Source organism: Mustela putorius, unplaced genomic scaffold (genome assembly GCF_011764305.1).
Source record: "Mustela putorius furo isolate JIRA1106 unplaced genomic scaffold, ASM1176430v1.1 tig00000346_pilon_pilon_pilon, whole genome shotgun sequence".
Lineage (NCBI taxonomy): Eukaryota > Metazoa > Chordata > Mammalia > Carnivora > Mustelidae > Mustela > Mustela putorius.
In genome coordinates, this window is record NW_025421357.1 from 3,403 (window position 1) to 75,098 (window position 71,696).

Sequence of the window (71,696 nt, forward strand, 5' to 3'; positions counted from 1 at the left end):
AGGGGCAAGGAGGTGGCATGAATCAACTCAGGTGTTTCTGGGCACAAAAGCTCCTACACTCATGGCAGCTGAGAAATGAAAGCATGGATTAAGGGTAAAGGGGACATGGGCAGGGCACTAACAGTCTTTATTACAGTATAAGACACCTAACATATTATTTTCCTTTTATTTTGAAACAATGTCAAATTTACAGAAAAGTTGCTAGTTCAAAGAACTTTCCCTCTCCCACAACCATCTGAGAATAAGTAGCTGACCTCATTCTTCCTCAACCCTGAATAATTTCTATAATGATTTAAAGAATTTTTTATTTATTCTTTATTTCTACTTTTACTGAAAATGTAATTGACATGAACATTGTATTAGTTTTAGGTGTATGACATAATGATATTTTGTATGTATACAATGCCAAAACAATTAACATAATAAGTTAATATCCATCACCACGAGAACTTTTGAGATCTACCTTTTAAATATATAAGACAATATTGTATAGACACCACACTGTAAATTAGATCCCCAGGACCTATTTATCTTATACCTGGAAGTTTATACCTTTGACCACCTTGACCCATTTCACCCTCATCCATCCAAAAAAAGCACTATTGACGGAATAGGGACAGAAGAAAATGTTGGAGGAGGCTGCTTATGAATGGGAAGGAAGGAAGTGAAGTAGATACTGAATGTGCAGCAAGTCCTTGAAGAAGCTCTGCCCTAAAGGGAAGTAGATGGGATAAAAGGTGGAAAAAAAGAAGTGAGGTCACTGGAGGATTATGATGAGTCAGAGTTACATCTGAGCATCAGTGAGGGAAGGTGCAGTAGGAGAGGGGTTAAGAATAAACCAAAGGACAAAAGTGGCGCCTGGGTGGCTCAGTGTGTTAAGCCTCTGCCTTCGGCTCAGAAACATGATCTCAGGGTCCTGGGATCAAGTTCTGCATCCAGCTATCTGCTCTGCAGGGAGCCTGCTTCTCCATCTCTCTCTGCCTACTTGTGATCTCTCTCTGTCAAATAAATAAATAAAATCTTAAAAAAAAAAAATAACCAAAAGACAAAAGTCTCAAAGCAGAAAGGAGGGAATGGGATTTTCAGAGAAATGAAATTTAGGGAAACAGTTCTGTGTGGCTATTTTTAATAACTAGGAAAATTCCTCCTGGGGCTCACTCTGTACCCAATTTTTTCCATCTGCATAATACAAGGAAGGAGCTCAGAGTGACTTCAATCAAAAGGGTAATGGTAAATGAGGAGCCACTGTATCTTTATTGTTGCTTTTTAGGGAGACCCGCTCAGAGTCACCAAATTGTGAACCCTGGAAGCTTCTAATTCCAAGATACAAGTCTTGGTAGTTTCTATTCGAACTGAAAATTTTCACTTCTGTGGAAGATTGAAAAAGATGACTCCAAATTATTTGGGGTCGTCTCATTAAGAGGTGGAGTCCACTGCTCCACCCTTTATTTTCGGCCTGACTCTTGCTCTGGACAATAGAATTGTGGCTGCAGTGCCTCTTCCAAGGCTACACCTGATCTGAGATGTCCCAGCAGCACTAAGTGTCAACTGCCAAGGGCATGAATATTCAGGACTATTCTGGACCTTCCAGTTCAGCCAACCCTGGTTGAATAAAGCTCGGGTGAAACCATATAAATGTTAGAAATAAGCCGTTTTAAGCTGCTGATGTTTGAGGCAGTTTGTTATGCGGCAATAGTTAACTGAAACTTTGGCTTGCTGGAGGAATTGCCCCCATCTGGCTGGGCAGAAAGTATTTTCTTGCCAGCCGCAGAGGGGTAACATTCATTAGCCCCAAAGTGGTGTGTTTTCTGACCCCCTCCCTACCAGTTACCATCTCTCCACTGGGAATAGCAGCGTTTATTCCTTTAAATGCAACCTATCTTTTAAAACGGATTTCAGTCTCCTCAGCTTCCAGCTTGTGGTACGTGATGCTTTGCCACCCATGAGCAGATGCGTGAAGACCCTGGTTCCAGGCCTCAAGTTCAGGAGGTGTTTGCTGGTCTGGAGCCTGGAGGGGCCAGTGAGCTGACGGCCCCGACTTCCTGGCGCCCTCCCCCTGGCCTCGCTCCGCGAGCGCCCTCCCCGCCCCCCAGCTGGACCCAGCCAACCTCCTACCTTCGCCCCGGTGACTGTAGCTCTGCGCCGTCACACGGGGGACCTCCATCGGAACGGGGGGCGCTCTGACTTTCCATCCTACCATTGGAACGTGGCTTGCGTCCCCGCCTCTACTCTGGCTTGGCGCCGACGGGGCGGCTCCAAAGGCCCCTCGGGAGCCCCGCGGGCAGCGCCAGCCCCAGCGCGGAACGCCGGAGAAGAGCGAGGCCGGAGGGGCGCAGCCCCGCCCCGGCTCCCGGCGCAGCCCCTCCTCCTCTTGGCGTTTCCGGCTGGCGGCGCTAGCTGCCTGCTGACCGCGGGGTCACACGCGTCCTTCTCCCGCCGCAGAACCCGCGCGTGGCCGTGGGCGCCACCACCGGAAGCAGCAGGTGGGCGAAGCTGGAAGCGGGGCTCGCGGGGCGCTGGGGCAGGCAGCCTTTTGGGGACGGGGGACGGGGAACAGGGAACGGGGGATGGGGGGGGGCATGGGTCCCTAAGGCCGCGTCGTGCGCACACACCGCCCCGGGCCGCGGCTGCCGGTGGTGTCCATGCCGTGCTTTTCGGCCCTTGAAAAGACCTAACTTCTCGGTTAGGTACGGCGTATCCCCAACATTAGAGGGTAAAAACCTAAAACGTATTGGGTGCCAGCTCTGTGCATTCCCACCGGGAGCCAAGAAGGCGAAATAAAACAAGCACATAACCGTCGTGAGACTCTGGATAAATTACATACTGTCAAAGATGGGAGAGAATAACTTAATAAGGTGTTTTGAAGTAGCCGGGCCTACCTAGGACGATATATAGGATTGTTATTTTTTGCTTTCTTTTCAGTATTGAAGAAGCATGTTTGACAATGCAAAGTGGTGATAGCAAAGTGTCCCCCTAGAACATGGGTTGTTCTCTGGGAAAAAAAACGATAAAATCATTCATTAAATGGTGAGAGTTGACTTAGAGTTGATTTAAAGAAAACAGCGTTTCACCAGGCCTTCAAGGCTGGACTATATCCTGGCAATTAAAGACTATCATTCAGCTAGAGGTCTGATCTGTTACTGAAGGACTGAATAAAGGAGAGATGCATCTGTCCCAGATGAATCCAGGCCTCCTCTTGGAGAGAGAGGATATCCTGGCTCTTAACAGGATCTTTCCAGAGCCCAGAAGTTGAGAAGGTGGCTTCTTCAAGGTTCACCCCATCAGACATTGAAGTCCTATAACTCAAGTCCTTTTGTTCAGTTTCTGTCTTCACCTACCAAACTTAGGATAAGTTGGCTTATCAGTAGTTCTACACAGAGTATTTGGACAGGCTGATCTGATCCAGCTGATAGCCTTCAGTTCTCTTGGTAAATTAATAAACTGGCACTTGGCGTTTTTTCCGATATCCTTTTGTTTCCCCATTCTTTGTGTGATTATCCTTCAGGGCTCAGTTGAAATGTTACATCCTCAGGGGAGCCTTTTCGTTTGTGTGTTCAGGTGTCTAGAACAGTTTCTAGCACATAGTAGGTTCTCAGCCTAACTCACTGAGCTCTTAGTCTTTACTCAAATGTCACCTTTTTTTTTATAAAGATTTTATTAATTTATTTGACACAGAGAGATCACAAGTAGGCAGAGGGGCAGGCGGGGGGGGGGTGGGGGGGGAATCAGGCACCCTGCCAAGCAGAGAGCCTGATTCGGCAGGCAGGACGCTGAGATCATGACCAGACCCGAAGGCAGAGGCTTTAACCCACTGAGTCACCCAGGTGCCCCAACACCATCATATTTTGAGACTCAATTCAAGTATCATTCTATTAAACCTCTCCTGACCTTTCTAGACACAGAAAATATAAATTGAATTAACTTTTCTGTAATTTATCAAAATGTATGAAGAGTGATGAAAATATGAAGACTCTCTTATTTGTGCTTGTCGGACACTACTGAACTACGGAAGATTTTGACCTAGTTTTGAACTTTAGTAACACATTTTATCCCGGTTCTTTATGCTAAAGAAAAATTATGAGAATCCTAAGTTATAGAGTTGGAATAGAATGGTTTCTTTACAAACATACTAGTCAAAATACTTATTATAGCTAGTATTTTCAGCCTGTTGCCATCAGCACTGCTAACAAAAATAACATGTAAAGTGTCCAAACATAATGAAATTGTCCATAGCCTTTCCATATAACCTGGATACTCTAATGGCCTCTTCCCCTAAATTCGGGGGGGTCTATTCTAATTAAATATTAAACTAAATAAAAGAATTATATTGTAACTGAATTATACTGAGACTTAGTAAACCAAGTCTCAAAGTCATATAGGAATTTTTTTTTAAGTATTTTAAGGACAAAATTAAAGCTTTCCACAGAGATGTTCATTAATATATCATTGATAACACCAGAAAACTATAAACAACCCAAAAATTACAAACTAAGAGACTGATCTGGTAGTAAACTGTGGTATATATGACAATGAGATATTACACATTAAAACTGATATAAAAATAGCTTTAACATTGAAATAACAGTATGGTTCCAATTTGGAGGTGTGTGTGTTTACACATGCACAGAAAAAAGGTACACACCAAACTGTGAACTGTGGTTATCCACAGAGGGTGTTATTATGGATTCTTTTATTTTGCTTTTTATATGTATTTTCTCAGTGAACATGTATTACCTGTGAATTCAGGATAATTTGTTTCGCTTTGAGATATTAAATAATGAATTTGCAGATTTATTGTTTGAAAACTCTGTGCCCTTTGTTTCAACTGAAATTATTTGAGGTTTGTCTTTGTTTTTTTTGAGTACTCTTATAGAGTTGCTAAAGACTAAGGATAAAGCTAAAAGACAAGAAAAGCGGCTGGATACTTGGAAAAGTTTACCTAAAATGACCAAGAATCAATAGCTAGAAAATAGTTTTTCTTTTTCCCAATCGATTAATTTGTCTTCCATTTTTATTATTATTTTTTTAAGATTTTATTTATTTATTCACAGAACAAGCAGGGGAGCGGCAGAAGAAGAGGGAGAACCAGGCTCGCCACGGATGAGGAAGCCGAATGCGGGACTTGATACCAAGACCCTGGGATCATGACCTGAGCCAAAGGCAGATGCTTAACCAACTGAGCCACGCAGGTGCCAGAGTCTTCCATTTTTAAAAGCATGCTGATCCCATTTTCCATGAAGAACTGCTTCCAGTTACTTTGTAACTACAAGGTCCCAGCAGCTGGGTTTAAAAACAAAGTAAAAAGTGGGCTCATTTTCCAATCAGTTTCCAGTGATATTTATCAAAATCTGGCTGTAGAAGACTGGATCCATGACCATGTGAATCTAGAAGGCAAGCCGGTTCTTTTCTTGTGGAGAAATTCTCCTTCTGTTGTAATAGGCAGGCATCAGAATCCTTGGCAGGAGTGCAACCTGAATCTGATGAGAGAGAAGAAGGTGTGAAAAACTGGCTCGGAGAAGAAGTGGAGGAGGAACAGTCTACCATGATATGGGTAATATCAATTTGACTTTCTTTACAACCAAAAAAAAAGTACGACAGAATGCAGAATCTAAAAAATTAGTTGTGAGGGCTCTGAATGCTGTCCAACCCCAGCTGGATATACAGGCCACCAAAAGATGTGACCTTTTGCTAGATGGGCAGTTTAAAATCTCAGGAACAGCTTCTAAAATTGGCCGGACTACTGCGTATCACCATTGCACTTTATTATGTAGTACCGATAGGACCTCATTGTCATCTTTGCTGAAGAGCCCTTACCAAGGGATCAGGAGCAATGCCACTGCAAGCATACCTTCCATAGTAAAAAAATCTTTGGAAAAAAGATCCCACTCTGACCTGCGAAGTACTCATGAATGCTATTGCAGCAGAGTATGCTGCTTATCATCAAATTGATAACCATATCAATCTAATAAATCCAACAGATGAGACCCTGTTTCCTGGAATAAATAACAAAAGCCAGAGAACTACAGACCTGGGAGTGGATATATGGCAAAACTCCAAAGTTTAGTATAAACACTTCCTTTAATGTATTATATGAACAGTCACACTTGGAAATTAAAATATTTATAGACATAAAGGATGGAAGGATTGAAATCTGTAATATTGAAGCACCTGATCATTGGTTGCCACTGGAAATATGTGACAAATTAAATTCAAGTTTTATTGGCAGTAAGTTCTGCCCAAATGAAATTACTATGCTAACAAATATTTTACATAGAACATGTCCAGAAGATGATGAACTACACAATAGATGGAATATTCTCTGTGAAAAAATTAAGGGAATAATGTGATTCCAAATAAATTTCTTAATATTAACAATTTTATGAGAAAATAAAATGTTTAAGGTACCTTGTATATCTTTTTTTTAAAGTAATCTCTACACTCAATATGGGGCTTGAACTCACAACCCTGAGATCAAGAGATCAAGAGTCATATGCTCTACCAACTGAGCCAGCCAGGAACCCTCATCATAAGTCTCTTAAAAAAGACCTAGTCTCTTTCAGTGACTATTCACTGTTAGGAATTGTCACCTAGTCTGTGTTTTCTTAAGTCCCCTTTTTTCAATGATTTTTTTTTTTTCATCTAGCACACATATATCTGCTCCTTTTTGTTACCATCATGGGGGTGTATATGATACTCAACACTATGATCTCTGAGTTAGTTCTTTTTCTCACCCCTAAGGAATATAACCCAGGCTTCTTGTCACCTCTGATAATTTAAACTCTAAAATTCTTCCTTTTAATTATACGGTTGACCCTTGAATAGTGGGTTTGAACTGCATGGTTTCAATTACATGTAGATGTTTTACAGTGCTATAAATGTATTTTCTCTTACAATTTTTTTTAAAAGATTTTATTTATTTGAGAGAGAGAGAGAGATCACAAGTAGGCAGAGAGAGGCGAGGAAATCAAGGCTCCGCAGGGAGCCTAACACGGGGCTCAGTCCCAGGACCCGAGATCATGACCCAAGCTGAAGGCAGAGGCTCAACCCACTGAGCCACCCAGGTGTCCCCACTTATGATTTTTTAAAAAAAATATTTATCTGAGAGAGAAAGAGAGAGCGAGCACATAAGCAGGGGGGAGAGGCAGAGTGAGAGGGAGAAGCAGGGCAGGGAGCCCAATGTGGGACTCAATCCCAGGACCCTGAGATCATGACCTGAGCAAAAGGCAGACGCCCAACCAACTGAGCTATCCAGGGGCCCCTCTCTTATGATTTTTAAGTAACATTTTTTCTAGCTTCATTGTAAGAATACAGTATATAATACATTCAAAATATGTCTTGATGGTTACTAGTAAGGCTGCTGTTCAGTAGGCTACTAGTTACATTTTTGGGGGAGACAAAGTTTTATGTGGATTTTCAACTGCCATGGTCAGCACCTCTAACCCCCACATTATTCAAGTATCAGCTGTACTTTCTCATCCACTGTCCTCTCCTGTTAAATTAAACCCACTGCACTTTTCTAAGCTCTTAACCCTCAAAATCTCTTGCTTCATCTCCCTTCCTACCCAACCCTGAATTCTTTCAAGTATATTGTCTTATCTTACCAGCATTCTCATTTGCTTTTCTCTCTTGACCTACAATGGCCTTTGTTATATTATTATCCCATCAGCTGAATTTTTACTCCTGTCATAGGAGTAATGACAGGCAATGGTGGAAGAAAATTCACATAATCATGCAAATTAAACCAATTTCATATTTATATTTATCCTTTATTGGTGTCAGATTCAGTTCCTCTCCATTGACTCCCTCATGCTTCAGAGGCCTTATTCATAAGTGTTTCCACTTTTCTTTAACTCAGAACTCTACTCCTCTTGTCACAAATCTTGACTCATAATTTGACAGTGGAAGCCTTCATAAATGAGCTCCTTCTGCACCTCACTTCCTCTAAACATTTCTCATTCGTTCTCAAATAACACCTTTCCCTTAAGGCTAGTTGTACCTGGATCTTTGTCCTTTCCAACCTTTTTGGGCCTTCTACTATTAAATGTTTATATTTTTTATCTTACGTTTTCTGTCTCCACTTACTGGATCCTCAGACATAGTGAATAAACATGCTCATGTCTCTTCTCTCCCCAGAATCCCTGCTTAAGGTTTTGTTGTATCTCTACATCTTGTTGCCAAATTTCTTCAAGGAGTAACATCGCCGACAACCACTTTGTGTTTTTATAGTTCGCTCACATACTCCTCTGATTTCTACAGTACTTTGGGTGTGTTTTCTGAATGCTTACTATGTGCGAGGTACTTTGTAGTTGTTGGATGTTCATGGTGAGTGAAAGAGACACTGAGCTCAGGAATTGACAATTTATATATCAAACTCCTTAAAGACTAGAGTAAAAAAATATGTTTTATATAATGTACTAGCACAGATATTATCTATACCTAACCAGTTTTACAATGCAATGTTTATCCTATACTAGTTACTTACTTGACATTTTATATTTGGTTTTATTTCATCTTTTAAAAATGATTTTATCACCACTATTAGGTCAAGACTGGAATTTAAAAAACATGAGCCTAACACAAACAAATCAGCATATAATTTATAAGGCAAGAAAAGCCCTGGTGTTAAAACGGACAATAATAGGGGCTACCTAGCTAGAGCTATCAGGGTGAGGACATTGAAATGGAGACCTGAAGAATGAGAAGCAGCCAAGCCAAGTGGCATGGGGAGGAGAGCATTCCCAGTTTTGTCAGTTATTTATTGCCTCTTAACAAACCACTCCAAAACTTAGTGGCTTAAAACAACATTTATTTTATTCATAAATCTACAATTTGAGCTTTCATGGGGATAGTGCGTATGATCCAGTGGCATAGGCTAGGACAGCCTAAAGAGCTGGAAATACCTGTTTTAAGATGGCTCACATGGCTGGCAAGTTGGTGCTGGCAATTGCCTGGGAGCTCAGCTGGACCTATGGGTTGAAGGCTTCAAGTCCTTTCCACTTGGGCCTAATCAAGGCTGCCTGAACTTCCTCACAGCATGGTAGCTGGATTCCCAGAACAAGTGACTCAAGAAAGCCTAACAGAAATGATTTCCTTTTATATCTTATCCTAGAAGCAACTTGTATAGTCTCACATGCACCCAAATCCAAGAGGAGAGAACACCGATAACCACCTCTTCATGGGAGGAATGTTAAAGTCATTATAAAAATTACTACTGGGTCTGAGAGATCTTATTGCAAACATTTTTCTAAAGTATACTCTACCACACAACAGCACTCAGAGAGCCCTAAAGCAGGTAAAAGGTTATTGCAAAGGAAGTATAAGCAAACTGAAGTGTGAGAACAAGGGGGAGAATGGAGCAAGATGGGGATGGAGAGAAAAGAGACCGGATCATGTAGGGACAGACAGCCCAAGGTAGACATAGATCTTATTTTAAGTGCAACGATACTGCAGTTGTTATAGACTCTTCCATCTGCTCTGTGGAGAATGGACTGGAGGAAGAGAAGACAGAAAGCAGAAAGTCTTTTAGGAGACCACTGCAGGAATCCCAGCAGAGGTAATGCTGGCAGTATCCGTGGAGAGATGCTGACATTGTGTTAAGCCTTGTCAAAAATTAAGGATGACTTCCATTTTCAGGACAAGGTTTCATTCTGATTCCTTTTAAAGGGAAACAATAAAGCAGTGTATATTAGTTTGCTAGGGCTGCCATAACAAAATACTACAGATTATGTGGCTTATATAATAAAAATATATTTTCTCACAGTTCTGGAGGCCAGGAAGTCCAAGATCAAAGTGCTGAATGGGTTTGGTGTCTCCTGTGGCCTCTCTCCTTGGCCTGCAGACAGCTGCCTTCTTGCTGTATCCTCACATCATCTTTCTGTTATCGGAGAGGGGGCCATTTCCAAACTCACCACTCCAAAGGCAATACTCAAGAGGTAAGTCTTGGTGGAAAAGGAAAGGTTGCTTTATTGAAGAAGTTGGCAACGTGGAAAAATGGGAGATTAACGTCTCAGAGACCTTCTTTCCTGTCTAGGGGAAATACCTTTTTAAAAGGGAAGGTGCAGGAAATGGTGAGGGGTGCTATGTGCAGAAGTTGGTGCTCAGCAGTTAATCATCGGTCTTCTAAAAATCTTAAAGAATCCTCTGCTCTACCAATAATCAAGGCTCCTAAGTGTCTCTCAGTAAAGGATGCCCCTGCAGCCCAATGAGCCATATCCTGCAAAGCAGTATGGACTCCTCCCCCTGTACCAGGAATCAAGGCTCCCATATGTCTCTTAATGAGGATGCCCCTGGTCAGTGGTGGCTATTTTTAAGTGTGGTCAAGCCTTATCTTCTGGAAAGTCTGGTTCTTTGTTCCTCAAGTTCCTCAGTGTGCAGGATCTTAAAGGAAGTAGGTTAGTACTGCTATAAACTTGGATTTAGGACAGCAAGCAAGAAGTGCATAAGTTTGAAGCACATTAACCTTTAACGCCAACTGGGGTGCTGTTAGGTTTCCTCTGAGTGTGCATATCCATGTCAAAATTTCCACTTCTTATAAGGACACCAATCTTACTGGATTAGGGTCCACTCTAAAGACACATCATTTTAACTCTATAACTCTTGAAGACCTTATCTCCAAATACAGTTACATTCTGAGGTACTGGGGGTTAGGATTTTAACACGTGAATTTAGCTCTTATGAGCTCTTGTAACTGAGTGGATCCACATTTCACCCCTTTTTTTATGATGAAGGGGAGGGATAGAGGAGTGGACACACAGGGTTTTGCCTGTAGCTGGTTCTCTCAGTGTGGGAGTGGGAATAAGTGAAGAGGATTTTACTTTTCAAGGGGCTCCTGGGACAAACATAATTGGCAGTCTAACCATTCTTCATTTGAGTCAGGTTTCATAGGCAGGTCCTTCTGTTCTTCTCCAGCAATATTAAATAGCAAATAAACAATTTTGAAGAAATTTCTCATGGGCATATTTTTTATGCATTATATTTGCTGCAATGTGTTAAAATTGCTTTCCAAGAAAGGTGTAAAAACCTGGCATGATGTGCTTTGTGACAATAAAGAACTCATGCTTTTCTGATACCACTTGTTTCTTAAAAGCAAGGATATCATCAGTTGAAAGGTGATTAAAGACTTCAAGTTCCAAAAGGGAAATTTAACAAACATCACCTGGAATAGAAAAGGTATGTTTTGCAGTGAGAGTACACAGAATTTTCTGATTGCTCCCATATGAGGATAAAGGAGATGAGGAATCAAGAACGATTCCTAGATTTCTTATTTGAGCAACTGGATGGATGCTCCCATCCCACTCCCAGTGGGGGAATGTGTTTCTGAAGTTCGGTTGCAGCATCCTGTATTTGAAATGACTGTGTGCTTCTGAAATGCCAGAAAAAATGCCAAATAGGCAGCTGAATTTATAGGATCACAGCTCCAAGGAAAGCTTAGGCTTAATTTATATATTTAGGAGGTGACAGCACATACATAGTATTTTAAGTCATGAAAATGGATACTTGTGAATCTTTATATTCATCTTAAAGCATAAGTGTTTAGCACCTGAGTCCCCTCACTCTTTGAGGATTTCTCCAACTTAAAAAACCTTACTGCAAGGCAGAACCCACCTGTTGGAGACGTCAAAAGGATGTGACTGCAGTTGACCCCTGAACTGGATATGGGCAATCAGTGGCTCTTTACACCCTCCCATCCTTGGAATGTGTGTTCTGCCCAGTGCTCCCACACTAGAAGCCACTTCATGGACTCAGCTTTGAGAGAGTAATATGTTACTGAGACTATCCAGATTGTGTATGTGACTTGTATCCCATCAAGGCCTCCATGAATTCTTGACCACCTCTCCACGGCATGTGTGGAGATTACTTATCTTGTAGCCACCCAAGACAAGGCTCATTTGTAAGTTCCATTGCTTATTAAACCCCACCTACCAATCTGGAGTGGTCTGCCTCTTTCTTTAGTCTCTCCTTTCCCTGAGTGTATGGACACCAGTTTTGAATTTCACCTGGGGAACTCCAGAGGTTAAAAAACAACATCACTCCCCTCTGTGGACACTGAAATTTTCACTGTACTCTCTTCCTAAGCCTCTCTTGAATCTAGGGTGAGGGTACATGACTTAGACCAATCTGATGTGCTTGCTTCAGACTCTGAATGGAACATGATGAAGTGAACCTAGGGTGGGGAAAACCCTTCTCTGGCAGTAGTACCAGGGCCTGAATTTCTGGGGTGTAGGTGCTAAGCATGGCAGCATTTAAGTGCCCAATAATTTAAGTGACAGAAGTGGTAATAAGGCTACTTAAAGTTCAGGCTGCCTTAGGGTCAGCAGTGGTACCAACAATTAGTTCTGTGATGTGATTCTAGATATGGGTTTTTTTCACTGCAGCACTTCCAAGGCCCAGTCTGTAACTCTTGGGGTGATGGTCAGAACTACCCACTATCTTTATAATCTCTTTTTTGCTTACATCAAGTAAAAGCAGTTTCTGTGGCTTTTCAATAAGAAATTACTGGTATAATCACGTGAGGGAGAGTGTAGATTTTTTTTAAAAAAAGTGGTTCTACTTAATATCTAATTTAGGAGAATATCAATATTTAAAAAACAGGATGGAGGAGAAGGAAAGTATGTTTCATGGAATTTAAGAATTTTAAGAAGGGAGTGGCCAATTGGGTCAAATACTCCTGAAAGTTCAAGTAATATGAAGGTTAGGAAGTACCCACCAGATATTGTAATAATGGAAGTCACTGGTGACCTTAGCAAGAGGAATTTCAGTGGAATGATTGGATAGCCTGGTTAAAGTGCACTGAAGTATTAATACGTGGTAAGGAAATGGGGAAAACTGTATAGAGAACTTTAGGGAGTTTGTTCACAAAGAACAAAGAAATAGGGTGGGTAGTATCTTGGCTGGGCAGGTCTGTACTGGCAGAAACAATGCAGCAGAGAGGAAAAGATCGCCCCAAGTCCTTGGTAAGGCTAAGGGAGGCAAGGTTGAACTCACTTCTGGAAAATCTGGCTATCTTCCTTATGTATTAGTACTATTAACCCTTTATATGCTATAAATTTGATGTCAACATAACTTTTTATGGTTCTCTCAAGTTTTCAATATTTACATGATCAAATCTTTTGCCTTTTCCTTTCCTTGATAATTCCTGGGTTTTGTGTTATCCTAGTATATTTAGTTGAGTGTTAACTTTTCAGGGCACCTGGATGGCTCAGTCAATTAAGCATCTGCCTTAGAGAGGGGTACCCTCCTACACTGTTGGTGGGAATACAAGCTGGTGCAACCACTCTGGAAAACCATGTGGAGGTTCCTCAAAAAACTGAAAATAGAGCTACCCTATGACCCAGCGATTGCACCACTGGGTACATATCCTAAAGATACAAACGTGGTGCTCCAAAGGGGCACGTGCACCCGAATGTTTATAGCAGCAATGTCCACAATAGCCAAACTATGGAAAGAACCTAGATGTCCATCAACAGATGAATGGATAAAGAAGATGTGGTATATATACACAATGGAATACTATGCAGCCATCAAAAGAAATGAAATCTTGCCATTTGCGACGAAGTGGATAGAATTAGAGGGTATCATGCTTAGCGAAATAAGTCAATCAGAGAAAGACAACTATCATATGATCTCCCTGATATGAAGAAGTGGAGATGTAATGTGGGGGGTTGGGGGAAGGAAAAGAAAAAATGAAAGAAGGTGGGATTGGGAGGGAGACAAACCATAAAAGACTCAATCTCAAAAAACAGACTGAGGGTTGCTGGGGGGAGGGAGGATGGGAGAGGGTGGAGGGGATATGGACATTGGGGAGGGTATGTGCTATGATGAGTGCTGTGAAATGTGTAAACCTGGCAATTCATAGACCTGTACCCCTGGGGATAAAAATACATTATATGTTTATTAAAAAAAATAAATAAATTTAATTTAAAAAAAAAAAGCATCTGCCTTGGGTCAGGTCATGATCCCAGAGTCTTGGGATGGAGTCCCACATCAGGCTCCCTGCTGAGCAGGGAGCCTGCTTTTCCCTCTATATCTCTGCCCTTGCTCTCTGTCTCTCTCTCATGTTCTCTTTCTCCCAAATGGATAAAATCTTAGGGGAAAAAAAAAATTTTTTTTTTTCATTTAATTAGCTCTTTAACAGAATAACCTCTATGTGAGGTAGAGATCTAATGTTTTTTTCCAAACATTTATTGTATAGTTTACTCTTTCCCCACTAATATGAATCATACCTTTGTTGTGCATTAAGGACCCATATACACATTTACTTTCTCTCTCCGGTGTTTCCAGACTCTTTACCCCACTGATTTGTCCATTCTTATGCTCATACTTTAAAAATATATATATTATAACTTTTTGTCTCTAAACTTATCAAGCAAGTCTCCTAGTGTTAGTCTCTTTGTCATTTAATTTACAAATTAGGGAGAAATAACATCTTATTAAGCCTTCCCATTCAAGAATATAATTGTCTTTCCTAGTTTTCTTTTACATTCTTCCATAAAGTTTACAGTTTTATCACACAGTTCTTGCACATTTCTTGATGTATTTAATAAGTAACTTGCATATGGTAGTCTTCTAATGTTTTAATTGAATCTGGGGATAGATTTCAAATATCTAGAATAATGGATGCATTACTGTTTTATCCATTACTATAAAAAATGGATAGGTGCTCTTCCTTAAATATCAGTACCTCTTAGGCAGTATCCCTATGTAGGTTGGTTAACCCAAAGTTAATTTCATAGGGTTGTGACTGCTGAATCTCTATAGTGATAGATTCACATGCTCTAGAAGAAATCAGAGTGGTTATTTTAACATAAAAAGGAGGAGGTCTAATACATGTTCTCACCTGAATGAAAAGCCCTTCTACTTCCACATCCCGATAGGCACCTGGCAAAATAAGCTACAATACTTTGTAGAAAGTAACTTCTGATTAAGTCCAACACTTGCTCTCCTGAGACCCTGAATTTCCATATGAAAAAGCTTGACAAACTGGCTTGAGACTTTTCAGATTCAGCATTACCAGCACCTGAACCTGAAAATATTAAACAAAAACATTAGGAACTTTTTTGGAATCCCTTGTTGGTCTTTTATGTCAACTAAGTCAGGTGACTGCTGGCTCCCAGAGGTAAAACATAAACCTGGTGTCCAAGTCACCCAGGACCACTATGCCTGACCTTGTTCCCATGGCTTCTACCTGGCTTTGGTCTTACACACTATTTAATCTTGAAGGTAATCTTCAGTCTTCTCCAGATATGATATTTATATGCATGTATTCCCCAACACGAGTACTTCTATTTCCCTCCACAGACTGGCTTACCTTATTCTTTAAGCTTCTGGACTGCCCGTTACTTCTACCTTTATTCCCAATCCCAGCCTATCTCCATGGAACCTAGTCTTCATCCCCAACCAGTCAACTGGCATCTGGATGGATAAGCTTACCCGAACAGTTGATTATAAGCTGCAAAGCTTTACAAATGTGCCAACCAAGGTTGAATAAGATGCAAAATGTATCTGCATAACTAAGCAGGTTGATTTGCCTTTACAGAGTAAAGTGATACTGGATAAATGAATGTTGGTGAATTTCTAACAGGGACACGTAATTGTAATAAAATTAACATTTTTTTCCTGGTTATTAGACCCACAAGCCCATCTGCCTCTTAAAAAAAGAATACTCTAATCCATGATTTTTCCTCCCAGATGCTAAATTCCCGGGGCAAGATTAATATCCAATTCATTTTCATAATTGGTGCTCATTATTTATTGATTCATTCTCCAACAGTCAAATAAGAGAAAAGCTAGTAAAATGTTCAAATTAATCTTGTGACTGGAAATGCTGTAAATCTACTGAATAATGTATTTATAAAAATATTTAGGATTGGTTACATAACTGAAAAATGGATCCATAAATTAGTAGAAATGTAAAAATTTATTGTTAAATTCATAATTATAGGAATGATCTGTCCAAAGTAACAAAATCAATATTCACTTAAAATAGAAATATATAATGCAAATTAAGCTGCTACCCATCATATTTTTTTTGTGTGCTTATTATGAAAAATGTCCACTGTTGTTTCATGACATGGTCTTAAATCAAAATCACAATATCCAAGGGAAAAACGACTCTAAGAAGAGAAGAAAAGAGGTTTTTTTTAATTAAAAATACCCACAGCCATGTTGTTAAAATGATACAAAAAGAGTATAACATACTCATAAGACTATATCCTACCTGTGGTTTCTTAAAATAGTCAAGTCCCCTTCCAATCTTAATCATCCATCCATTATTAAACCTATTGAATACAGTATTATATTCCAGAAATTTAGGTCAGACAGTTATCAAAGGTGTAGTGTAGCAAGCATCAGCAACATTTCCTCCTAACAAAGAAAATCACTTTCTGCAGTGCCATGAGTTGAACAAAACCAGGGGTTACTCATGGGCTATGTCTACAATGAAATAAAAATATCCAAAGAAACCATGAATTGATTTGATTAGCCAGTAACAAGTGTGACAATTCAATTAAATCTTACTCTTGAATTTCAGATTTCTGACAAAACCTTCCTGTTTTGCTACATGTATTCAGGCAGACTATAGTGTGTTACAGGGGTTACCTAGAGATGGAGGACATAAGCAAGAAGAGCTCTGGATGCTGACCTCTGCTTCAACCACAGCACTGCACTTTCACCTGCTCTGCATTTAGGTTGTGCTTAAGTTTTCATTAAAACTAAGGGTGCAGTTACTATAAACGTATGAAAGCCACTGTGCTAAATAGAGGAACACACTACTAACATACCTGCATATACTGTTTCCTTCTGACACTGTCGCATACTATCACACCTATGAGATTATTTAATAAACTGTAAGAATACTAAAATCATCAGAATATTAAATATTATCACCAGAAAATTATTCCAATACCATAACACTACCTACTTGAATAGAAAAGTATTTCCTCTTCTAACATGAAATAGAACACGTAAACTTTATTCCATTATGAATTCCATTATGAACTCAGACATAAGCCAGATTTTTTCCTCAAAAGTGAAAAGATACTAAAATTGAGCTTTACTTAAAATTTTAATAATATTTATATACAATTATATAAATGTATTAAAAGAAATAAAAATAAGTATTTTCAACAGCATAAAAATTAAAATATTGGTATACACTAACCTAATTTCTCGGTCATGAACTGAAGAAGAATATTCTATTTCCAACAGCACCCCATGATTCTGGAGTGACTCTTTTATTTCTTGCAGACCACTACTTTGCTGCTGTTTCCCACTACCCTGTTAATAGGAAAAATACAATTTTCTGTTCAGTTACTAGTATTTCAAATCATTATTAAGCTGTGCAATGTGTATCATGGGTGAATTAAAATGGGAAAGATTCCATATTAGTTTCAAAGTCTATTAACCAGAGTATGAAGCAGTTTAATAGCACTTGTTTTTGTGAAAATGTCTTTTTCTAATGTGTACATAACACCATTCTGTCCCTTCTCCTAAAATGTGTTTTAGTAATGCTGTTTAGTTATTCAGATGGGGCTGCTTTCTTTTCAAATTAATCCTAGGAATCTGGTTTATTTAGAAGCATTCCTATTTAAGTCAAAATCAAGATGGAAATGCTCACTATCATGCTATGATCCACCCAAAGGCCAAAACAATAAATCAAGAAAAAGAGATATAATCACTGGTAAAGAAGAGACAAAACTACCAATAGTGCAGGCATGTGATCATCTCCTGGAACATATAAGAGACTAAACTGATGAGCTACTTGAATCTGAGAGTTTAGCAAAGTGGCCAAACCAAGGTAAAACAAAATCAGAAAAAAATCAATATTTCTTGGCAGGTATTTTAGGCCTATTGTTAGATAATTCCCAAAGAAATAGTTCTAGCTGAAATGTATCCACATTTTCCTTACTCAAACTACATCTCGTAACTGAATAAAGTTAACGAAGAAAGAGTAAATGCTTCCAGATACCTACTTCATCCAGAGAGGTGAGAAGATGAATAGTTTTTACTTTACATGGTTTCTTAATAAGCATCTCACAAAATCGAAGAAAGTTATATAGCTGAAAGATATTGGGATAGGTTATTATTAACTCATACATTTTAAATAACATTTCATCATACTTTTGTACACTTCACTTACCTGATGAATCTGTCTAATATAAGGATCTTGTATCCAAACTTCTGTAACTGTTTCATTAAGGTATTTTTGAAAAAGCGACTCATAACTGAAACCTGTTGCATTCTCTTCTATTTTAATCTGCTCGTGATATTTTCCATCTACAAAACAATAATCGTTTCAATAATAATTTCAAAAATGAAATAATAATAAAGATCGATAATAAAATAATAATAAAATCAGCGACCATTTATTTTCTTTTTACACATATTTACATACATTGATTAATCAGGATCAGGTACAAGTTCATTTTCTTAACTTCTCCACTCAGCAGACATATCTAAATACCTACTACAGATATACGAGAGATAATAGAAGATGCTATACGCAGAGATAAATAAGGCAAACAATTCCGTAAGTGACTTCTATCTTCATGGAGGCCAAGTAGGAAAGTTACAGAGATTTCCTGGAACATGTTCTTGAATCGAATCCTATAAACCAGGCAGTTGATTCAAGAGAAGCCTAGATGTATGATAGCTGACATTCTGTCACCGTGAGTAGAACTGTAAGCTAGAACTCAGGGGCTACCTTATCCTCTTCAGATTTAAGTATTTTATATCCTCAATTTAATAGCTAAAGTATGAAACATGTAAATGCAGTATTATATGGAATTTAGAAGTCTTTCTTAGAACTTACAGAGAATATTTTACGCAGAAATTTATAGCACTTCTTAACAACCCAAGCCAATGACTAGGATGCCACAGGATCAGTAAAATAGTTCCATTGTTTTTGTTTCTTCCAAATGAATAATTATTAATTCATTATCACAGACCCTTAAGATTTTTTAACAATATGATCCCTAATGGCAGTTCCTAATTTATATTATGGTTGCATATTTAAAGTTTATTTAAAAACCAGAAGTTTGGATTCTGTTCCTAATGTTTCCACAAATATAATATTAGCAACTATGCATCAGTTTTCAAGCCAATGTATTCAAAACACAATGCTGATGGTACTATATTTCACCCATGTTCTAAAAGGAAATTTCATTGTACATTTCAATTTAGGGTGAAGAAAATACCATTTTGTTCCAACCCAACAGAAGAGCTCGGGGAGGGAGACACCCATGGTATGGGCTCATACAGAATACTAGGAAGGTGGGGGGGGGTTGCTGTATAAACAGTAAGAAGAGCAGCTGAGGGCTGGAGCCACTGATGTGGGTTGGTTTTTTTTTTTTTAATGGATCTTTTGAAGATTTTACTTATTTATTTATTTATTTATTTAGAGCAGGGTGTGGGGAGGGGCAGAGGGAGAGAGAATCTTAAGCAGCCTCTATGCTGCCTGCACACAGAGCCCAACACAGAGCTCAATCTCACAACCCTGAGGTCAAGACCTGAGCGGAAACCAAGAATAAGACTACTAAGTAGAGATGGACACCTACGGCATCTCTAGTCATTAGGAATACTTAACTCCTGAAATGTTTTGATTCAAAGCAAAATCCTAAAGAAGTTCCAGGAGTTTCTTTAGCTACTTCAACATTTTGGTCCTTTTCTAACGGGAAACACAAATAAAATACATGATTTACATTCCCTATTTCTGTGCAGTATTCTTTCAAGTGCAGTTCACACTAAGCTTCATGGGGGATCTGTGAATTCCTTAAAACAGCATGCAGAGTTTGCAGTATGTATAGCTCTCATCAGATTCTCAACAGGGTATGTGAAAACCACCTCCCCCCTGGTCCCACAAAAAAGGTTAAGAATAGATTATGTATAGGGAAGTGGAAGTGCAGAGTAAATCTCTAGGTTTAAACGGTCCAGACCACAAAGAGTTCCAAAAGGCAGAGCCAGAAACAAGGCACAAAATGGGCTTTGTTGCAACAGTTTATAGACACATTCTGTAAATCAGCCTTTACCTTCTTTTTCTTGATCCAAGTATTTCTTCACTATTTCTGCTCTATCCATGTAGCCAGTAATTTGCTTTCTGAGATTAGATTTCTTTGTGTCATCTTTGGTACCTACAAATTTAAAAATACATTCTCAAATTTCCAAAAAAGTTTTTCTAATTAGTACAGGAATTATTTCCAGTTTCTCAAGTCTTCTACAAATTTCCTATCCTTAGACATGGTTTGCCTCAGTCCTAAAATGCACAAATGGGCTCAAATTTGCCCTGATCACAAAAGACCTTCATTTTTTACACCAAGCCTCTGAAACAGCTTTATATAGGAGTTGAGATTCTGAAATTGTGACTCACTGGCAGGGACCCCAAATTTGGAGAGGTGACAAAGGGGGCTTATTACACGTCAAAGCTGAGTATGAGAACTATTTTGTCTAATCAACCACAAGCCTGAAATCTTAGCATAATCAAAACACACCAAACAATATCTATCTTTCTTCCACAAAACCAGCTTCTCTTTCAGACTTCCCCATTATAATCCATGTTCAATCATTTTCCCAGCCACCCCAAAAATGTAAGGTATTTTTAAAATATACATTATCAATAAAATCTTACCCCAAGCCCCACCCCCCAAAACTCAGTCATCAACTCACTTCTTCATTCCATCCTTTTGATATTGCTTATATTTTCCATAATAATTTCATTTTTAAACTCCCATCAGTTTATTCTCTATAGTTAGGAGTCTGTTTCTTGGTTTGCCTCCCTCTTTTTTTTTTTGTTTGTTTGTTTCTTAAATTCCACACAGAATCAGCAGAGCACACTGGAGCAAAACTGTGATTCTCCTGATTCAGATTCCCAGAGTGCCAGAACTTGAGCAGTGTTCCAACAAACAAATCCTAAAACACCAGAACTTTAGCAGAGCAACACCTGCCCAACAGGGTACACTGTCTTTTGGGCAGTCAGTATACCTGAGTCTTTAAAACTCTGGGCTCCAATTGTGACCCAACTAATTGTGGTAGAACTGAAAAGCTTAATGTTATGCTGCAAATGAGGATGATATCACCTCCTATTTTATAGGGCAATTGTAGGGATGAAACAAGATCATGATTTTGATGTGCTCCGCACAGTGCCACCACTCAGCACTTATAAATGATAATTACTTTTATCATCACCATCACTATCATCATCAAATGGGCTTTCCCAAAGCAGCTTTTAAATTTTTATTTTAAGATTTTATTTATTTATTTGACAGACAGAGATTACAAGTAGGCAGAGAGGCAGGCAGAGAGGCAGGCAGAGAGAGAGGAGGAAGCAGGCTCCCTGCTGCGCAGAGAGCCGGATGGATGTGGGGCTCCATCCCAGGACTCTGAGATCATGACCTGAGCAGAAGGCAGAGGCTTTAACCCACTGAGCCACCCAGGCGCCCCCCAAAGCAGATAGTTCTTTTTTTTGGTTGGATTTTGAGAGAGTATGGGCACTCAGGAGTGGGGGGGAGAAGCAAAAGGAGAAGCAGAGTCTCAGCTAGCTGAGTGTGGAACCCAGTGGGCTGCTCTATCTCAGAACTCCAGTATCATGACGAGCTGAAGTCAGAGGCTTAACCATCTGAGTCATCCAGATGCTCCTGTAGTTTCACAGATCTGACCAAAGCACCCCACTCTCTGCTGTCTTTTCAAAGCTTCTTTAACACTTATGCTAAAAGGCACAATGGGGAGATCTTAGGCCAGACTGGGAGCCCCAGAGGGTGTGGAGCAGGGACCAGTCTAAAATCAGTTTAATACCTAATTACTGGTGTCTACTACAGGCCAGGGATTGTACTAGCTGTTAATGGTTGTTTGGGTACTTCTCAAAATTGAATAACTATGGGACAGATAAATTCTCACTGCCCCACCCACAATTATGCATTTCTCCCACTGAAATTCAGTATACATGTTTCTTACAAATGTTTTTTCTTTTACCGCTACATGATTTTATTTTTGTTTACTTCTAACCAAAATGTCTAAACAGAAAAGTAATCATAGTGTAATGAACACCCTTATTACCCATCATGTAGATCTGCCACATTTGCTCCACCTGTTTTTTTTTGTTTGTTTGTTTTTTCTTAAAATTAAATTCAGCCATCATGACAAATTCTTCCCAGGACACTTCAGTCTACATCTCTAAAAACCAAAGACAGTTTTCAAAAATACCATACTGCTTAACGAAGTCAGTAATTTGAGTGTTACCCAATCCATACTCAAACTTTCCAAAACTGCTCCAAAAGTCTTTTACATTTTGCTCAAAACTAGTCCTATGAAAGTTTATATATTACATTTTATTCTGTCTCTTAAAAATCTAGAGTACTGTCCCTCTTTTTTGATGACATCTATTAAAGATATAAAAGAAACCAGTCCACTTGTTCTGTAGAATATCCACCTTCTGTATTTGCTTCCTTTCACAGAAAGGATCTTTAACTTTCACTCCGCCCCCAGATAAAGGGATCCAGTTCCTTTCTTCTCCTCCTCTCTCCACGGCTCCCTGCTCACCTCTCAGAACCTGCATGAGCAGGTCTATCCCCTCTTGGTAACAAACCAGAGCCTGCTGGTACCGGGACTCCGAGTCTAGCTCCACCGCCCGCTTTAACACGGTGAACGCAGCCACGCTCTGGGCATCCACCTCCCTCCCGGACTTCGCCATAGCTCGGAAACTCTCCTTCGCTCCCAAGCCCAACCAGAGCCGAGCCAGTCGGTCGCGCTTCCGGGGGCGAGCACGTGACACCAGTGCGCTTGCGCTCTTTTTCATGGCCCGTAAGTGGGCGGGACAAAGCCGGAACGAAAAGTGCGTGTTTTCGCCATCGGTGCGCGCTGTGACGGCTGGGGTTGAGTGTGGCGCTTCCTTTTCTTAACTGTTCACTTTTCACTCGGTGAGTAGGTTCGATTTGAACCAGATTGAGCGGTGGCTGGTGAGAGGGGAATGAGTGGAGGAAAGTTTTGCCTTTTTTCTTGGAGTTCGTAGGTGGGAACGCTAGGGAGATGCCGGTTGGTTTTCCTGTTGGATTCTGAGTTTGCGGGTCGCAGGAGCCTAACTGGCCCTGGGCCCATGTACTGTCCCACGGCCTCGCGAAAAGCCAGCGGTCGACCGGATGCCGTTTCCCAGTTCGCGAGCCCCTCGGTTTGTGGAGCCCGAGGGCCGGGCCGCCTAGGCGCGAGAGCTAGTGAGGAGGGGGGTTCAGGTTGGTTTGAGCAGTTTCTTTGCTTCTGTTTTACTATTTCGGTTTCCCACTGGGGGTCAGCGTAACTTGATTTTTGTTAATAAAGATAAAATCTTACCCAATTGCATTTTAGAAGGCAAAACTTCCAGGGTTGGCAGTTAAAAAATCTGCCGTTTTACCCAAAGCTGTCATTTTGCAACCCTGTTTTGATCACCACCTCGCCATAGCGGCCTGTTCTGTGTCCTTTTGCCAGGAGGCGCGGATGAGGAGGAGGACTGCCCATTACTTGATAGGCATGAGGAATTACAAGAAGAGACATTTATTGCCTTCAGAGATCTCGGTTTATTGAAAGGGATATTCTGTGTTGTGCATTTTCAGTTGTGTTTCCCCTCCATTTGTTGTTAAATAGATGTTTTTTTAATTAAAAAGCTATTCAGACATTAACTGGGAGCGGAAAATCGCCTTGATAGCCTTCCCCGCAAGGGTATGTTAACATTTGCTTACCGATAGCCTTCCAGAGATTTTCTCTATATACACACATTCTTTTTTTTTTTCTTTTTTTAATGGAAAAGGGATCATATTCCTCATGACGTATGTATTCTTCTTTTGCATCGGTGCAACAGAAGTTATTGTACAGTAGAAGATGGTATAGTTACTTCAAGGTCCAAGAGTTGTGTGCCTTATTATTAGCAATAATCTTTACTTTTTATTAGAACTTATAACTTTTGACTGTTACTCCTTCTGAAGTCGGTGAATTAAACTTAGTTCAACAAAAACCGATTGTGTGCCTAGTCCATGACATGTGCTGTTTTAGGTATATACTTGGGATACCTCTGTGAAGAGACAGGGCAGACCAAAAACAAAATAAAATATAAAAATTATTGTCCTTGTGGAATTAACATGTTTCTGGGTGGAGACAGACGGTAAACAACAAACCTAATAAACTGTGTTAGAAGAAAAGTGCTATGGAAAGAAAATCAAGGGAAGTAAATGTCTGACAATTTGGGGGTCCAACAGAATATTGAATAATGGAATAAGGGTAGGCCCCACTGAAAAAAGATTTGAGCCAAGAATTGAAGGAACTAAGAGAATTAAGTATGAATATCAGGAGCATTCCAGGAGAAAGAACAGCCTGTCCAAAGGAGCATGGCTGCCTGGCAACTTGGAGGACCTGTAAGGAGGCCAGTGTGTGTATTAATTAAGAGTGATTGGAGATGAAGTCCTAGAGATGGGGGTTAAGGACTGGCTGTCACTCTCATGCATTAAAGCTTTTGGGTATTTAATAAATTAACTTTTTTATTTTAGAATAATTTTGGGTTTATGGGAAAGTTGTGAAGATAGTACAGAGTTCCTATATACCCCACACCTGATTTCCCCTTTTATTAGTATCTTACATTAGTATGGTACATATGTTATAATTGATGAATCACTACTGATGCATCATTAACCAAAGTTCATACTTCGTTCAGATTTCTTAGCGTTTACTAGATGTCCTTTAACTGTTGCAAAATCCCATTTAGTTGTCATGGCTCCTTAGGCTCCTCTTGACTATGGTAGTATCTCACTTTCCTTGTTTTTGGTGACCTTGACAGTTTTAAGGCACTCAGGTATTTGACGAGGTACTGGTCAAGTATATTTCACAATGTCCTTCAAATGGAGTTTGATGTTTTTCTCTCAGCCTGGTGTTAGGGGTTTTGGGGAAGAAAACCACAGACAAGAAGTGCCATTCTCATTCCATCGTATCAAGTGTGCATGCTATCAACTTGACTTTTATAACAGTTGATATTAACCATGATCACCTGGCAGACATAGTGTTTGTGAGGTTCCTCTAGTACAATGTTATTTTCCCCCTTTCTATACTGTACTTGGGGAGCAAGTTATTAAGCATAGCTTATACTTAAGAGATGAGTGCTTTTTCTCCACCTGTTTGAGAGGGAAGTATCTGCATAAGTTCTTTGAAATTCTCTAAGGGAGATTTGTTCTCTCCCATTAATTTACTTCTTCATTTATATGAGTATGGAAATGGTTATTTTATAGTTTGGATTATAAGCCAATACTTTGTTACTTACTTTGTTGCTCATATTGGTCCAGCTTTAGCCACTGGAAGCTCTTTTCCTATGTCCCTTTGACATGGTCCAATCATTTTGATTTTCTGATTGGTTCCTTTCTAGTGCTACAAGATGCCCTTGTTTGTATATTTCCTGCTGTAGCCCTCCAATCAGCCATTTTATCTTTTATTAGAGAATGCCAAGATCAGGGTGCTGGGTATGCTCATTGCTACTGGGATGCCATTGCTTTTTGGTCTTTTTAGCTAACAGCTAACCCACATGTACATACGTGCCTGTGATTATTTCTTTATCCATCACTATATTTAACTAAACATGAGCTCAAACTCTAATCTGTGTCATTGGATCACATGTATTTATTCTGGCTTTTTCCTCTTGTTTATATGTTACTTCTTAATCCAATGGTGAGAAAGGCTGGCTCACTGGAAGGTTTTGAGAAAAGGAGTTGACATGATCTGATTTAGGATTTTATTTAATTTAATTTTATTTATTTATTTATTTTAAAGACTTTATTTATTTATTTGACAGACAGAGATCACAAGTAGGCAGAGAGGCAGGCAGAGAAAGAGGAAGGGAAGCGGGCTCCCTCCCGAGCAGGGAGAGAGCCTGATGCGGGGCTCGATTCCAGGACCCTGGGATCATGACCTGAGCTGAAGGCAGAGGCTTTACCACTTAGCCACCCAGGTGCCCCTCTGATTTAGGATTTTAATTAGATGATTGCTGCCATGGAGAAGAGATCTTAGGGAAGTTAAAGTGGAAGCCAGAAGGCCATTGAGGAGGCTTTTGTTGACATTTAAGTGATAAGAAAAAAAGTAACAAAGTGTGAAGCCGGATGAGTTGGATTAGTATATTGTTTAACTTGGGAGGAAGTATGGTAAAGTAAATACTTTTTCATAACCTATTTGATTGAAGGGTGGGAGGATTAAATAAGCATCGCTTCTAAGGAAAATTAAGCATCTCTTCTAAGAGCCTTGATACAAAAAATATATATAAACAACCAGCCAAGCAGTGGCTGATGATTTGAACTAGATGCTGATTTGAACTAGAAATTGATATTCTGTGTGATAGTGTTAGAGGTCTGAAGTAGGAATGACAGTCAAGGTATTTTGATGTACTTCTGAATTCTGAGTTGAGCAGATCATAGCTCTAACCCATTATTTGATTCAGACATTCAGAAACAAACACTGGATGCTTACTGTTCATCAGATACTGTGCTAGATACTGAGAGTAGAAAGTGAACAAGACAAAATTCTGCTTTTATGGTTCTAAGGATTTGGAAGTTAACTCTTCTAAAACTGAATACGTAATTAATTTAGAGAGACTGGTTCAGTAGCTAAAAATTTTTCTGAAGTCTGGCTCTTTTAATGGGACACCTTGCATTGACTCCCACAACTTCATTGCTTTGTCCACATCACAGGAAAGACTTGCAGAGCTTGAATGAGTCAGAATCTGGTGGATTTACTGAAATACAGCATTATATCCTATTTTGGTGTGTTAGAGTATTCTTATTACGGTTTTGTAATAAGAATGAGAAAAGGAGTTGACATGATAATGTCAACTAATAATTTAATGTTTTTGTTATAGTAAAAGCTACCATTTATTGAGGGCTTCTTATGTGCTAGATACTGTTTTAGGAGTTTTAGAATAACTCATTTGCAAGTTAGGTATTATATTCTTTCTTTTGGGAAAAAATTGAAGCACACAATTTAAATAACCTATCCAAAATATACATGTACTTCATAAACCTAATCTTCTCTGTTTTCAGTATATATCAGTATAGTAGTTGTAACTATTTGTGTCTAAATTAACATAACTTCACATCATAGAAATTTAAGAATAGTTTAAAAATACAAATAAGCAAAAAAGGAAGTTATGGTTTGCTTTTTATCAGAAAGGGGTTATGATTTAGTGAAAATGCACTGGACTAGGAACTAGAATTGGGCTCCAGACCATATACTCCTTGGATTGCTGGATGCCCTTGGGTAAATGATTGATATTTCATTTCCACACAAGAAGATTGTTCATTCTAGTTGTAGGAGTCAGGATTTCTTCAGTCCCTTCTAGCCCTTCCATTTTCTGATTCTATAACAAAGCATTCTTTGTGCTCATTGTTGAAGAATATTTTTAAATAATAATAACCTCCTTTACCCATTTTTGTTGAGTCAGCTTAGGTTCTAACTCATCTGGCAAAAATGGGATGTGGTTAATGTATAGTTATTACCTATGGTTTTGCTGAACTCCAAGTAACATATTTGTTATAACTTAATTCTTACCTTTATTTTATTAAAATAATAAGATTTCACTGTGAAACTTAAATCAAGTTTATAATTAACTTGATTTCCAAGTTAATTAACTGTCAATTTCCAAGACACATTTGACCCATGGATCTATTTCTGCTTGTCGTAGCCTCAGAAGAAAACCGTCACCACACTCATGGCGGGGATTTTGTGCTCAATAATAGTTCAGAGGCCCCCAGGCAGACTCCAAGTAAGTGTTCAAGTTCTCTCTCTCTCTTTGTTTTTTAATTCCTTAATAACTGTTTCTTTCTCTTTTGTAATTAACAAAACAGGCAAGTTAAACTGCACAAGTTCCTATATATATATATTAATGTTGAGGGTCAGTTTTATTTATGATTTATCTGCTGTTTTATCACTAAGGAATTGACATCACAAAAGGTCTTTTCCTAGAGAACATGCTGGTAAAAAATGTCCAATGTTGATTTCCCCTTAATCTTTTTAAAAGTTTAAGGGTTTATTGTCTTCAGTTATGAAAACATTGTGTTTTCAATCATAGAAAAATAAAAAACTATGGAAGAGCAGAAAGAAGAAATGTACTCTCCAGAAACTATTTATGCGTATATTTTCATGTATTTCCTTCTAGTCTTTCTTACAGAAATTAAGCAGCTCAGCCTAATCTGTTCATGAGGGCCAGAGTCTAGATACAGGTGTGCTGCTGGCTATAGATAATAATGTTAGGTGCTTTACATACATTACCTTAACCTTAGGTTAGTGTAAGGACCTATTTAGAAACTGTCCCTGTTCCCCTTCCCCAAAGGGATTTACTTGGAGACAAGTCCCCCCGGAAACCAGCTTCAGGTAACAAAGCCCAGATACAAAGGGGGGTCAGGCCAGGTGGAGACATCCCATCAGTGGGGGTTGCATACTGTCTCCCTGGTTACCAAGGAGTATGGGCCGCGCCCTTTGGGCACCAATCCCAGTCAAGGTGTAATAGGCTGGTTCAAATGTCTACTAGGGTAAATTGTAATTCAGTTGGTCACCTGACATCACTGTGGAGTTTCCTGTGTGTGTTACAATCTCATCGGCCACCTGTGCGTGGCCAGGCCCGACCGCATGGCCTTTGTCCTTAAAAGCTAGTCTGAAACAGAAGGGTCGCCCTCTCTTGTAAGAGGTGCAGCCCCGAACATTTGGTTAGATTCTTGATGCTTGGCTCGAAATAAAGCTTTGCTTGACCTTCGCTTTGTATCAGTCTCGCTCCTTTAATCATGGACCCATTATTGGGGCATAACAATTAGTCCTGTGGTGTTAGTATTATTTCCTTTTGAAATAGCTGAGGCAGTTGATTCTCTGAGAGGATAAGTGTCTCATTTCTTACAGATGATAAGCGCAGAATCAGAATTAGAAGCCCATATTTTTCCTTTCCATCTCTCATTCACTCCTACTTACTCTTTAATTATGTATGGGTCTCTGCAGGACAGAGAAGGCATGAAGAGAGTGAATATTGCCCATCCAGAGAGGAGTTTCCAGATATGAAGCATTGGCAGTGAATCCTTTCACTTGAGCCAATTGAAAGCAACAGGACTGAAGATTGCTGAAGGGGAAAAAGAGATAGGAACTAGGAGTGATGACATTATAGGGATTAGAAAGAAAACCATAAACTCATTTCTTTTTACAGAGTATTGTTGAAGATTATTATTCCACATTGTATAGAGCAGGAGTTGGAAACTGCAGATTGAATTCAGTCCACCACCTACTTCTGTAAATCAGGCTTTATTGGAAGTAGCCACGCCCACTTATTTACATACTGTTCCGGGTTGCTTTTGTCCCCCATTAGCAGAGTTGAGACTTGGCAGTGGAAACCATGCAGCCCCAAAGCTGGAAATAACTTCCTGTTTGATCCTTTACAGAAAAATATTGCACCCCTGGTCAGGAAGTCTCTATTTCACTCATATGTGGAATTTAAGTTACAGAACAGAAGAACATAGGGGAAATGAGAAAAGAGGGGCAAACCAGAAAACAGACTCTTAACTCTAGAGAACAAACTGAGGGTTACTGGAGGGGAGGGGTTGGGCTAAATGGGTGATGGGAATTAAGGAGGACACTTGCAGTGTGTACCAGCTGTTGTAAGTAAGTGAGGAATCACTAAATTCTACACCTGAAACTAAGAGTACACTATGTTAACAAACTGGAATTTAAATAAAATCTTGGAAAAAAAAAAAAAAGAAAATGTATGTGCTTTTTGCTTTCTAATGTTAGTGGTAAGATGAATATATTCTTTCAGCTAAGGGGCTGAGATAAATGTTTGATAATTATAGGTTAGGTAAAAACAGACTTGTCACCTAAAAATTGGTAGGTATGGATTTCTGCACTAGACTGAGTTCTTTAAAGAAATGTTTTATATCATGTTTTAGATGATGACAAAAGGTATGGAGTCTCTTATTTACATGGATTGGATTCGTCACAAATTTACCAAGTCAAGAATTCCAGATAAAGTAAGAATAAGGGTTGGGAGAAGGGGGTGAACGTTACTATTTTTTTAGCAGGTGATGTTTTAAAAGGTACCTGCTTTTGTAATATTGAAAACTTTTATGTTAAGTAATTTGTGGAGGTTGGTGGTAGGGTAGAGTTTAAATAAAACATGGTAAAATTTATCTAAATAATGATTTTTTTTTATCTTTTTAAATGTACTACTTGCCTTTGTAGTAGTAGGTTTTTATCATTCTGGAATCTCTTTATTCCTGCTTATGGTTTTTTGCCTTAATATTTTGTGTTTTCATATTACCATTGTCCTCAGAAAACAGTGAGTCTTCTTCCTGCTCAGACATATGGTGGCTCTGTGTTCACTTCTATATCGAATATTGCAACTTGGGATCTTTGAGTTTTCTCTGCTAGATTTATCTGTACATACCATTCTTTAGGAAAATACAAGCTACATTGCTTTTCGTGTTTTTTTTTCCTACATTAGCCATATAGAACCACTTGATTTTCCCAGGTATTCCATGCTCTTTACACTGTTTCTTTCTTTCTTCTCTCCTTCTCTTTGGGATGCCTGCCCCATCCTCTGTCTTCCACCATTCTTCTCACCCTGGGTCTCTTCAAACACCTAGAAAATCCAAACAAGCAATAACAACTGAAAAGCATACTTAATCCCACCTACCACAGCTACCACATCCTTTTCTGTTTTATATTTTTAAAGATATGAATCCTCTCATGTATAATGTTTTTCTAGTTGCTTTCTTCATTTAGCAATATAGTGGGAACCTCTTAGCAGATAAGTTTCTGCAATATTATTTTCATGATTGAATTATATGCCCCTTTTTTTGACAGAGAGAGACATAGTGAGCGAGGAAACACAAGCAGGGGGAGTGGAAGGGAGAGAAGCAGGCTTCCTGCTGATCAGGGAGCCAGATGCGGGGCTTAATCCCAGGACCCTGGGATTGTGGCCTGAGCCAAAGGCAGATGCTTAACGACTGAGCCACCCAGGTGCCCCTGAATTATACGCTTTTTGATTAAAGTGCCATCTTTTGTGCGTGTGATCCCCAGGAGGTATAATTCTTAATCTAGTATCTTTGAAACCTTTACAGGTACCTAAGTGTGTGTGTGTGTGTATAACATGATTTCTTAGAATCAGTATTTATGTAATGTATCATAAATACAAACCTGTGTATTTTGGTACAGATGAAACAAATCCAAGAGCCTACTACAGGGGTGCCTGGGTGGCTTAGTTAAGTGTCTGACTTTGGTTCAGGTCATGATTCTGGGGTCCTGGGGTTTCAGTCCTGTGTCATGCAGGGGGTCTGCATCTCTTTCCCTCTTCCCTTTCTTTCTGCTCATGCTCTCTATCTCTTCTTTTTCTCTCAAATAAATAAAATCTTTTTTTAAAAAAATCCTATTACACATGGTTGTATGGATTTTATTTTTTATTATTATTTTTTTGTTTAAGAATGTTTTGTGGCCATTCTTCAAAGTTAGTAGCTGCTAAGATAGTAGACCTTATTTTAATGGCAGCATTGTATCCTATTGGATACATCATTATTTAGTTGTATCATATTTTGTTCGGTTTTGTTATTGTTAGTTTTAGTTTTATTTAGAATGTATACATTGTAATTCATACAGTTATCCTATGAGGAACATGGATGTGACCTTTAAATTTTTCAGTATTACAAATAGTATTACCATATACGTCCTTATTCAGTACATTTTATGTACGTAGGGAAGTTTTCCATAGGATAGCTTACTGGAACTTTTTGATTCTTAGAGAATCAGTTCTGTGGACCCATTTCTAATCCTTCATAGGGAATCATTTGTACTCTCCTGGTGCTTTGTACATACTTTTTAATGATCCTCATGTGTTACTGTTATTGTAGGCTTATCTTTGTTCCCCTGCTTGAATAGGGTGGAGGATGCAGCTGTGCTGAGCTTTTTTAGTGCTAATACAGTCTCCAGGCATTTGAACTTTTTAGTGTCCTTTGATTGCTCCTGCTTCAATCTTAAAGCAATCTTTGTGCGATATTTTTTTCAGAATATGAAATTATTAGACTTAGTCTATCTAAGTAATCAAATGGGTATAAATGTTCAGTTTGAGGCTAGGATTACAGAAAGATTTGGGATGAGATCATTATGTAGTCATTTTTTTTTTTTAAGAAAAAAAGATACTTAGACACATAGATACATAGAAGTTGAAATACATACATATATAGAAGTTGAAAATTTACCATTTATAATTTTTCCTTCTTAGGTATTTCAGCCTTCACCTGCAGATCATGAAAAATATGGTGGGGATCCACAGCATCCTCATAAACTGCATATTGTTACCAGAATAAAAAGTACAAAAAGACGTCCATATTGGGAAAAAGATACAATAAAGATGCTTGGACTAGAAAAAGTACGCAACTATTTAAGTCATCTTATGAGAGGTTTAAATTTGCTTTAAAGTTTATAATTCTTAAACTTTAAGGTGTATTTTTACTATTTCTTTTGTTTAAATATATTATTTAGTGTAATTTATTTGAAACTTTGATTTAGACATAATAGGCCTTCATTTTCACATTTTGCTGAAATATGGGACCATCTGTTCTGAATCCAATCCATTACATGGTTTCCTTTCTTTGTAGGCACATACTCCTCAAGTTCACAAGAATATCCCTTCAGTGAATGCAAAACTGAAAGTGGTTAAACATTTGATAAGGTTTGTTGTTTGCTACTTCAGCATTTTTTAAAAAATGTGTTACCTGGTATAATTCTAAAAGCATTTCTTTATGATATAGGATCAAGCCCCTGAAGTTACCCCAAGGACTTCCAGCAGAGGAGGACATGTCCAACACGTGCCTCAAGAGCACTGGGGAATTAGTGCGGTGGCATCTAAACCCCATAAACCAAGAAGCAGTTAAGTCCTAAGGCTGGAGCAGTTTCATATTAAGAAATGTAAATCATTGTGTTCTCATTAAAATATATTTTAAATACTAGTCCTTTTCACTGGCTAAACATGGTGTGATTCTTCCTTATATAGGCTTGAGATTCAGTGCAGAGGACTGTAGTGGAAGGGAGGGGAAACTGAAGGGAAAGAAATCAGGGAGACAACCCATGAGACTCTTAACTCTAAGAAACAAATGGAGGGTTGCTGGGAGGGAGCTGGGTAAGGAATGGGGTAACTGGGTGATGGGCATTAAGGGGGGGCATGTGATGTAATGAGCCACTGGTGTTATATGCAGCTGATGAAGAACTGAACTCTTCATCTGTACATCAATGACGTACTTTATGTTGGCTAATGGAATTTAAATTTTATTTTATTTTTTTTTTTTTAAAGATTTTCTTTATTTATTTATTTGACAGAGAGAGATCACAAGTAGGCAGAGAGGCAGGCAGAGAGAGAGAGAGAGGAAAGCAGGCTCCCTGCTGAGCAGAGAGCCCAATGTGGGACTCGATCCTAGGACCCTGAGATCATAACCTGAGCCGAAGGCAGCAGCTTAACCAACTGAGCCACCCAGGCGCCCTGGAATTTAAATTTTAAAAAAAGATTTATTTATCTATTAGAAAGAACAGGGAGGAAGGGCAGAGGGAGAGAGAATCTCAAGCAGACTCCCCACTGAGCGTGGAACCCAACAAGGTACTCAGTCCTTTGACCCTGAAATCATAACCTGAGCCAAAACCAAGAGTCAGATGCTCAACCAACTGCTTCACCCAGGCACCCCAGGTATCATTAATTACTTAGCTTGAACAGTTCTAATTCAACAGTTATTGAATATCCTATAAGTGTAAATCCTAGAGGGGCTATAAAGCCAAAGGACACTAAACAACTTCAGGGAGCTCATTCTCATTAGAGAGACCTCTGTGCTACAACAAAATGTGTCCTTGCTGCAGGCAGGTTGAGGATAGCTGTGTAAGTAAAAGCTCATCACTGCCAGGTTTTTGTTTTGTTTTGTTTTGTTTTGTTTTTGCCATTTCTTTCACTGTACTAATATTAGTGTTGTTTAAAATGGGGGAAAGAACATTGGTTAATTTTTACCCAAAGAGTCTAATAAACTTTTTTTTTAAAAAAAAGATTTATTTATTTGAGAGAATACGAGCCACAGGAGGGGCAGAGGAAAAGAGAGAATCCTTAAGAGAGAGAATCCTTAAGCAGTCTCCTTGCTGAGTGCAGAGCCCAATGTGGGGCTTGATCTTACGACACTGAGATCATGACCTGAGCTGAAATCAAGAGCTGGATGCTCAACAAGCTGAGTCACCCAGGCACCCCTGGCTCTAACGTTAAGGACCATATCAGTTCTCTCATTCTCCTCTACCCCTCAGCTTAGGCACAGAGATACCTGCTGAGGGCAGATCACCTGGCCACTGGCTCCTTAGTGCATTTTGCTCCAAAGCCATGCTCCTGCACTCTGATGCAGCTGCCCTTCAGGGTCAAACCTGCACCTTCCCCAGAGGATCAATGCAGATCCCCACCATGCCAGATCCCTAAAGTTTAGAATTTTAAATTAGTCATCCTGACTGGGATAGAGCCCGAAGTACACTATGCTGCTCAAGTGGGCAAGCAACCGAGACACAGTGAAAACAGCGACCTGAAAAACACCTACAACACACAATGATAAATTATTTGCTCAGGGACTGCTTCCCTGATAGCAGTGAGCATGTACTCTCTTTTCCAGGAATAAAGGAGCTAGCTTCCCCACACCTAAACATAAACCATCTACGGTTAACAACACAATATTGGATGCTTAAATTGCTTACACAAAAACCTGCTGCCCTGCCCTCTGCTGTTACTGCTTTCCCCAGGCAAGTGTGTCTGAGAACCAGCACATTGACCCCTCCCTCAAAAGACCAGCACAAACACCTGCATATACCAAGTCTACTGATCATAGGGTACTGTGAAAATTCAGCTCTAGTGGGAATAGCTTCATGTCTCTTTTAACAAGCAGACCAGAGTACACCTAGTTAATACTCTGGCCAAGGTCCAAACAAACCACTGCAGACAAAAGCCCTGCAGAGGACTGACCTGAGGGAGAGAGGAACTGTAACACAGCAGCAGAGTACACACAGCATACACACACAGAGACATTTCCTAAAGCACCAGGTCCCTGAACATTATACGACCTCTTTATAAAGCTATTACTGTCAGGAGCAGGGAACATAATAGGCTTCCTAACACACAGTAGAAGACAGAGACCTATACAAAGTGGCAAGATGATGGAGGAATTTATCCCAAAAGAAAGAACGACCAGGGTTCTAAAGATACAAGTAATACGCCTGATCTAGAATTTAAAACAATCATAAGGATACAAGCTGGACTTGAGAAAAGCATAGAAGACATGAGGGGGCCCCTTTAACACAGAGATAAAAGAGCTTAAGACCCATCAGACCAAAATGAAAAATGCAATAACTGAGATTCAAAACTGACTGGATATAATGACCACAAGGTTGGAAGAAGCAGAGGGATGAATAAGTGATACAGAAGATAGAATTATGGAAAATAAACTGATCAAAAGAGAAAGGAAAATCTTGGATCAGAAAGTGGAATTGGGGAACTCAGTGTTTCCATGAAACATAGTAACATTTCTATCATAGGAGTCCCAGAAGAAGAAAATAAAAAAAGGGAGCAGAATGTTTATTTTAGGAAATTATAGCTGGAAACTTCCCTAATCTGGGAGAGAAAACAGGCTTCCAAATACAGGAAGCACAGAAAACTCATATCAGAATCAAAAGTAGGCCAATGCCAAGACATATAGATAAATTTGCAAAATATAAAGAAAAAATCCTAAAAGCTGCAAGACAAAAGAAGTCCCTAACTTACAAGGGAAGACAAAGGTAGCAGCAGATCTTTCCACAGAAACTTGGCAGGCCAGAGAAGACACATTTTAGACAAAGACACCTGCAAATTGAAAGTGAGGGAAGGGAGTAACAGTTTACGTGGCAATGGATGTCAAAAGAAAGCCAGAGTAACAATACTTCTATCAGACAAACTAGATTTTAAACCAAAGACTGTAATAAGAGATGAAGAACAGCACTGTATCATAATAAAGGGGTCATTCCCGGGCACCTCGGTGGCTCAGTTGTTATGTGTCTGCCTTCAGCTCAGTCATGGTCTCAGGGTCCTGGGATTGAGCCCCGTGTCAGGCTCCTTGCTCAGTGTGAAACCTCCTCCCATTCCCCCTGCTTCTGTTCCCTCTCTTGCTGTGTCTCTCTCTCTCAAATAAATAAATAAAATCTTAAAAAAAAAAAATAGAGGGGTCATTCCAATAAGATCTAACAATTGTAAATATTTATTCCCCCAAATTGGGAGCACACAACTATATAAAACAATAACATAAAGGAATTTATTGATGATACAATAATAGTAGGGGTCTTTAACACCCCAATTACATTAAAGAATGGGTCATCTAAGCAGAAAATCAACAAGGAAACAATGGCTCTGAATGACACACTGAACCAGATGGACTTAACAGTTTTATTCAGAACATTTCATCCTAAAGCAGTAGGATACACATTCTTTCCAAGTGCACATAGGACCTTCCTCAGAATAGATCACATATTAGGTCACAGGTCAGGCCTCAATTAATACAAAAGTATTAAGGACACACCATGCATATTCTCCAGCCACAATGCTATGAAACTTGGGTCAACCACAAGAAAAAAAAATTGGAAAGACCACATATACACGGAGGCTAAAAAACATCTTACTGAAGAATGAATGAGTCAACTAGGAAATTAAGAAATTAAAAAAAAAATATGGAAATAAATGAAAATGAAAACACAACAGTCCAAAACCTTTGGGCTGCAGTAGTCATAATGCAGCAGAAGTAGTCATAAGAGAGTAATATAGGCCTACCTCAGAAAAGCAAGAAAAATCTCAAAAACAATCTAACCTCACATCTAGAGGAGCTAGAAAAAGAATAAATGAAGGCTAAAGCCAGCAGAAGAAAGGAAAAGCAGAGCTGCAGGCATCACAATTCTGGACTTAAAGTTATATTACAAAACTATATATAGTTACCAAGACAGTATGGTATTGGCACAAAAACAGATATAGATCAATGGAAGAGAAGAGAAAACCCAGAGATAAACACAACTATATGATTAACCAATCAAATGTTTTAAATGATTTTTTAATTTTTAAATTGAAGTATAATTGACATATAACATTGTGTAACTTTAAGGTGTACCATGTGTTCATTTGATACTTTTTATATATTGTCATACTGTTGCCTATTGTATAATGTCCTATGATTACCACTGTAACATTAGCTAACACCTATGTCATGTCTCATTAAGTATCATTTTGTGTGTGTGTGGTGGAAACAATAAAGATCTAGAACTCTAAGCAAGTTTGAAGTTTAAAATACAATCTTGTTGACTCTAATCCCTATGCCTTTGTTCTTCAGAATTTACTTATCTACCTATTCCCAGTTTGTACCCTTAAACAATGTGTCCCCAATTCCTCCACTCCCGTCTCTGGTAACCATCATGTTACACTCTATTTTTATGAGTTTGGTTTTTTTAGATTTCACATTTAAATGACAGTATTTGTCTTTCTCTGCTGACTTATCTCACTTAGCATAACACCCTCAGGGTCCATCCTTGTTGTTGCAAATGGCAGGATTTCTTTTTTTTTCCCCTCATGGCTAAAGAATATTCCATTATATATATACACCACAACTTCTTTATCCATTCATCTGTCGATAAATATTTAGGTTGTTTCCATATCTTGACTATTGCAATTAATGCTGCATATTAACACAGGAGTGCATATATTTCTGGTATCCTGCTTTCAGTTCCTTTGGATATATACAGAAGTGGGATTTATAGTAGTTTTATTTTTAACATTTTAAGGAACCTCCATACTGTTTTCCATAGTAGCTGAACCAATTTGCATTCCCATTTCTTGAGGTTCATCGTCAATGAATAGTAATATTTTCTGGGATTTTTTAAAAAGATTTTATTTTTAAGTAATCGCTACAGCCAATGTGGGGCTCACACTTACAACCTCAAGAGTCACATGCTCTGCCAACTGAGCCAGCCAGGGTCCCCAGTAGTAATATTTTGAAAGGAATCTTTTTTTTTTTTTTCCCTGACCAGTAGGTCTCAATCATGGGCCTAAAATATGCAGTGAACTATATTGTAAACAGATGCACTGTCATCCAGGCCTTGTCATTCCATTTATGGAGAATAGGGAGAGTAGATTTAGCATAATTCCTAAGGGCCCTAAGAATTTCAATTTTCAGAATGATAAATGTTAGCAAGTGAAATCCAACAACATATAAAAAGAATTGTACACCATGACCAAGTGGGATTTACAGATACACAAGGCTGGTTCAACATTTGAAAAAAATTTTATTATTATTATTATTATTATTATTATTCTTTTATTATGTAAGTCACCATACAGTACATCATTAGTTTTTGATGTAATGTTCCAAGATTCATTGTTTGCATATAATATGTACCCTCCTTAATACCCATCACTGGGCCAACCCATTCCCCAACCTCCTCCCCTCTAAAACCCTCAGTTTGTTTCTTGAAGTCCATAGTCTGTCATGGTTCGTCTCTCCCTTCGATTCCCCCCTCTTCATTTTTACCTTCCTTTTCCTAATGTCCTCCATGCTATTCCTTATGGTCCACAAGTAAGTGAAACCATATGCTATTTGACTTTCTTTGCTTATTTCACTCAGCAAAATCTCCAGTCCCATCCATGTTGATGCAAAAGCTGCATTCGTCCTTTCTTATGTGTATATGGGCCATATCTTCTTATCCATTCGCCTGTTGAAGAACATCTCTGTTCTTTTCACAGTTTGGCTATTGTGGAGGTTGCTGCTATGAACATTGGGGAGCATATGGCCCTTCTTTTCACTACATCTGTATCTTTGGGGTAAATACCTAGTAATGCAATTGCTGGGTCATAGAGTAGTTCTATTTTTAATTTTGGGGGGAACCTTCACACTGTTTTCCAAAGTGGCTATACCAACTTGCATTCCCAACAGTGTAAGAGGGTTCTCCTTTTCAACATTTGAAAATTAATTAATGTAATTAATCACATCAACATGTTAAAGAAGAAAAACCACACAATCATATTGATAGATGCTGAAAAATCATCCAAAAAATCCAATACACATCACAGGAAAAACTCTTGGCAAACCAAGAATAGAGGGGAGCTTTCTCAACTTGATTAAAAAAACAGCCACAAAAAACATACATATTTGATGGTGAGAAACTCAAAACTTTCCCAGTAAGATCAGGAGCAGGCAAGGATGTCCCCTTTCACTATTGCTTTTCAACATTGTACTGGAAGTCCTAGCTAATGCACTAAAAAGATAAAAGGTGTACAGAATGTGAAGGAAGAAATAAAGCTGTCTTTGTCTCAGATGACATGTTGTCTATGTAGAAAATCCTAAAGAATCAACTAAAATTTTCCTAAAATAAATTAGCAATTATGGCAAGGTTTCAGCATACAAAATTAATATACTAAAGCCATTCGATTTCCTATATGCCAGCAATGAATAAAGTATAATTTGAAATTAAAAAGACATGGGGCACCTGGGTGGCTCAGTGGGTTAAGCCTCTGCTTTCGACTCAGGTCATGATCTTAGGGTCCTCAGATCAAGTCCCGCATTGGGCTCTCTATTCAGCAGGGAGCCTGCTTCCCCCTCTCTCTGCCTGCCTCTCTACTTGTGATCTCTCTTTCTCTGTCAAATAAATAAATAAATAAATAAAATCTTATAAAAAAGACATTGCCCTTTACATTGGCACTACACAAAAATGAAATACTTAGGTATAAATCTAATAAAATATGTATAATATCTTTATGAGAAAAACTACAAAACTCTTGTGAAAGAAAACAAAGAGAAGCTAAATCAGTAAAGAGATGTTTCATGTTTATTAATGGGAAGACTCAATTTGTCAAGATGTCAGTTCTTCTCAACTTCATTTATAGATTCAAAGTAATCCCAATCAAAATCCCAGCAAGTTATTTGTTGAATATCAGCAAGCTGATTCTAAAGTTTATATGGACAGGCAAAGACCCAGGAATGGCCAACTCAACATTAAAGAACAAAGTTGGAGGGACTGATATTACCTGGCTTCAAGACTTACTACAAAACTACATTAATCAAAACAGTGTGGTATTTGAGAAAGAATGGACAAATAGATCAATGCAACAGGATAGAGACAGCTCAGAAATAGACACATAAATACAGTTAACCGATCTTTGACAAAGAGGCAAAGGCAATACAAGGGAGCAAAAATCATGTACTCAAAAAATGGTGCTGGAACAATTGGACATCCACACCCAAAAAGAGAGAGAGAGAGAGAGATTTAGACACAGACTTTACACTCTTCACAAAAATTAAGTCCAAATGAATCTATACATCAATGCAAAGTGCAAAACTAAAACTCTTAGAAGATAACATAGGAGAAGATATCATGTGACCTCAGGTATATTGATGACTTTTTAGATACAACACCAAAGACATGATCCATGAAAGAAAACACTGATATGCTGGATTTCATTAAAACTAAAACCTTCTGTTCTGTCAAAGATAGTGTCGAGAGAATGACAAGACAAAACACAGACTGGGAGAAAATATTTGCAAAATACACATCTGATAAAGGACTATTATTCAAAACATACAAAGAATTCTTAAAAGCCAACAACAGGAAAATAAACAATGTAATTAAAAGATGTGTCAAAGACATTAATAGCACTGCACCAAAAAAGATATGTGATGGGAAGTGAGCATCTGAAAAGATGTCCAACATCATATATCATTAGGGAATTGCAAGTTAAAATAAGATCTCTACCTACCTACTAGAATGGCTGAAATCCAGAACACCAACAATATGAAATCCTGACAAATATGTGGAGCAACAAAAGCTCTCACTCATTGTTAATGGGTAAAAATGGTACATCCAATTTAGAAGATAGTGTGGCAGTTTCTGAACAAAACATACTTTCCCAGGTGATCCAGCAATCATGGTCCTGGTATTTACCCAGATGAACCAAAAACTATGCCCACAGAAAAACCTGCATACAAATGTTTATAGCAGCTTTATTGATAATTACCAAAAATTGGGAGCCACCAAGATGTCTTCAGCAGGTAATGGAAAAATAAATTGTGGTATGTTTAGATAATGCAATATTATTCAGTGCTAAAAAGAAATGAGGTATAAAGCCTTGAAAAGATATGGAGGAAACTTGAATGCATATTACTAAATGAAGAAAGCTAGTCTAAAAAGACTACACACTGTATGTACACACTAAGACATTCAAGAAGAGGTAAAACTATTGAGACAATAAAATAATCAATGGCTGAGGGTAAGGCAGAGGGAAGGATGAATAGGAGTTTTAGGGGCAGTGAAACTATTTTGTATGATACTCTAATGATGGACACATGTCCTTATATATTTGTCAAAGCCCATTAAATGTACAACACCAAGAATGAACCCAATATAGACTATGGACTTCAGATGATAATGTGTCAGTTTAGGTTCTTTGATTATAACAAATATACCACTGTGGTGTTGGATATCGATATTGGGGGAAGCTGTGCACATGTGAGATTGGGGAGTAGATGGGAACTCTGGTACTTTTTCTGCTCAGTTTTTCTGTGAATCTAAAACTTCTTTAGAAACCAAAATTTATTAATTAAAAAATACTAACAGTTGTTTTTTTTGGAAATTGACAAGCTAATTGTAAAATTTATATAAAAATTTAAGGAGAAAAACAAGGTTAGAAGACTTGTCTTACCAAGAACCAAGATCACAATTAAGCCTACTAACTCAGTTTCTTCTTAGTAGAAATAAGTAAACAATGAGCAGAAGAGAGAGATCAGAAATGGAGATGGTAATGCAGGACAGTGAGGGAAAGACGATCCTTTCAATAAGTGTTTTTGAAACAATTTTAGATATCTACAAAGAAAAATATTTAAATTGGATCTCTGAATCACACCACACCAAAAACCCAGTGTTGTATAAACCCACATGTGAAATACGAAGCAGGCATTCAGAAGTAAGGTAAGAGAATATCTTCATAATCTGATGATGGAAAATACTCCTTAAATGGGGCATGAGAAGTATTAAGAATAAGGAAATATTTATATAAGGTACTTAGAATAGTCAAAATCATGGAGACAGAAAGCAGAATGGTAATTGCCAGGTGCTGGGCAGGCTGGGGGTTATTGTTTAATGAGTATAGATTTTAAGATGAAGTAAGTTACAGAAATGGGTGGTGATAATGATTGCACAACATTATGAATATATTTAATGCCTCTGAACTGTACACCTAAAAATGGTTACATGGTAAATTTTGTGTTATATATTTTACCAAAATTTAAAAATTGAAAAAAAATCAAGAAAAAAATTAAGCAGGACAATAAGTGCATAATTTAACATATGAATTGTAGGATTTGAATTTCCAGTGGGTTTTTTTTTTTTCCTTCATGAGACCTGGAATAAAATATTAATGAAACTCCATTTAAAAAAACTTTATAAAAACCAATTAAAATATCACTTTGGGTCCCATAAAAAGGGAATAGATTGATTCATTAGACTACAATAAAATATTTACTTACTTGTTGAAATACCTTCTTCTGTTCTGTGGCTAGTCTTTTTTTTAATAATTTATTGTGCTAAACAGGTTTGTTATTACACAAACTCTTCCATATGTATATTGATTCACAATTTTAAAAAGTTTTTTTTTAAAGATTTTTATTTATTTATTTTGAGAGAGTGAGAGAGAGAGAGAGAGAAAGCATGAGAGGAGAGATGTCAGTGGGAGAAGCAGACTCCCTGGCCAGCAAGGAGCCCAATGTGGGACTCGATCCCAGAACTCCAGGACCATGACCTGAGCCGAATGCAGTTGCTTAACCAACTAAGCCACCCAGGTGCCCCTAAAACAGCTTTTTTTTTTTAAAGAGAGGATTTTAGGGGTACCTGGGTGGTGTAGTTGGTTAAGTGTCTGACTCTGTTTTGGTTCAGGTTGTGATCTCTTGGTTTGTGAGATTGAGCCCCAGGTTGGGCTCCATGCTCAGCATGGAGTCTGCTTGAGATTTTTCTCTCCCTCTCCCTCTGCCCCTCCCACTTGTGTGCATGCATGCTCTCTCTCTCTCTAAAATAAATCTTTAAAAAAGTGGATTTTAAATTGAATACAAATAAACGTCCAGATGACAACTAAAAAGAAGTAACCGAGAGATAACTCCACTCTCTTTTGTATTCACTAGGCAGACAAACTAAGGGCTGCCTCACAGGCTATACCCACCCAGTGGGGCTGGCAAAGAAGAAAACTGCAGTCAGTCATTTTACCTTTAGAGTCTTTGAACTTTCAGAGCTCCCTCTCTCCCAGGAATCCTGTGTCTTCATGACCCCCACCCTGCTTGCAAAGCTTTTCATTCTGGGGATGCTACCACCATACCACCACCAATGACTGCTTAGTAATTTTTCAAATACTTTTTCCTTCAGTCTCCACAATACTCATAGTTAGTCTTATTAGGGCCATTAGTCATGTATGTCCCTTTAGCATAATGCAGAGGAAGTAAGGGAAGGAAGTTCTTCCATATCTGTGACCTCTAATAATGTTCTTAGCACTGATGCTTAAAGTCCTGTGAGGTATTGATTGCCAAGAAAGGAAAAGATGAGAATTTTTGTTGTTGTTGTTACTTTCAAAACTATTTATAAGACAATCTTTCTTCATTTTCCAGAGAGAGCTTAGTTTTTAGACAACAAAAAGAAGTGACATTGTATACACTGGAATGTAAACAGAGCCATTCATTATCACTGAAGAAGACATAGGCAAAAAAAATTACAAAGAAAGTTGAGGATGACTGAAAGAATATTTAATGGAGCCACATTTGAATCTAACATCTTTAATATTGTTCTTAGTATCAACTGGAAAAATAGACTGGGACAGTTCTATCATATTTAATTAGTAATTCTAATAGATTATGGAAAATCTATTGGCATGGAAACCATGAGGCATAATGAGGCTTGTATTTATTTCCATATTGTTCTTACTACATTGTTAGGTCACAGAGGAAAGCAAGCAGTGTTGAAAGGTACCCCAGCCTCCAGCTATATCTGACCTTTGTGAAGCAGATGCTTTCAGTACCTTTCCCATATTCCTAAGAATTTCTGGATCCTCAGGTAATTTCCAACTGACATTATCTGCATTTCTGTGCTTACAATCTCTTTTCCTTGGAATCGCAGAAAAGTGTGCTGCCTATTTGCATGATGGAGCAGAGGAGCACAGAAGTAACGTGCCTTCCCCTAGCCCCCAAAAGGGAAATCCCCCAATCAATGACTCTTTAGAGTAGATGTATAAATACCCCAGCTCCTTATCCCCTAGGTAAAATAATCCTGAACTCTATGTTTTGTACCATTTCTTGATGTTTGCTTGGAGGATTGAACTCCAGTGCCCACCACAGTAGGTGGTTCGATGACCACATTTTACTGTCTTTCTTCCCTTCCCTGTATCACCAAGTCCCTACAAATCTCAAATAAGCTTCCTGGACCTGACTCCCTGTCTCAGGGTCTGTTTCGGTAGGAATCAACCTTAGACACCTTAAATATGGACTCTGCTATAGAACATCTCTTGTTATCCAAGTCATAAAGAGAATACTGGGGGAATTGATTCAGAATCTAAGTCAGCATACTATTTCTTGTTTTTCAAGTTACTTGGAAATTTTCTCACCTAAATGTACTTTATTGCTTTAGTAGTGACATTGAAGGGGCTGGCAATTGAAGGGGAGTACATGCTTGTGGTGGAAAGCCCGGAGGAAATCAGTTTTTAAGTAAAGTAAACATTCTGGATTGCGACATGCAGGGACAATGTCAAAATCTTTAACAACTGGTACAGTATGGTCTTCAACCAAGTATAAGAGATGTTGGACTCTATTCTGCAGGGCTGCCATACTAGCTGACCATTGACTCTGCCCAGTGTAATACAGGGTTCCAGTTCTGCCTGAGTCAAATCTTCAGGCTAGGTTAAAAGGTTGTTGCACGGAGAAGGTTTACCGAGCTTTCTCCGTGGGCACTCGGAGGTAGGTGGGTTTAATTTTGATTCCTTCTTAGAAAGAAAAGTAATGGGTAGAAATTTTTATCAAATATTCCTCCCAAAAGCTAAAAGCCAAGCAGGAGCCATTGTCAGCAAGGACTTTGAGGGTTTTATGCTCCAACATTATTATTTGTGCCCTCTCCTGAGGATGGTAGCAAAGCCACAAACTGCACCAGGTTTTTCATTCTAGGGAACTTTTTTCCATTGTGAGTAGTCTGGACAAGACCTAAGAGCAGAGTAGCCAAGGTGTAGGTATGTATTTGACCCAAGATAAGCCCATCAGAGTCTCTCTCCTGGAACTACGAAAGTGAAGCAGAATGATGAAAGGATGGAAGAAAAACTCTCTGGAGTACATTTATGCAAGGAGAGTGCTTATTCATTCATGCATTGAGGATGCTATCAAGTATGGTCAGCTGGTTCCTGCTGCACACAGAGTTGCCTGGTTTCTCTTCATGTCTTTGACCTTGTTGTTTCTATGAGTCTTTTGATAGCCTTCTAATAATTGCCTTTTATTCCTTCAACTTTCCAGAACTAGTTACTTTTGCTTGCAATTAAAGAACCATAAACTCATTCAGGTCCTATATGCTTATCTTCAGCCATGTTTTGTGGGGATGGACTCCTTGAACAAGTGTGTGGCAGAAATTCCTGAAAATAGAAGAAGCAATTCCCTGGATCTTCAGCAAACAAGAGGAAGATGACACAGAAGGTTGGTGTGAGCCAGGGACATGGCATTCACTTTTGGAAGATCAGTTTCACCACAGTCAGCTCTCAGTTACTTGTGAAGCTAGAATTCCATCTCTTGTTTCTTCATTGTCCCACAGGTTGACTAGCTTATGAGTTAATCATATCTCACAATCAAAGCCCTAGTGGCTTGGACAAATACTTGGAAAAGGACAAAGGCTCAGGTCAGACTCTCCTGTTAGCAATTTGGTAAAACAGAGTCAGCAGGCATTGAAATCATGGAATAAAATAGGGTCCATTGAAATATGTAGATGTCACATACCATGATATTCACATTTACTATAAAATAATTGTGCATATATGTCTGTGAACATTTTATGGAAATCATATTATGAACTGGGTAGATTTCCTTTTCTTTTTCTCTTTTTGATGCTTATTTGCATTAAGAAAACTGAATTTTGTCATAAGTGCAACCATTTCTTTGTGTTGACTACAACACATCTATATCAAACTCACAAAGAGGGGCCATCTGAACACCTGTCAACACTGCCCCCCGCAGAGCTTTTGCTTAGAAGCCATGTCTTTTATAGAATTTAGCTCGGGCAAGAAGATCATTGACCAAGTCATTGTCTATGTCCGTTGGGGTGACAATGGAATCAATTCCTGACTTAAAGGCTGAGAGACCACCTGAAATGAAATAGAGATTCAGATTGAAATATTAACTTTCAGCAGAAATAAGAAATGAGCATTCCCAGGATGTCAGCCCTCCAGGCAAGTTTTTTCAAAGCAGGCAGTCCCAAATTCTCCTTCCCCCTCCCTCCCTTCCTGAAAAGTTCAACCACCTCAAGAATCTCTGGGAAAATTCCAGATTGTTTTCCTTCTCTCTCCTTTTAAAAGACTTTTGTTTTTCTTCCTGCAAAAAATCCATATTTGCTTCTAATATAGTCCAGGCCTGGCAAAACTTGATCCCCAGCAAATCTTCAGTCTGAGAATATTTATAGCATTCTCCCAGTCATTAAATAACTTACTCATTTTTTAAAAATTTACTCATTTATTCACTGCCTCATTCAGTCATTCAATAAATGTTTTTATGCACCTACTATGTGCCAGGATGGGTGCCACACGAGTGCGGGTACATAATGGTACCCAAGACATAATCATTTTTTTTTGTAGGGATATGTGTGCGTATGCACGTGTGTATGTGATTTTACCTCAAAATTTTAATCTTCAATAATTATTTATGTGTATACATGACTGTGCTTTGCTCTGATATATAGAGAAAAAGACCCCTTATCCTGATCCCTGATTTCAAGGACCTTGAAACTAAAAACAGAAATTGTTTATTCTAAATTAAGGATGGTAAATGTGGGAGGAGAAAGTTATATGTACACCATGGGTCTGTAAGAGGTACACTTAATAGGACTTGATGTGGTTGGATATAAAAACAGAATGAACCAGAGAACATAAAAAAAAATCTGGTTTTCTGGCTGGAATGACTAGACATATTATGGTGCAATTCACAGAGACAAAAAAAAAAAAAAGAGAGAGAAGAGACAGAAAAACAGAAAAAAGAGCAAGCTTATGGTGGGAAGCTAGTGACTTAATTCAATCTGGATGATGCGGAACTTGAGGTCTGTGATCAGCCAAGCAGAGATCTCCACTTAGATACGATACTGAAAGCCCTGGTATCACAGCTCAGAGTAAACATTTGTTCAAACAAAGAAAGTGGTTGATTTCTTGCATTAGGATAAAAACTATCAGAGGAAGGCAAACATTCTTTTTGCAATAGTTTTTGCATTAACTGATGTGAGATATGATATGAATACCAACATCTGGCAGGAGGGGAAATGGAAGTTGGGGAGGAAGACCCCTCAAAGTAAACTCAGTTGTTCAGAGAGCATTAGTGCAGCCTTTTGGCAGCCCTGTCCAGCCCCACTGCTGACCCCTTGGGAATACTCCCAGGGAGGCCCAGGGCACATCTGGCCTTCAGGGGTCTCACGCACTACTCTTTTAAACAAAGCTCCACAAACATGACCTACCTTTCAGGTGTTGAGCCACACTCCACGTGGGGAATTTTTTCTGGATTGCCTTAATTTTGTCTGCTAGAATTCCAACACCCTGCAAAAGGTGTTCTTTGCTGTCCCAGGTACCAACAGGGTGATGAATTTTTTTATCAAGCTAGAAAAATCAGATAATAATGTCAGCATCTGGATGAAGCTGCACATTTTTCTACTATTCCTGATTTCTATTCCTTGTGTTCAAGTACAGAGCCACTGGCCTCGGCCCCCTTACTTTATCTCCAAAGAATCAATTCTACCTTCTCTTACAGAAAAGAGAGTCAGATAAACAAAGTATGATTTGGGAGATGTGGGTGTGACATAGTTTTAATTAAACTCTCATATACATATATGAAAATTTTGCAAAACAAATAATTAGCATTCAATGTCTAGACATTTGCAATTCTAATTAAGATAGTTCAAAGCTTAGGTCTCCACAGACAATTTAAAATAAAAATTCAAACAGCCAGATAATTTGGATCCCCTTCCTCCAATTTGCCTAAAGAACCGTTTGATTCAAGTAGAGCTTAATTACAGTGTTTTGATCCATAGATAAAATTCACTACTTTATGAACCCCAAATGTACACCTCTAATCAGTGCCCTTTGTAAGATTTTCTCAATTTAAGTGTTTTGCATATTATTAATTGCAAACTGTAGTTTTAAAACTGATAAAATACTTTTCCTGAAGATACCCCAAAACTGCTAAATCTGGAATTAAATACCAAAGACATGTTACAGAAATACAGAAGTACAAATTATCTGAAATACCATGGTGTTCTGAAGCCTGAAAGTACTACCAATAGACATCTAGTTTGGTTTGAGCTTGCATAAGGAAGGATAAAGTGGGGCTGACTGAAATTTTCTGGCCAAGTACCTGCATCAAGCCAAATTTAAGTCCCCTGTGGTCCCAGCCATCTTGTAGGACAGCTCCACCATGGCTTTCTCTGGAGATTATGGCTGCGATGAGAGCAGGGTCCACACAGTACCTCAGCCCAACTTCTTTGATCAGAATCTGGTAAGGTTTTAAGGCCCTCAAATCCATCTCAGCAAACATTTCAGAACCATGGATCCCTAAGTCAATAGAAAATAAAGTGTTTACTCCAGAAGAGAACCCTTTTTCAAAGTTTAGTAAGTCAATCACAGTCCCCGACCACAGACCACAGCTTGGGACAACTATTCTAGGACATTTTTTTAAATCTCTAATTGCATAAACCCAGAAAGGTCCACAACCCCAGGCAGTACCATTTCTGCTCTCTTTCTTGTTCTTCTGTTACCTGCCACATTGGTGCCTTGGGAAGACTCTTGAACTAGAAGTCAGCCAACCTAAATTTGAGTCTGGTTCTGCTACTACCTAGCTCCAGGCCCATGAGAAGTCTCTTCTTGCTGAGCCTCAGTTTTCAGATCTATAAATTGGGGAGGTAGGATTAGATTGACCTTGTAGTTGCTTCCAGCGCTGATGTTCTAATACTGGGATAACATGAAGAATACTTTGGAACAGGATTACAAAAGAGAGGATGTACAAAAAGCAAGAGACTCTCTTAAAAAGCTCATGCTATAACATGAAGTAAATACAACAAACAAAAAATAAAGGCAGAATTTAATATTTTATGTAAGCAATCATTTAATTATGTAGAAATAAACAAATTTAGGTAAGGTTTGGAAAGACTGAGGGAAAATGAGTAGAAGTAGTTTGCTAGGTTTGTCAAGATTCTGCTTACTTCTAATTTTATTTTATTTTTTTAAAAAGATTTTATTTATTTATTTGACAGACAGAGATCACAAGTAGGCAGAGAGGCAGGCAGAGAGAGAGGGAAGTGGGCTCTCTGCTGAGCAGAGAGCTCAATGCGGGGCTTGATCCCAGGACCCTGGGATCATGACCTGAGCTGAAGGCAAAGGCTTTAACCCACTGAGCCACCCAGGCACCACTTACTTCTAATTTTTAACTTTGATCTTTTGCTATAACAGCAATTATATCTTTTCAAAATTAAGCTACCTCCTAAAAAAGAATATGAAAATGATGAAAGGGAGAATATGAAAATGATGAAAGGGGGAAAGCCAAATATTTGCTTTGCTTTCACTTACCACAGTTCATCAACCTGGTTATATCACAGGTGGCACCAGAGGTCTCCATGGTCATGATATCACCATAGCAGCCATGGTACAAGCGGGGATGCAGGTGAGGGTTCATTGAGTGAGTGAAGGGGTACGAGCCCCTAGAAGTGCCTGGGGGGAGAGAATGATAATTCTCAGGAAACTTGTGAGAAATATTGCTCGAGTTGCTGTAACAAGCATTACTAACCCAAGGTGAAGGCTCACCAACGTGAAACTCTTTCCTAACATGCTCTCGAAGACCCCTAGGATAGCTCATCAGAGAACACAAAACAGAAGATTCCCCCAACCCGTTTTCTCCAACCTTAAAAAAAATTTTTTTTTAAAGCATCGTGGGGCTCAAACTCATGACCTAGAGATCAAGTGTCACCTGCTCGGGATGCCTGGGTGGCTCAATCAGTTAAGCTGCTGCCTTCAGCTTGGGTCATGATCCCAGCTTCCTGGGATGAATCCCACATCGGGCTCCTTGCTCGACAGGGAGCCTTCTTCTCCCTCTGCCTGCCACTCTGTCTGCCTATGCTCTCTCTATCTCTCTCTCTGACAAATAAATAAATAAATAAATTTTTTAAAAGACACTAAAAAATCAGATATCAGTTAAAAAAAAAAAAAAAAAGACTCACATGCTCTACTGACTGAACCAGCCAGGAACCCCCCAAAATTTTTAAAGAAATACTTAATTCTAAACATTGTAAAAAGTATTATGAAAACCAATTTTTATAGGTCTCAAAAACATTTTCTGCAATCTTGATCAGAATTAAAATCGCCACTAGAGTTTTAAGCAGGAACTCTGAGAGAAATCTTAAGACACTTCTACCACTTCTACATCTGGGGATGTAAACATCTGGATTAACAATTGCCTTTGCTTAAGAAAATAAGAAAGAAGGGTACTAATACCACTTACGTTAAAAAAGAAGGGTACCATTAACTTAAAATGTCCATTTTGTATCATGTTTCTGTGAAGTTGAGCTTCTAAGTATAATTAGTAAAATTGGAAATAAAATTCAACCTACCATAAAAACTTAAGTTAAATCCTATTCTTATTTTTTTATTTTGTCCTTATGAAGTGACTTACTGTCCAAGTCTATTTACTAAAGGAGATAAAGATCTTTTCTGTAAATTGAAAAATTTGTTCTAATAGCTCCTGGAACTGTTGATTTATATCTTAAGACTACAAATACTTGTTATAAGAAATATATTTGTTAAAATATTTGATGTAAAATACTACATTGTTTCACTTAGCATTGTAAATGGTGTTTTTTAAAGAGAGATGGATTTTATCCATTCACTGTAGGTCTAGTTCTGATTAACTTGACAGTATAAAGAAACTGTCTTAGAATTAGGCACACAATCATTGGAACTACTCCATATAAATATGGATTTTAGAAGGAAAACAAAGCAACTCTAAAGATTAACTTTTTAAAAAACAAAGCTTATCAAAACAAATGAAAATACAGGTACAATCTACTTTCTCCCAACTACAAACAGGCAATAAATAAATAAATAAATAAAAATAAAAAGCTATTATAAATGCGTCAGAAAGTCAGATGGTGAAACTGTCAAGTAACTCAGAATACTTAGAAAACCTATTTAGGTAACAAAAGCAGTAGAAATCAGCAAAGCCATTAAATTTCTCTAAGTAGTGTGGATTTCCATGTGATGCAAAAAGCATGGCATTGGCAGTCTCCATGGCCCTCAGCATAGAACTTTGTGCATCCAATATGTGTAGGAAATACACATGAGTGAATGAATAGATAGATTTCCATGACATAGATCATATGTAAGATAGAGGTGTAGAAGCTGTGAGTGAGGGTGCAGACTGACAGCATATAACCAAAATATGACCACTTTTCACCACGCCTGCTACCACCAGGGTCCAAACTACAACCATTGCTCATCTTGATTATTATAAAACCTCCCTAATCGATCTTCCTTCCAAACCTTTGCAGTCTGTTCTCCAGCACCGAGACTGGTTTCTGGAAACATGCATGGGATCATATCATTCCTCTCTCCGACCCTTCCAGTGGTTTTCCGATCATTCATTTGTGGAAATCAATCCCTGACTGATCTGGTCCCTGCTCACTTTCCGACTTTTCCCTCCCTTTCCTCACTCTTCTCCAGTCACATTTTTCTTGATTCTCCTTCAGCATCCCAGGCAGGTTTCTGCCTCAAGGCCTTTATATTTATAGATCCTTTTGCCTAGAATGCTATTTCTCCAGGTATGTACATGATTTGCTGCCTCACTGCCTTCAGGATTCTGTTCAAGTACCACCTATCAGTGAAAGATATGAATAAACAGTTCATAGACAAAAAAGAAAGGAATCCTTAAATGTATAAAAAGGTGCTCAACCACACTCAAAAGAGAATACTATAATAAAACATCATCAAGACACTACATTTTGCCTATTTAATTGGCAAGAATCCAAAAATTTGACAATGTATTGTGACAATGAGGCTGTGGGGGAAGTATCAGTCTGACACATTGCTGTGGAAGGAGATTTTGCAATAGGCTATTGTTTCAGCACTATTTATAGCAGGAAACGTCTGGGAACAACGCACGTGTCATCCATATAGGGACTGAGGAAGCTAAGCCACTTCCACACACAGATTACTATGCAGTTGCAGAAAGGAAAGAGGAAGAACTGTATAGATATATGATTCATGTACCAGAGCTGGTCCTTACACATTGTAGACACATACAAAAACATTTGTAGATAAAATGTTTTGATCTTTTGGGTTGTCTTACAATATTCTAACCTCCTCTCCTCCCAAAAAATGCAGAGATGAGGGATAGATAAAATAAGAAAGCAAAGTGTTGAAAACCATAGACGTTTGCTGATGGTACATGGGAGTTATACTGTTGCCTCCCTCATTTTATGTGTTTGAAACATTCTACAACAAATATTTACTTACCTTATTAAAGAGTCTTTTTTTCTACCTACACTAAAAAGGCAACACACTCATGCCTCATTCCTTATCATCCATTACCTTACATTATTTTATTTATATCACCTGTCACCACCTGACATGTCTTCCTTCCTTCCTTCTTATATTTCTTTCTTTCTTTTTTTTTCTATATATTCCTCTCACTAGAATACTTTTTTCCCTATCCTATCTCCTCCTCAGCACCTAGAATAGTGCCTGGGACAAAGTGGACATTCTTTTTTTAAAAAAAAGATTTTATTTATTTATTAGAGAGAGAGAGCAAGGACAGAGGGAGAGGGAGAAGCAGACTCCCCACCAAGTGAGGAGCCTGTTGTGGGACTCGATCCCAGGACCCCAGGATCATGACCCAAGCTGAAGGCAGACATTCAACCGACTGGGCCACCTAGGTGCCCCACAAAGTGGACATTCAATAAATATTTGTGAATGGATATTGGATGGATGGATGGATAGATTTATGAATGAATGAGAAGTAAAGGAATTATCTAAGTTATCTGGAACAAGCCCATATGTCAAAAGTTTACATTTGAGAGACCTGGTGGCTCAGTCAGTTAACCTTTGGCTCAGGTCTGGGATCAAGTGCCACTTCGGGCTCCTTGCTTGGCGAGGACCCTGCTTCTCCCTCTGTCTGCTCCCCCTGCTTGTGCTCTCTCTCTCTGACAAATAAATAAATAAAATCTTGAAAAAAAAGTTTCGATTTCTTTTTACTGGAGAGCTGGCCTTTGCTATGCTCCATGTGTAGCCCACACACCACAGTTATCAGTGTGATCTGGATGCCTATTAAAAATGCATGTTTATGGACTCCTCATACTAGGTCTATTGAACCAGAGTCTTTAGGTATAAGGTGTAGGTTAACCGGGATTCCCAGCTTACATTCCTAAGTTTGCTTTAAGGGGATTAGAATATGACCATGGACTTTACACTACTTGTGTTGACATCATAAACACACAGGTCTTTCTTAATTATAGTCCCCTTTCAGTTAAACATAGGTAGTAGAGTAGCTCATAATTAGCCTACTTGTTATATAACTCTGCTCCTACCTGGAAATTAAAGAAGGAATAAAAATGTAAAACTATGTTCCTCTGCCTTTGACCATATAAATAGTCGGAAATTATTAGTTTTCTGTAACCTCACTTTTTCAAATTTAGAATTAAACATTATAGAAACACTTTCTTCTCAATCTTCACTCTATTCATAAAGACAACTTGAACATTGTTTACAATGGCTTTTCATTTTTCCTAAGCCAAATTTTCAATCTTTTCTTATTCAAAGTCCCTCAGCATCTCACCAGCCTACTTTTCTAGCCTTATCCTCAGAAGTCCTCACTTCTGTATTGTTGCACTGATCTATTTACTGTACTCCCAATACTCTTTTTTTAAAGATTTTATTTCTTTATCTGACACAGAGAGAGAGATCACAAGTAGGCAGAGAGGCAGGCAGAGAGAGAGAGGAGGAAGCAGGCTCCCCACTGAGCAGAGAGCCCGATGCGGGACTTGATCCCAGGACCCTGAGATCATGACCTGAGCCGAAGGCAGAGGCTTAACCCACTGTGCCACCCAGGTTCCCCCTCCCAATACTCTTCATGCATTTCTGCCTCCCTATACAAAAGGCATTCTACCCATCCAGCAGACTCTTTTCTTCTCTTATCAAATAATACCAAACATTCTTCAAGTATTACATCCTCCACTTTTTGGTCTCAACATCCTGACTAGATGTGAACTCTTTATCCTAAACTCTTCCCAGACTAGAGTCTTTTTCTGTCTATACTCATTTAACTCTTATTTACTGCCTGGTATTAATAATTTTATCTTCATATGTCTTGCCTCCGAAGGCACTGTTCCATAAATTCCCACTAACAGTGCCTTTACCTGCTTGGCAAGCAGAATACACTGTTAATTATAGATGTCAGCAGCTGATTGATGGCCAGGCTGATTAGAAGAGCCCTAATGATTACATGTAATCATTGCTCTTTCTGATTCATGACTATGCTACACGTTTTTGTAGACACCCTGCAAAAGATGCTAAATGTCAATCAATGACTTACCAATGAGGGCAATAAGACCCCAAAACAGGATAAAGGACAGCATGGTTGTGAATCTTATCCTACAGCTCCTATTATAATTTGAAAGAGAAACTGGTTAATTTTAAAACTTAAAAGTTTCCTGAAGGAAATGTGTTTTAACTAAAAGAAAGTATAGAATCATTTCCAGTATAATACCTTTTTGCCAGTTCCAAGATATTAGTCTCATAGGCTTGGTATTATGATTCATTGGATCACTCTTTCCTAAGTATAATCTTCCAACTCATTTTAATCCAATTTCATGTTGACATGAGCCTACAAATATCTTAAATATGTTAGGCTAACACATATGCCCATCCTTTCTCCAGTCTTGCTCATATCACAATTTTGTTCCCATTCTTCTATTGTAGTCTCCTTAGAAAACCAAGGTAAGCCACTGAGAGGAGCATCAGAGATCATGACTCAAGAGGTTTGCTGTGCTCCCCTGTGCTTCCTCCATCAACTCTATCTTTGTTTTCATTCAAAAGACAACTTAATTATTCTACATAATACAAGAAGGTGAGCACTAACCTGGTTTGTGACCTTGCAGAGAAAGTCTCTCCCCTCTGTTTAGGAAAGTCCCCTGTCTTCAGCACTACCCTGCACGCCAGGCTTTAACAAAGCAGTGGCTTTTGCCCTAAAAGACGAGTTAAACAATTTGAGAACCGATTAGTTGGTAGCTTTATGATTACCTTTCTTTGATCCAAGTAAACTTCAATGTGGTTCTGCCCCTATGGAGGAGATTCTAAATGCCAGTACGTAGACTTACCTGCCTCTTCTTACCTTCATCCTGTACCACTGATGGTTGGAGGAGCTTTATATATGGTTTTAAAACCCTCTCTTTAAACCACTGACCTCATTAGACCTGATTATAATGACACTTTGTACTTAGGTGGCCCTTTTAATAAAAATATTTCAAAGCATTTATTAACCACTATTAATTAATTAATCTAATGAACCCCCAAGTTATATTGGAGGCATATATTTGGTGGATAGTTTCTGGGTATCTAAAATTGAGCTGGGTCAACAGCTTCTAAATTTGAGAACAAGAAACAGATAATTAGCATTAAAAAGATAAACAGAAAATATGAGCAGCTCTCATTCCCAGATTGGTTGTTCGCCTGAAGGCTGAGCCTCCTGCTCTTTGTTCCTCATTCCATCGTCACATGATCTGCATACCAATATGTCACATGGCTCCTTGTTCCAATTATACTCTAACAAATAGAGCCAAGAGTGCCCACCTGCTCTGGGAGATCAGTACAAAGCCAGAGAGTAGCACTAGTTTCCCAAACTATCTGAGGAAATGGGGAAAAAAGATTTGGCCATGGATGAACATTTTTTCAAGGATGGAGTGTCTCTCTCTTCACACTTATGTCTGAAAGAAGAGATAAAGCACATTGTGCAGTCCTGGGAATAATAAATGGAAAGGACATTCTTGAGATAGGCAAGCACATTTTCCAAAGGGGAAGAAATCTAACACAGATCCTACTACAAGTGTCAGAAGTTTCTAAGACTGTACACAATCCTTCCATAAATCCACCAGGTGAACACAGGTATGAGAGAGACTGAGGAGGAGGTGATGAAGATGAAGGCCTTAAGTAAACAACTTGCTGGGCTCCCTGACCATGAATAAACCACAGCTTCTAGGAGATCATGCCCTCATGAAGCTGAACTCTGCACTATCTCATTGTATTCACTTCTGCCCTGCCTGCCTTCCTGTTTGTAGAATAGATTTCCCTTAAAGTGTCCTCCAGCCTTCCATTCCAGGGAAGAAGGGTGGGGATATTCTGAACCAATGTTGATTCCTGCCTTGACTATCATGAAAATGATTCATGGCAGGGGCTGGCTCTACCACCATCAATGCTTGCAGTCAGGGCTACTCTTTAATAAGGGGTTTTGCATGAGTCCAGCTTCTCCAGCATGGTCCTCAGGAACACATGGGCCATCACTAGTTACAGTGGCAACATTACACTGACATTGTGCTCATGACCCTCCCCACCCCCCCTTTCCCCCACTCCCCTGCTCCCCTGCAGGACAAGGTGGGAGAAAGAAGAAAGGAAGAAGAAGGAATAAAGGAAGAATGAAAAGTATCTAAAAGATTCTAGGTAGATGCTCCTATAGAACAAAAGTAAAAACAAAACATTGGAAGTACTGTTAAAACATTGGAAGCCTATTTTATTCCTCTCCCTGTTTTCACATAGTGGGACTGCAAGTCCTTCTAGGTATGAAGTTCTTAATGTCCAGGCCCTCTGTAATTTAAGTAAATGCCTTCAAACTGATGTGGATCTTATTAAGTTTTCTTCAAATTTTGAGAATACAAATAAACATTTATTTGACACCCATCATACATCAGGTTCCTATGTACATATATCATTAAATCCTCCAACAACTCTGTAAGATAGGTGTTATACCTATTTTAGAGATGAGGAAACTGAGACTCAGAGAAATTAAGCAACTTGTCAAAGATGGCACAGTCAGGACATGGCAAAGCTGGGATTTGAGCCCAGGTCTATAAGATTCCAAAATCCATGCTTTCCTACTATGTCCAAGATACTAGTGCTATGGACTGATGACCCTGCAGAGTAATTATTACAACAGGTTCAAATCAATCAATTTGCACACAAAACATTGTCTGTGATCTGAATAAATCACTCCGGTTGCAGATATTTAGCAGTCATTTGTCTGTAGATGTTGTAGTAATTTTTTTTTTTTGAGAGGGGAGAGAGAAAGAGTGAAGGCTAAGGAAAGCAGATGGAGAGAGAAAGAGAATCTTAAGTAGGCTCCGTGCTCAGCACACAGCCCCAACATGGGGCTCTATCTCACAACCCTGAGATCATGACCTAAGCTGAAAACAGATGCTTCACCAGCTGAGCCACCCAGGCACCCTGATGCTGTTGTAATTTTTAAATACAAATATGAATCAACTGCATTTACAGGCTGTCACTTTGTATCTTCACCAATAACATGCATTGAGTTTCTATAGTAGGCCTGGCAGAACAGTAGTAAGGGGTATAGCCTAGGTCTGCACCCAGGTTTGTTGCATTCCAAAGCTTAACTTTTAATTAATAACCTAAAACTCAATGAATGGTTAAGTGTGGATGCTATCATACAAGGGTCTGAGGCAAATTTTGATATTGAAAAGTAATTTACAGAATGAATGATTCCCCCATCTCCTCCCAAGGGTGCTAACAGTGACTGTACATGTGGGTTGTACTGATGGTGCCAGGAGGAACTTGGATGGATGAGTCATTTGTTATAATCTCCATCAGACCCCCTGTTTTTCCAAAGTAACAATATAATCTATATGCAAAAAAAAACATCCTTTCTCGTGGCATCTGGGTGACTCAGTCTGTTGAGCATCTGACTCTTGATTTTGGCTCTGCTCATGATCTCAGGGTCATGGGATCAAGCCTGGCATCAGACTGTGCACTTGGCATGGAGTCTGCTTGTCATTCTCTCTCTCCCTCTCCCTCAGCCACCCACCCCCCACCTCCCGCTCATGCTCTCTCAATCTCTCTCTAGTTTAAAAAAAAATATTATTATTTTTATTACTCCTCCTCCTACTACTACTACTATCTTAAGATTTTATTTATTTGAGAGAGATAGAGAGAGCATGAGCAGTGGGGAGGGGCAACAGAAGAAGCAGACTTTATGGTGATTAGGAATCCTGATGTAGGACTTGATCCCAGGATCCTGGGATCATGACTTCAGCCAAAGGCAGATGTTTAACCAACTGAGCCGCCCAGGCACACATCTCTGTCTCTCTAAATGAAGAAATAAAATCTCTTTTAAAAATGTCCTTGAAGCACCTGGTTGAAGTCAGTTAAGCATCTGAATCTTAGTTTCAGCTCAGGTTGAGATCTTGGGGTCATGGGATAGAGCCCCATATCAGCCTCTGAACTCAGGCCCCCACTTAGCCTGGAGTCTGCTTGAGATTCTCTCTTCCTCTCCCTCTGTCCTTCCTGCTCTCTCTCTCTCTCTCTCTCTCTCTCTCAAAAATAAATAAATACATCTTTTTAAAAGAAAGTATTCTTGCTATACAAATGAAGCACTGCGACCAGTCCCTTGAGTTCCATCAACCTCCCAAACAGTTGTTTACCTTTAAGACTTTTCAAGATAACAGTTCTCTAGTTGTGGTTCCCGGTCCTAGGGGTGAGGACTCCAATCATCCCTAATCTGAATGACCTCGCCAAGAGACCTTAAGCCAAAATGTATGTAGCTTCCACAAAAACAGCTTGCTTTCCCTCAGTGTCACCAAAGCAGGGTGTGGCAGGAAGATCATCAATAGATGATATTCAGACCCTTTTCTGGCTCTAGCAATCTATTGGATCCAGAAGAGGAAATAAATATGGGAGGTCAAACAGAGAGGTTTAAATATGGATTAAGTCTACATTACAATTTTTCAGGGTAACTTGGACTGCATTTTAGTTCTCATCAAAATTACAAATGCCATGCAATTCTTCCTATGTTTTAGGGTGGATTCAAAGTAAATTTTCCTCTCTATCTCGTAACTGACAAGTAGTAGAACTTTGAGTTCAGGATCCTGATCATCAATCATTTTCATATTGACAAGGGCAGCAAGAAAGGGATGTTATTTGTTTGCTTGCTTGCTTACTTGTTGGTCTCAGCCATAGTTACAGATTTCCCTGTCATGCTGGGTGAGCTGCAGAAGCTATGAGCAAGACCCATGAAAGTTTTAACTTTGCAATTGTCAAAAGTAGTCCCAGAATTGCTAAAAATAATATAAATGACTTAAAAATACAGTACACTGAAAAACCAAGATTGCTTTTGTCGTAATAGTCAGGAGACTTTTAGATCCAAGTTCAGATTGCTGTATCTCATAGACTGGGGCTAGATGGGGATCACAGTCTGGGGAATCATTATTCCTGTCACAATGCCTATCACTGTGATTCTGAAGCCCAAGACAAGACTCAAATCCTCTGGCAAATTCACAGAATTTTTAACTTTTCTTTCTGTTGCCTCTCTGCTTCCTAAACCAGTGTCCTGCTCCCCCTTAGGTTAATCTGATAACAGAATTATATTAATTAATTAATTAATTAATTAATGACAGAAACTTAAAGTGATATCATTTGCAGGTAAAATTTAATTTTAAATTTTAACTGGTGTCTTCAATACCTGAAGTCTTGTTTTTTCAAAGTGAGAAATGAGTCTGTTTGCCAAGGGAATGCAGAAACTAGAGGACAACCATCACACAGGCACTTGCACACACACACACAGACCTCTTTGCAAAAAAAATTATTATTTTTATAATAAAATACATGCATTTTGAAAATACACGCCTTTATTGTGGGGGAAAAAAGTTAAATCTGCTTTAATTTTTAAGATAAAAAACCAGATTCAGAAAATTCTCTCTTTCAGCTCCCACTTGGAACTCTATTCCAAACCACCATCTACCCAGGATAGCCTTTCTATGCCTATGCCATTGAGAGAGTTTCAGTGGAAAATTTTTAGAAGTATTGTCCTATTTAATAGAAGCAAAGGAATGATGATGGAATCTAAGGCAGTGTGCATGCCCCTGGAAATAGATTTTGGTGGGAGTTCCTTGAAGGACTCCTCAGAACACATCACAGAGAGAGCTGCACTTGTGCCATGTGCTGGCCTAGGTCAGCACTCTTGGGAGTTAAAAGAGCCCAGTATCTCAAGCTGGGTTGGTCCTCTTTTCTTCCTCATCCCCGTTTACCTTCCTCCTAATAATACTGGTCTATGGTTTTAGAGCCTGGGTTGCCCCAGCATGTCACCATTTGGGAATCCCAGTCTCACCTCTCCTTTCTCAAGAACAACCAGGGATGATTACCATGGGCAACTCATTTAACCTCTCTGAGCCTTAGTTTGCTTCATCTGTAAAATGGAGATGATAATGATGCCCCATGACTGTTTTGAAGATAAAAATAAATTATATGTGTGAAAACATGTTATAAACTGCAATGCTTCATATACATGCCGGTTATTACTATGATGGTGTTGCACACAAATCCTGATGGTTTAGCTTCTTGTTGATTTATTCATTTGTTTGTTTATTTGTCCATGGGACACCAGGAAACATAATGAAGAGTTGACTTATAGGACAGGAAATAACAAGTAAAGCTTCACTTCAACCAGGAAGGACATTTGGCAAGACAAGCAAAGGCTGTTGCTGCAACTCTGCACCCTGCCTGGTGGTGTTGGAGGAATGACGATATCAGAAACAGTCACATGTAGTCTAAATGTCCACTGCACAACTTAGAAACTGCAGAATGAAGGGGCTGCCAAAGAATACATGGCAAAGGTACGATAGGAATAAGGGCTTGTGGGAAGGCAGAAGGGGAGCCCTTTCACAAAATTTCACTAAAAAAGCTGAATTTAACCTCAAGATATTTTAGTGCCTGGCTTAAACTGCTGTATTCTTTTCTTTTCTTGTCTTAAGTTTAATCTGTTCTATAGTAAATAGAATACTGTACCCTGCTGAAAGTACAAAGTCTTCCAGTGTCAAACATTTGACCAACAGTTCGGAAGAGAAGATATACAAGTCATCAAAAAGCTCATGAAAAGGTGCTCAACATCATTAGGCATCAAGAAAATACAAAGTAAAACCACAATGAGATAACATTCCACACTTTTTAAAAAGGCTAACATCAAAGAGTGCTTATATCAAATATTGGTGGAAATATAAATGAAATGGAACACTTGTACATTACTGTTTAGAATGTGAAATGGTATAATTGCTTTGGAGAACTGTTTAGCAGTTTTGTAAAGTTAAACATATGTTGGAGAGGAAAATTTTTTCTCCAACCTTCAGAGTTCTTCTAACAAGTCTAAGAATTAAATTGACATGAGACAGATTAACAGAATAAAAAATAAAGCTTAATTATATGCACAAAGAGGCCCAATAATGAAATTGAGACCTAAAGAATGACCAAGGCAGGCAGTTTTTTATAGTTTTTAGACAGAGACAATAACTATGTGAGGAATTGACAGGACAAAGATAAATTATGTTTGGGAGGTTTAGTTAATAAGGAATTTTGAACAGAATTTGGGCTGGGGTAGTAAATTACAAAAAAGTACAAGGTTTGTTGGTATATTGCCTTCTTGGCCTGAATTCCCTGTCTCTGTTAAGAAGGATGTCTCTTTACTTCTTGGTACAGGGAGCGTACTTTTCACATGGGAAATTTCTGCTTTCTGGAGGCAAAGGGAGATCAGAATGTTCTTGCACTAGCTCCTTTTAACTAACTTTAATTTTAAATAATTAATTTGCCAAAGTGGCACATTTTGGAGTGGTCTACTCTTGGCTCTTATGCATCGAACATTTGCATACATCTAACATATTACCCAGCAATTCCAATCCTGGATATTTATCTAAGAGAAATGGAAACAAATACAAAGACTTGCACAAGAATGTTCATAGTAACTTTATTTACAATAGCCCAAATACTGGAAACATTCCAAAACTTCTCCAACAGGGGAATGGATTAACAATCATGATATAGCTGCATAATAGAATAATACCAAGATTAATAAACAAATTAGGGAGGAACTCCAAATAACCTAGGTTGGGTTAAGTGCCCACCTCTGGACTATTCAACTGTGTCTAGGAATACATTTGCTTGAAAAGGAGAAAGGAGAAGTCTGATTATTTTTAAAATGTGCCACAGTTGTTCTCTATACCTTTTTAGAGAGACGAGGTAGGGCAGTATCTGGAGGAAGGCTTGGATCCAGTCACTTTGTTATGGTTTATCATGGGAGTGACTTAATATTTAAGTGTTGTAGAAGATAATGAGGATATGGGAATGGAAGCATTATGTGATCCAATAGAGATTGGCCTGAGGCATGCATGGTAACGTTTCTCCCATTGTAATTGAACAAAAAGAGGACAAAATCAGAGAGTAATGCAGTTCAACTTATAGAGTCAATTGGGGAAAACAGAGTTATCTATGATTTGTAATTGCCATATGAAACAGAAGGTTGGATCATGTGCTGAGAGTAAAAATTATGTCAAATTAGAGGTTTAGGCAAATGGAGAAAATGTGGGAAAGCAGCTGTGGAGAAAAAGAGACCTCACAAGAGAGTCAAAAAGATTAATAGAGTCCAGATATGGACTGGTTGAGGTCAGAGTCCATAAATGTTTTGGAAGCACCAAAATGCTAGGCCCCTCAAAGTGTAGAGAGGGGAAGCATGGGTTAGGAGCATTTGCTGGAGGCTTTTTAATAATAAGTTTTCTTGTTTAGCAACAGAAAAATGTTCATGATGTGTCTTTAAGCTCTTTACTTAAGTAGGATATAAATTGTATTAATGAATGGTTCCAATTTTATTTTAAGTGTATGTGTATGCAGTCATGGAAAATAAGCTGAACTGCATCTTCATCCGTACCAGATGTTATAGAATTTTCTTCAAAGAAGCTACACCACACCTACTTTCTAAAGTAGGGTATGAGTGTTCCCAATCCCCCATGTCTCCCCCAAACTTTACTATTATCAGACTTTTAAACTGAGTGGGAAAGTCTCATTTTCTTGATTGAGGTTGGGTGTCTTTTCTTTTATGCATATTCACCATTCCACTTACAGCTTCTCTAAACTACCTGCTTATATCTTTTGATAATCTTTTACTGGATCATTTGCTTTTTTCTCATTTTTAAAAAGTGGGAATCCTAAGTACATTGCAGTCTGGATCCTAGTCTTTTGTTGTTGTTTTTGTTCTGGGATAGGGTGGGGTTTTTTTGCCTTTTATTAATTATATGAAATATAAAAAAAAGGAATTACAGAACATAAAACAAAATAATGAATAATTTATGCAGGTGTAATCATAGTACCTTTCAGTAACTTTCAAGTATTCTACAAAGAATATGTATGAATTTAGTTATCAGAAAGAAGCACTGTTTTAAAATTTCCTAGAGTTTTAAAGAACTCTATGTGTTCTCCAGCGTGTAGCTGAGCCTTATCCAACAGATGAATACTGTATAGGGATTTCCTTTAGATGGCCCTGGGCCCCTGGAGTTTTGTGAAGACTTCAAGGTCACCTCCTAGAATTCCAACTCCTGGAGCCTTACCTCAGAAGGTGACTGGGAATGTGGGATCATCAGAGGCTGTTCACATTTGTCCATCCTCTTTGTATCAAATTGAGGGCTGAGGGAATAGAGCCTGAGTTTAATTCCAGATATGTACAGCAACATAGAGACCCAGGAGAACGTTGGCCTCCCTGAGGGTACAGTCCAGAACAAGTAATGGAGAGATGTAGGAGGAGTCATAGCTGTCAGCAGTCACCCTTCAGGTTGATCCAACCTCAGCCCGTATTCCTGAGGCTGACAGAGGGGTAAGAATGCCTCAGGCACCCCTGGCTTCTCTGGGCTCCTTTGTAGGAACTTCTGACAGGCCTGGGAAACTGACTGTTAAAGAAAAAATGGGGAAATGGCCCCAGCTGGTCATACCACACTGTTAACAACACAGAGAAGCATTGTTCTGCCTTTGCCTCTGAAAAGAGCCAACCCAGGAAGATGCCAGCCAGCTTGGGTGGAGTGAGTAGCTCAGCCTGAAACATCATCCTACAGCAACTTTTGTTCTATTTATTATCTCAGCCTGATTTACTTGATTTTGCTGTGTTCCAGAATTCTCATCCAAAGTTCCTTAGGGAGTTATAACTATGATAGAAAAAAAGAAGAAAAAAATGGAAGCTATTGGCTTTCTTCATCTTCATTTCTTTTTGCTCTCCTGCATAAACAGAAGCATAAACACACCAATATATTCAATGCCAAATTGTCTTTAAAGTAATTATCCACTTTGAAAATAATCAACCCCTCTCTGTACAACCAGACTGAGCCAGTATTATAACATAAGCAGTGTTTTTTAAATATCTTATATTTGCACAGTGCTTCAGAAATTTAAATGAGCTTTTGAGTAGTATTCATTCCCATTGGAAAATAGACCTTTGGGAGTTCTATGTTCAGGGATTTTCCAGACCAGCACTGTCTAATAGGTATGTAATATGAGCCATGAATTTGATTTTAAATTTTCTAGTAGCCACATTGAAAAGGGGGAAAAATGATAAGATTAATTTTAAAGTATATTTAACCCAATACATCTAAATTATAATTTCAGTATAAGGATTGAGATATTTTATAATATCTTTCATATTAAATTTGTGTATTTTAGAATCACAGCACAGCTCTGTTCAACCTAACCACATTTCAAGTACTCAGTAGTCACATATGGCTATACTCAGGTTACCATGTTGGATGACACAGTTCTGAATGATGACTTCACAGGAACTTTTGATGCCTTAAGACAAATGAGTCACCTAACACAGATATAAAAAAGAAATTTTTTATATCTATAGAGGAGATGTTTTTAGGTATTTCAGGTTGCACTATACCAGGTCATGTCAACCCCAATCTCCCTTAAAGTATTTGTAGTGCTGAAACCTTAGACCTTAGATCAAACCCTGATCTGCCCTTAACTGGCCATTTGACCTTGAGAAACTAACTTAACCTCCCTGATTAACTAACTTAACCAGAATACTATTATTTAGTTATGGTGTTGTAAGAATTATATTTAATTCTATATAAAGCACCTATTATGATGCCTATCATACATAGCAATCATTCAACAAATGGTAACTCTTTTTTTAAATTTTAAATTTTAAATTTTTTTATAAACATATAATGTATTTTTATCCCCAGGGGTACAGGTCAGTGAATTGTCAGGTTTATACACTTCACAACACTCACTATAGCACATACCCTCCCCAATGTCCCTAACCCCACTCCCCTCTCCCAAATCCCTTCCCCCAGCAGCCCTCAGTTTGTTTTGTGAGATTAAGAGTCACTTACGGTTTGTTTCCCTCCCAATCCCATCTTGTTCCATTTATTCTTTTCCTACCCCCCAAACCCTCCACATTGCATCTCCACTTCCTCATATCAGGGAGATCATATGATAGTTGTCTTTCTCCGATTGACTTATTTCGCTAAGCACGATACCCTCTAGTTCCATCCATGTTGTCACAAATGGCAAGATTTCATTTCTTTTGATGGCTGCATAGTATTTCATTGTGTATATATACCACCTCTTCTTTATCCATTCATCTGTTGATAGACATCTAGGTTCTTTCCATAGCTTGGCTATTGTGGACATTGCTGCTATAAACATTCGAGTGCACGTGCCCCTTTGGATCACTACGTTTGTATCTTTAGGGTAAATACCCAGTAGTGCAATTGCTGGGTAGTTCTATTTTCAACTTTTTGAGGAAACTCCATGCTCTTTTCCAGAGTGGTTGTACCAGCTTGCATTCCCACCAACAGTGTAGGAGGGTTCCCCTTTCTCCGCATCCTCACCAGCATCTGTCATTTCCTGACTTGTTCATTTTAGCCATTCTGACTGGTGTGAGGTGATATCTTATTGTGGTTTTGATTTGTATTTCCCTGATGCCGAGTGATATGGAGCACTTTTTCATTTTGTTCTTTACTATATACAACTTTAGTTTTTTTGTTTTGTTTTGTTTTGTTTGTTTTTGTTTTATCTTCTCTCAGAACATGGAAATGGAATCATACCAGTGCTAGCAAGAACAATTGTTCTTTATTTTTCTAAGTTGATTTCCCCTCCCTAAACTCTTAATCCATAAACAATGCCATCTCAAGCCCCTCTTTAATTTTCTGCTAGGTAATGATATTTGTGTGACAGCATTCAACCCAAGAAGAGAGGCTGTCTGGGGTCCCAGTGTCGTAATTGATCAGTGCAGCCTTGGGCTTTCATAAAGATTTCATTCAAATGAGAGCCTAAGAAAATCCTATTTCTCCCAAGAGTCCTGCTATGCCTTCCTCAGACAAGCTTCTCTATGAGTACGTGTGAACTCCATCACATGCAATCTTGACCCCTTGTTACCAGGGGGTTAATGGATTACACATCTATCTCATATAATAATAGTTATTTTTGTCATTTATTGAGTCCCTACCCATTTCAGGGACTGTAATCAGCATTTTACACACATTATGTCCTTTAATTCTCATTACACAGATGAGGAAATTCAAGCAGAGACATGGAGTGACTTCCCAAAGGTCTTTTGTGAAGATACATCTCTCTTTCTCTCTCTCTTTTTTAAGATGCATATATTTATTTTAGAAAGACAGAGAGAGTTGGGGGGAGAGGCATAGGGAGAGAGAATCTCAAATAGACTCCTCACTGAGCACAGAGCCCAACATAGAACTCAATCTCACAACCTTGAGATCATGACCTGAGCCAAAATGAAAAGTCAGACACTTAACCAACTGAGCCACCTAGGCATCCTATATTTCTGTTGTTGCTTAAGGGCAGCTGCCTTTGTTAAACTGGCATCCAAAAGAATTTCCCAATATAAAGTTTAGTAGAGGTGGTTATGCCATATGAGCAAATATTTAGCATAACAGGTAGTCAAAACAATTACCTAGCAGCAGGATAATTATATTAAATGAAATTTACACCTGGTAGGAAGTTCAGAGTATCAACCTGTCCAACTATTTAATTTTTAAGTAAGAAAACTGTGGCTCAGAAAGCTTAAGTTACCATAAAAGTGTACACAATAAATAGAAACAGTCTAGACTTCTGACCAAAGGTGTGTCGTGACCATATGCCTTCTTCCCTTAAGACAAAATATACCTTTCTCTACTCCCCAGCTAAGAGCTCGGGGCCGGTAGGAGGCAGGGAACCTTGGTACTAAGAATTCATTGCTGCTTTGCACCCACAAGCTGTGTGACACCATGTCAGTCACTGAGTTTTCTGAGTCTCAGGTTTCTGTCTTATAAGATGGGAATAACATGATTCTACCTATCTCACAGAGCTTCTATGGAAACACAGTCCAGTAATAGATATGACAGCAGTCGAAAAGGGAAAATGCACTATTGGATATATGACATAATTATCATCAGTGATTCAACAAAGTAAAAATTTACTTCTCTCTGATGAATCATCCTTCTTCTATGTTATTGCTCTACCATCCCTAAGTGTTTTTTTTTTTTTTTCTCATGGTCTAAGTTGGGCCATCTCCATGCTATCAAAAAAATGAAAAGACAATAGACAGAATGGGAGAAAATACTTACAAATCATAAACCTGATCAAAGGTTTATATCTAGAATATGTAAAGAATACTTACAACCAAAATTGAGACAAGAAAGTCAATTGAAAATAAGCAAGGTATCTGAATAGGTATATCCAAAGAAGATATACAAAAAGCCAATAAAAGGATGTTCAACATCATTAGTCATCAGGAAAATCAAATCAAAACCACAATGAGCTTCCACTTGACCCTCCTTAGATGGCTAAAATCACAAGATGGACGATCATGACTGCCAGGGATGTGGGGATAGGAACTCTAATTCATTGCTGGTAGGATTATAAAATGGTACAGCCCTTTTGGAAAACAGTTTGGCATTGCCTCCAAAAGTTATCCATAGAGTAACCACATGACCCAGCACCTCTTCTCCCAGGTTTATAACAAGGAGAACTGAAAACGTATATGTCTACACAAAAAAAACCTGTGAACAAATTTTCTTTTCTTTTTTTTTTTAAAAGATTATTTATTTATTTATTTGACAGACAGACAAGTAGATTACAAGTAGACAGAGAGGCAGACAAAGAGAGGAAGGGAAGCAGGCTCCTCGCTGAGCAGAGAGCCTGATGTGGGGCTCAATCCCAGGACCCTGGGATCATGACCTGAGCCGAAGGCAGAGGCTTTAACCCACTGAGCCGGCCAGGCACTCCTGTGAACAAATTTTCATAACACTATTATTCACAGTAGCCAAAAGTAGGAAACAATCAAAATGTGTATCAACTAATGAATACATTAAATGCATATATCTATACAGTGGACTATTATCCATCTATAAAAAGAAATTAATTACTTATACATAGTACAACAGGAATGTACCGAAAAACATTATGCAGGGTGAAAAAATCCAGACACTGAAACCACATATTATTTTTAAAAGATTTTATTTTTACTCCTTTATTTTAGAGAGAGACAAGAGAATGTGTGCACAAGCCGGTGGGGGGTGAGGGTGGTTCAGAGCAGGGGGGGTGTAAGAGAATCTTGCAGACTCCAGGCTGAGCAGGGACCCCAATGCAGGGCTCAATCCCATGACCTGACACCATGACCCAAGCCCAAGACCAAGAGTCAGATGCCCAACCAACTGAGCCACCCAAGCACAGCACAAAAAACACATATTATTTTATTTCTTTTATGTGAAATGTACATTAGACAAATCCATAGAAAAAAAGTAGATTAGTGGCAGCTAGGGGATGGGGTATTTGGGGGGAATGGGGAGTGACTGATTTATAAATATAGGGTTTATTTTGGGGATGATGAAGATGTTCTGAAATTCATGGTGATGGTCACACAACAGCATGAATATGTAAAAATCACTAATTCTATACTTTAAAAGAGTAAATTATATGATATGTGAATTGTATCTCAATAAAGCTGCTATTAAAAAGGTAAGACTGAGAGAACTGAACAAGATTGCAGAGGAGTAGGAGACCTAAATTCTTTCTGGTTCCAGGAGTTCAGCTAGATAGTTATCAAACCATTCTGAATACCTACGAACTCAACAGGAGATTGAAGAAAAGAATAGCAGCAACTCTATGAACAGAAAAACGACCACTTTCTAGAAGGTAAGACCTGAGGAGATGTGAATCCGAGGTGATATATGGAAGATAAACTGCAGGGGGAGGGAGCTTCTGTCAGCCGGCTACCAGTAAGTGACAGAGCAATGGAGCACAAAATTGGAGCTTTTAAAAATCTGTCCCACTGAGGGACATCACTCCAGTGGCTAAGGCGTGTGGGGTGGGACGGTGGAACCCTCACTGGGACAGTGTGGTCTCCAGACCCTAAGGGTCACAGAAAGACTGGGGGTGCCTGAATGCGACAGAGCTCCTGAGTGTCAGAGCAGGGAAGCCAGCTGCAGAGATGGAGCCAAGGAGTGGGCTCTTAGCTCCGGGTTACCTTAAACCATGATTTGAGGCAGAGTTGGGCCACTGCTCTTCGAGCAGGGAGATCTGAGGAGACTCCCTTTCCTCCCCTGGGAGGAGCAGCATGGGAGGGTACCACAGGAATCTTCTGGGTTTAGAGACTACAGGGCCATGTGCCAGAGATAGAAATGCTTGGTCACAGGCCCAGCGAGCACAGAGCACGGCCGGAGACCAGGGCGACAGGGGTGATTGACTGCTTTTCTCTGAGGGCACACTGAGGAGTGGGACCCCAAGCTCTCAGCATCTCTGGGACCAGAGATTGGGAGGTTGCCATTTTCATTTTCCTCCTTCAAAGTGGTATGGAAAGATTTCAGGGAACAAAAGCTACTGGGAACAAACCTGAGCAGAATACTTAGCCTGGCCCCTGGCAAGGGCAGTGCAATTCCATCTTTGGCAAAGAAATTTGAGAATCACTGCAACAGGCCCCTCTCCCAAATCAGCAAGAACATCCAGCCAAGACCAAGTTTACCGATCAATGAGAACTGCAAAATGCCAGCACTAGGGGAATATAGTACATAGAATTCATAGCTTTTTCCCAATGATTCTTTAGTCTTTCAAAGTTAATTCTTTAATTTTAAAATTTTTTTCCTTTTCTATTTTCTTTAAAATTTTCTTCTTTCTTTTTCAACCAACATCTTATCAATTCCTTTTTAAAAATCTTTTCTTCTTCTTCTTCTTCTTTTTAATAAACATATAATGTATTATTTGTTTCAGGGGTACAGGTCTGTGATTCATCAGTCTTACACAATTCACAGCACTCACCATAGCACATACGCTCCCCAGTGTCCATCACGGAGCCACTCCATCATACCCATCCCTCCCTCCAGCAACCCTCAGTTTGCTTCCTAAGTTTAAGAATCTCTTATGGTTTGTTTCCCTCTCTGGTTTCATCTTGTTTCATTTTTCCCTCCCTCCCCCTATTATCTTCTGTCTTGTTTCTCAAATTGCTCATATCAGTGAGATCATATGATAATTGTCTTTCTCTGATTGACTTATTTCACTTGGCATAACACCCTCTAGTTCCATCCACTCATTGCAAATGGCGAGATTTGGGAGCTTTTTGATGGCTGCATAATATCCCATTGTGTATATATACTACATCTTTATCCATTTATCTGTAGATGGACATCTAGGGTCTTTCCATAGTTTGGCAATTGTGGACATTGCTGCTATAAACATGAGGGTGCAGGTGCCCCTTTGGATCACTACGTTTATAACTTTGGGAGGTACATACCCAATAGCGCAATTCCTGGGTCTTAGGGTAGCTCTATTTTCAACTTTTTGAGGACCCTCTGTACTGTTTTCCAGAATGGCTATACAAACTTGCATTCCGACTGACAATGTAGGAGCATTCCCATTTCTCTTCATCCTCACCAACACCTGTCATTTCCTGAAATGTTAACTTTAGCCATTGTGACTGGTGTGAGGTGGTATCTAACTGTGGTTTTGATTTGTATTTCCCTGATGCTGAGTGATGTTGAGCACTTTTTCATGTGTCTGTTGGCCATTTGGATGTCTTCTTTGCTGAAATGTCTGTTCATGTCTTCTGCTCATTTCTTGATTGGATTATTTGTTCTTTGGGTGTTGAGTCTGATAAGTTCTTTATAAATTTTGGATACTAGCCCTTTATCTGATATGTCATTTGTAAATATCTTCTCCTATTCTTTCAGTTGTCTTCTGGTTTTATGGACTGTTTCCTTTGCTCAATAAAGGCTTTTTGTCTTGATGAAGTCCCAATCGTTCATTTTTACCCTTGTATCCCTTGCCTTTGGTGATGTTTCTAGGAAGAAGTTGCTGTGGCTGAGGTTGAAGAGGTTGCTGCCTCTGTTCTCCTCTAGGATTTTGA

General features: G+C 38.8%; 4 protein-coding genes across 11 annotated transcripts; 2 read left to right on the forward strand and 2 right to left on the reverse strand.

Annotated features, from left to right (window-relative positions):
* Nucleotides 1–5,216: 5,216 nt before the first annotated feature.
* Nucleotides 5,217–6,404, forward strand: LOC123391847 (lipoyltransferase 1, mitochondrial-like). The gene is given in 4 exon segments (XM_045079345.1): nt 5,217–5,498; nt 5,500–5,859; nt 5,861–6,004; nt 6,006–6,404. Coding segments are annotated over 4 exon segments (1,128 nt in total). The 3' UTR covers nt 6,348–6,404.
* LOC123391848 (MIT domain-containing protein 1) lies at nt 5,349–22,759 on the reverse strand. Of its 7 annotated transcripts, none has more exons than XM_045079348.1 (9): nt 22,528–22,759; nt 20,025–20,126; nt 18,137–18,273; nt 17,970–18,056; nt 17,159–17,274; nt 16,217–16,277; nt 14,837–15,022; nt 9,759–9,874; nt 5,350–5,477 (listed from the first exon to the last, which is right to left on the reverse strand). In XM_045079348.1, exons 1-7 carry the CDS (start codon nt 22,676–22,678, stop codon nt 14,921–14,923), a joined length of 756 nt encoding a protein of 251 aa, XP_044935283.1. In that variant the 5' UTR covers nt 22,679–22,759; the 3' UTR covers nt 5,350–5,477; nt 9,759–9,874; nt 14,837–14,920. The 7 variants fall into 7 exon arrangements, with proteins under 7 accessions (XP_044935282.1, XP_044935283.1, XP_044935281.1 ...); XM_045079346.1 differs by having other exon boundaries at nt 9,759–9,938; XM_045079350.1 differs by lacking the exon at nt 22,528–22,759 and adding an exon at nt 22,045–22,225 and having other exon boundaries at nt 9,759–9,938.
* Nucleotides 22,760–22,789: 30 nt separating this feature from the next.
* LOC123391849 (39S ribosomal protein L30, mitochondrial-like) lies at nt 22,790–32,960 on the forward strand. Of its 2 annotated transcripts, none has more exons than XM_045079353.1 (6): nt 22,790–22,904; nt 27,665–27,745; nt 29,907–29,987; nt 32,234–32,380; nt 32,610–32,683; nt 32,763–32,960. In XM_045079353.1, the coding sequence occupies exons 2-6, from the start codon at nt 27,692–27,694 to the stop codon at nt 32,890–32,892; spliced, it is 486 nt and encodes a 161-aa protein (XP_044935288.1). In that variant the 5' UTR covers nt 22,790–22,904; nt 27,665–27,691; the 3' UTR covers nt 32,893–32,960. The 2 variants fall into 2 exon arrangements, with proteins under 2 accessions (XP_044935288.1, XP_044935289.1); XM_045079354.1 differs by lacking the exon at nt 22,790–22,904 and adding an exon at nt 22,923–23,213.
* Nucleotides 32,961–46,271: 13,311 nt separating this feature from the next.
* LOC123391850 (lysozyme g-like protein 2) lies at nt 46,272–54,897 on the reverse strand. The gene is made up of 5 exons (XM_045079355.1): nt 54,855–54,897; nt 49,844–49,984; nt 48,636–48,832; nt 47,743–47,881; nt 46,272–46,390 (listed from the first exon to the last, which is right to left on the reverse strand). Exons 1-5 carry the CDS (start codon nt 54,895–54,897, stop codon nt 46,272–46,274), a joined length of 639 nt encoding a protein of 212 aa, XP_044935290.1.
* Nucleotides 54,898–71,696: the final 16,799 nt, after the last annotated feature.

Excerpts from the sequence above, each read along its gene's own strand:
- LOC123391849 (XM_045079353.1), top strand. The coding sequence starts at position 27,692 with ATGGCGGGGATTTTGTGCTCAATAATAGTTCAGAGGCCCCCAGGCAGA. Across the intron at positions 27,746-29,906 it reads GGCCCCCAGGCAGACTCCAA|ATGATGACAAAAGGTATGGA; the intron begins GTAAGTGTTCAA and ends ATCATGTTTTAG. Across the intron at positions 32,381-32,609 it reads AGATGCTTGGACTAGAAAAA|GCACATACTCCTCAAGTTCA; the intron begins GTACGCAACTAT and ends CTTTCTTTGTAG.
- LOC123391848 (XM_045079347.1), bottom strand. The coding sequence starts at position 22,678 with ATGGCGAAGTCCGGGAGGGAGGTGGATGCCCAGAGCGTGGCTGCGTTC. Across the intron at positions 18,057-18,136 it reads ATATTAGACAGATTCATCAG|CTATATAACTTTCTTCGATT; the intron begins GTAAGTGAAGTG and ends AATATCTTTCAG. Across the intron at positions 16,278-17,158 it reads GTTCATGACCGAGAAATTAG|GTTTAATAATGGATGGATGA; the intron begins GTTAGTGTATAC and ends TGTATTCAATAG.
- LOC123391850 (XM_045079355.1), bottom strand. The coding sequence starts at position 54,897 with ATGCTGTCCTTTATCCTGTTTTGGGGTCTTATTGCCCTCATTG. Across the intron at positions 49,985-54,854 it reads GGGTCTTATTGCCCTCATTG|GCACTTCTAGGGGCTCGTAC; the intron begins GTAAGTCATTGA and ends CTCTCCCCCCAG. Across the intron at positions 46,391-47,742 it reads TGTGGCTCAACACCTGAAAG|GTGGTCTCTCAGCCTTTAAG; the intron begins GTAGGTCATGTT and ends ATTTCATTTCAG.